The sequence below is a fragment of the Meleagris gallopavo genome, chromosome 1 (genome assembly GCF_905368555.1).
Source record: "Meleagris gallopavo chromosome 1, MGAL_WU_HG_1.1, whole genome shotgun sequence".
Classification (NCBI taxonomy): Eukaryota; Metazoa; Chordata; class Aves; order Galliformes; family Phasianidae; genus Meleagris; species Meleagris gallopavo.
The window spans coordinates 81,013,937-81,086,025 of NC_139404.1; the positions used below are offsets into that span (position 1 = coordinate 81,013,937).

Consider the following 72,089-nt stretch of genomic DNA (forward strand, 5'->3'; position numbering starts at 1 on the left):
CTTTAGGGATCAGTCTGAGCTGCAAAGTACATTTCAAACATACCAATGTCCACCCACTAGTTTCCTCTTGTAGTCCATTCTTTCCAGATGATGCCAGGACTGATATAGCTGAGGCCTTTCAGGTAACAAATTACTGCAACAGTGGCATGACTACATCATGATTTTAGTAGAACCAGGATTTCATACTCCAGCTTCTCAGTATGTTGGCTGATAGTGTATTTGAGCATGTAACTTGAAGTACTCCATATGACATTCACTACGCTGCATACCAACAATTTTGTATTGGAATCGATTTAGTCATTCTGAGATCTTTATTCATATGGTTGAGCTGTGCAAGGAATAAATGTTTCCAGTGCCAAATTCAAAAAGAATATATTTGATTGTAGACTAGAGGGTCTTCTTTGGTAGCAGCGCTGGGAATTTATAGCAGTTTACCAAATGCACAAACTGTGTGTGTGTTTTAATCTCTTATCGCTATACTAAACTGCTTCCATAAATCTTAGGCCTAATGCTGCTTTTCAGTTACACCAACACAAAAGCAGTAGCTTCTATAGTATTGTAAGACAGAAAAATTTCAGAAGAATCTGTTCCCTTCCAGTCTCAGTATTTCTGAATGTTCATCATATCTATGAGTAGAACATATACACACTCCAGATTAGTACTTGAACAAGTTTGGCCCTGCTGGAATGCAACTGATAGTCACTGACTATAGCCAAGAAGGGCAAATTCTAAAGATCCATCATTTGAGATGATTTATGTGACAGTTATTGTTGTGGGTTTGGGCTGTTTGCTTGTTTTGTTTTTACAGTATATTGCTGGTCAACTCACAATATGTGCTATAGTCAGAGCTGTGGATAAAATAGCAAGTTCACAGAGGAAAAATAGGAAAAGAATTTACACTTCATTTTTTTGTCTCTCCTGCTTTTAATACTCGAATGCCAAAATATGTTTATTGTATCCTAATCTACATCAAACTGTCTTACAGGAATATTCATTATTCTTTTATTGTCAGCAAAACACATTGAAAGAGGCATATTAAACATCTGGCCAACATACGTTTATGTGGCCCAAATGGCATATTTAAGTTCTGCAGTATGTAAGAATTCCTTTGGAAAAAAAAAAAGTCTTTGCTTTGGGAGAGAACCCACTGAATACAAGCTGATATAACTAAGGCAACGGTCTCTGCATGAGACAATGGATAGCTTAAAACAATGCCTGAGTAGTGCAAACTCCTGTACTCAGCCATTAATCTCAGATTAAGTCTAATGAGGGCACTTAGACAGTCAGAATTAACTAGCTTGCTGCCAAGCCCCAGTAACTGATAAAGAGACACACTTGGGTGAAAACTGAATATGGCCAAAAGTAGGAAATGCAAAAGAAGTGAAAGGAGAAGGGAGTAGAACTAAAAACGCAGAGATTTGGGAGGGATAAAAAATAAAGGAAGTGGGCATGTTTTCATCCCCATAGAGATCTCTCAGCGAAGGGTGCAGTTGGTGGGGTGATATTTGCAGCTCACAGAGTTGTGAGAGCAGCCATAGCTCTTGTGAGGTTGGTGTGAGGCTGCCTGGGAGGTAAATTCCCGGGCATCAGGTCACAGCCCTGTCAGCTTGGGTTTTCAGCCTTGGACAATTTTCCTGCTGTCAATACGTTTTAGGGTGAGAATGGTAAGGTTTGCAACAGAGCAATGCAGTGCAGTGCAGAAGGAGAAGGAAGGAGGTCCCAAAAGCTGAAAAGAAGGAGAGCAGGAGAAGGATCGTTAGTACCATGGGCAGCATCAGCGTGATGGAAAGGATAATAGATTTCAGGAGGAGTGTGAGGAAGAGACGGTGGCAGTGGGATTTTGAAATCTATGAGAGACCACAAGCAGGCCATGGGGTTTGTCTCCTCTCCTCCAGTTCACTCACCACCTCTCCTCCTGGTGGCCTTTACTCCGTGGAATACATGGGCTCCATTTCCAACTTGCTCCATTTCCTACATCCCACAAACATCTCTCTCTACTTGAGCATCTTTCTACTCACACATAGTTTCTCCGTCCTATTTATCATTCATCCCACTGAGCACAGTTCCTGTTACAGAGATTGCTGCCACAGGGATGTGAACACAGGGCCAGAACTAGGAACACAGAAATGGTGGTGGAAGGTGAAGGAGATGCAAGTGCAAATGATTGCACCATTGCTGGCAATGTAGAGTGTAGCAAAGGCAACATATAGATAAGGGAGCCCAGGCACCTACTTATCCTTCATAAGTCTTCACCTTAATACTACTGTCTAACTTACAGGGGTCTTAAATCATTTTAATATGTCAAGTGATGTAGCAATTGACAGGGGAAGGTGTGTTCCTACAGAAAACACAGTTCACGGGGCATATGTGAGTGTGGGAGTACCTTAGCAGTCAAATTCCCCATAGCAGCTGCCACCTCTCCTGCAGGAGAGCCTGCTGTGAGACCCCAGCCTTGGGCACAGCTGGCTGGCAGACAGGCAGGGTGCAAAGGGGAGAGTGCTGGGAGTGCTGAGCAGGCAAGGAGGGAGATGCAGCGGCTGTGCCAGGTGGCAGGAGGTGGGGTGAAGCAGTGGGGAACTGATGTGTTGCACGCAGAAGGTGCACCAGCTGGCAGAGCTGACAAGTCCTGGTCTTACCAGGCTGAGCAGAGCACAGACAAACCAACAAAGTGGAAAGGGACAAGACTGAGATTGAGGTCATATTCACCGCACAGACATGTAATTTCCACCACATGTGATAATTCTGCACCTTTATTCAATGTAAGAGTTAAAAGACTTGGAAATAATCAGCAAGAAAAAACCTTGGATCAGGGAGCACCCAATGAGAAAAGCTCTGTTCACTTGTTTTATTCGATAGTAGAGGAAACCTTGTCTTATTTTAAACTGGGATGGCAATACTGCAGGTCTTGTCACAGGCTTTAATCTCTTGGCTTTGTAAATTTCTACAGATGTGTGCCCACTTTACAAATTTAACTAGTGCAATAGTCTGTTCTGGACTAACTAAATATTACAGTGTTGAGTTTGGGTCTAATTTTCAAAAGCCCCACCAAATGGCTTAAAAGGTTGCATCATATTTTCCAGAGTAACTTCAGCACTTTGAGATCAAATTTCATCAGTAGTCGATTTCAATTGGGCTCTCAGATCACCCTCTGTACTTTAGGAGGGTTTGTTTTGTATTTCAGAAGCATTATAGCCTGAGTTAAGAATAGGGAGGTCTCGGATTGGGGGAGTCTTGAATGGGAGAAGTCAACGGGTGGTGAGAGAATGGCTGCTACAGAAAGGAGCACAGGACATCCTAGGTTTGGTTTCTTTGGGGCAAATTAAAAGGGGAATACAACGATGATAACAATAATAAGAGTAACAACAGCACCGATAACAAGGGGAGGGTGAGCTTGCTGTCAGTTGAGTTCTGGTAAATTGAACCACAGTGGTGCTGCTGCCCTCAGCTGCTCACCGGCTCCTCTGCCAAAGCAAAGCCGATGGAAGGGAAGCATGCCTGGATCAGCAGCTGTCCTTGCGCAGCCCACAATGGGCTGCAGCTCACATGTGCTATGATGAAGCGCTGCTGTCGAGCTGCAAGCATGCATTTCCCAGTTTTGCTCCAGCTGGCAGACGGGCTGGGCAGGGAGAGCACCAGTATCCCATCGAACCCATAAAAATCAGAGCTCTTATTTCGATCCACATGAATGAGGAGCTCTGTGTCATGCCTGACTACGTGACTTTCCCATAGGATTGTCACACTAATGGCATCTGAGAGGCTCTTGGTTGGGCAAAGCCCAGAGCAAATGAGCATTTTCAATGTAACAAACGAGCAACATTGTGTTAACTCAGAAGAATAGGGCAAGTGTGTTAAGTTCTGTGCTGTCTCAGGTCATAACCCCAGGCTGGTGCAGTGACAATGCGTTGCACCCTGTCCTGGGAACAGCCATCAACCCTGTCTTGGGGACACTCTTCCCCAGCAGCCAAGGCCAAGCCCTGCCCATTGCCGTGCCTGCAACATGTCCACTGCTCTTCCTCTCCGCTGAAGCAGCTGTTGCTAGGGAACTGCTTAAAGTTCAAAAGACAGTGCAGGATGAGAGGCGAGCAGCGACTGAAGGATGGCAGGCCAGACTCTGGCGGATGGAAGGGGCAGAGGAAGGGAGGAGGGGGTTCTGGAGAGAAGGAGTAAAGGGTGGGGTGGGAATTCCTTCTCCCCCTGACACAGAGCAACAACTGCCTGCCTCTTGCAGCTGCCCTGGGTTTTAATATACCTGGAAAGGGGCAGGTTGTGTTTCTTTCTTTTGATTTAGTGTGCTTTCACATTACATGTTGTACTTAATTTAATTATCACCCCTTCTTCCATCACTTTCCTCTTTTAATTAAAAGAGAAAGTGTTATTTTCACCTTTCCTTTACTCTTACAGATCATTATTCTTTTCCACTGAGGCACTTAAGCTGTAGAAGCATTTCATTTTATAAATTCTGATTAAAAAAAAAAAAACAATAGCTTGTTTTCTCTTCGTGCTCCAAATTTTCCTTCTTGGAGATTTCTTCTTGGGAGCTGACAGATGATCTGACTGTGAAGCATCAGGGTTATACAACTATTCACCATCCAGAGCTACCTAAGCTTGAGTCAAGATCCGCTTTGTTCATCTAAAAGGTGTTTTTCAAAGCCAGCTGAACCCAGCGGCAGGTCATCTTCACATGAAACTCGCTCTGCTTTAAGCTTCTTATTGCTAAAGCACTACAAATCGCTGCTGGCCTGTAGCTCACCTGTAAGAGATGTGGCTCACATTTGCATCCTGTGACATCTGACCGTCCAGCAAAGCGACCGAGCACTGTTCGAGTTGGTATGGATCTCTGCATGGGTCCAAACCACGGTTCAAACACCAGCATTAAGTACTCACAAAGATGCTCCAAGGTCCCTGTGACCGCAAGTGCCTATTGTGTGGGTTGGAGTGTGGTAAGTGATGGCGTTTGAATTTGAGAGAGTTCTAACTGTGGGAAGTACTGTCTAAATAGTGAACAACTGCATCTAAATAAAGAATAAGATTATATAGTTCATTGCCAAACAGAAACAGAAACAAAATATTCTCAGCAATTAAAAATATAATAATATCATGTGAATAAAAGAGTTGGTAACAAGATATATATTTATAAAGTCATTGAAGAAAATGAAGTAAGCTGTATGCGAAGTTTCCAAACTCAACTGTGGTTGCAATAACTTCCAAAGAAAGCCACGGCTTATAATAAAAAGCTCTGTTTTATTGGCTTCAAATACTACAATGTGTAACTGACTTGCAGCAGGGGCTGCTCATCCAGTAGGTAGTATTTCACTTCAAGCATCTGGTCCAAAATCAGCTTTGGTTAGCAGTGATTGAATATTATTAGTGTTTTGTTGGTCTTTGGAGGAACCAATGAAATAAGTTGGAGGTTTCATAGCACTTTCTACTGGACAGGTGCCCACACCACCGAAACCACAGCTCTTTGGGGGCTGGCTGCATCCACTCTCATTGGCAGTCTCAGCGAAAAGGCTCACTGCTGAATGGAGTGTGGAGCAGTTTCCAGGCTGATATTTCTTCCTGCAGAGAAGGCCCCAGCCCTGTGCTGAAACACTGTAAGGAAAATATTGGGCTCAATGGTTTCAGAGGCCAGAGCAAGAAAGTTCCTTTCAGAGTTTGGACCAAAGGGGATAGAGGAAGATTACCAAACTTGCAGGTTGTTTTTTTTTCAATTTTTCCAGGAGAGAAAGTAGTGAAGGTGCAAGCCCTACATTAATGGGACGGAAATTCTGTTTGCTTTGATCTTTAGTGATCTCCTCTGCATCACCAAAGGAGTCCTGGCCTTGGTTCGGCTCTTCTGTAGTGTCTGCAGTTCTTCATGGCCAGAGATGTGGTTACCAGGAAGTCCATGAGTCACCCCTAAGGATGCACACAATAAAATGGCTGGATAGGAACCGTGTCATTTTCTGAACTTAGAAAGCTCACTCTATTCTTGCTGCTCAGTGACAGGTAGGAAGACCAACCACTGGAAACGAAGACACTTTTGCACGTCAGGTTTGGTCTTTAGAGGCTATTCACAGTGCTCTATAGCTCATGTTTCTGACTGACATTTAAATTTAACATATTGCTTTCACCTCATCTCCCTCCTCCTGTCATTTCTTGTCAGGCTAATAAATCCACCTGGCTTTTGATGGCTGTCTGTCAGGCTGCTTCACCCAACCATCTCCAGGTCCTGTTCATTTCCCTCGGCAAGTATGTACATCTTCTACTTTGCTCCTATATTTATTTGCCACTTGGCCTTGCAGTATCTGCCAGACTGTCGTTATCCTCAGCAGACTGTATTAGGTGGCTTTTTCATTAACCTCTTTGCTGATATAGGAGAAATGCACGGTAGAAAGGCCTCACAAAAGCAGGGTGAAAACATGGTCAGCAGTGTTGGGAGAGAAGGACCACCCAGCAGCTGCTGTGCTCAGGAATTCCCTATTGCCATGAAAATCCTGAATATCTCATGCATCAGATGCTGGACTGCAACCAAAAGACACCGACGTGCTAATGTTCAGGGGGATCTTTTAGTCAGAGAAACATTTGCACATAAAGCTAGCTGCAGGCCAGACCTGTGGCTGCAGACCAGTTTTCTGGGTGCCTTCTCCACCTCCTCCTACATCCCAAGCAATAAACTATGCTTTGAATCTTCCCTCTGAAGAAGCCCTCTGGCTTCATTAACAAGCCGCATTGGGTAGACAAGCTTTCTACCCTAGACTTTCATCTAATGCTGAGTGATATCTCTGACAGATAGAAGGGGAATCATTCATAGACACCTGTGTTTCCCCAATGATTATAGAGGGAGTCTGAATACGTGCTTATACCAGATGTCTGGTTTTTAGATGCTTAAACTCAGCTGCAATAAACCTCGTGCTTCATAGTCTCAAGATAACAAACAATAAATGATTGGAAGTGAAGTCATCTGAAGTTAGAATTGTCTTCAGTATTTCCTGAAAGTAACAAATAAACACCAATATTCTACAGCTGGTCAAATTTATTACATAACATAAAAGACAAGTGAAACCAGAATAGGATGTTTCATGTCCAGAAGTGGTTTCTTGGGACCACAGAGTTTGAGTGAAGGCACTGAGTTGTTATTAATTGACTAATTGCCTTTGGCCTGAGCAGATAGAAAAATGCAGCTGTAGTTGCTATGGATAGGAAACAACAGCACAGTCATTGAAGTATAAAGCAGTGAATGATTAAAGGTTTATTCATGCTACCTGATAGCCGAACTAGCAGAATAGTGGTGGTTTGATCAGATGTGGTTGAGAGGAGAGCTCATGTATCAAGAACAGCGTTGCCCCAGCCAGAGCAATGGGGGCTGGAGAAGGAAGGGGACAGGCCCTGGAGAACGGCACTGCTGACGAGGTAATATTTTATAAGAGGAAAGATCAGCAAGGCATAGCCTCAGCACTGAACCCAAAACAACTAAGCGTGATTCACTGAGAGCAAAGTTGTCTCTGCTACCTCCCTTGTGCAGAGAGACTGATACCAGGGGATTTTGAAGAAGTTGTAGGAAGGGCTTTATAATATCCAAATATAAATGGCACTTCTTGACACATGGGAGAAAAAATCTGTCTGCAGAATCCTCTTCCCAGTCCAAACAGTTTTCTCTGTGTGTTTTTAATAGAGAACACGGACAAGAAAATGCATTTAGGATTCAGTGGTGTCAAAAGTGGTTGTGTGGTTTGCCACATTGCAAATACTGCAACATGATAGGAATGGAGCTTTAAAGAAAAACAGCTGGTACTGAGGATTTGATGTCTACATTGCACACATTTTGGAGGGTTTAGGTTGGTCTGGATGGATTCGATTCCATGGGCTGAATGTTCATTAGTAAACACATTTCTGAAACATGATGTTCCATTTAAAAGGGAAAGTAAAATAATTGGGAGACAACTAGAAGATTCACTTCAGAAGTCCATCTTTGGAACAAAATAAAATTACTTAGACACATGGTATGTAACCCTAAGTATGCCTCCCCTTCTATAAAATAGAATGAATTATGTTCATCTGCCCCAAGAAGGAGGATATTATTATCCAGAGTCCATTTATCTGTTGGAAGTGTAGTGCATTAGCAGCTGAGGATGAACACTGCGTATTTAGAAACATTAACACTTGGAAAGTGTATAGGAATGCCCTAAAAAGAAACATACCCTATGTTAGCTATATTCTCTATGCTTTAATGATCCACCCACATCCCGAATGTTGCCTCCCTCTTTTTCAATCCTTCTTTGGCCTTGTGCCACATTTATTTGCACAAAGTAGTTTTTCCTTTGCACTGCGTGTTGCTGAGAGCCCCTTGTGAAATGCTGAGAACCCTCAACGCCTGCTGACTCTGGTGAAAACTGATGGCACTCAACACTCTGTAAAAGAGCACACAGTCTCCTGGCTGTTAGCAAAGGATGTAGAGGGCAAATGGCTGTGTGGGTGTGAGCATGTCCACAGGGAGAAGAGGAAGCAGCTGTGTGTGAGAAAAAAAGAATGACCAAGGAGAAGAGTTGTGTGTATGTGATAGGGGGAGACTAATACAGTTAAAATTGAAGTGATAAATCATACCTGAGATTCCTCCTGAGACCTATAAATAGGAAACTGAAAAGCATTTCCTTCTATTTATTTTATAAGTGCTATAAACTTTATCAGCTTTTAGTATTGGAGACTCGTGCAGTATTTATGGGCTGTTTACTTTAGAAGTTATTCAGAGGTTAGCGTCAGGAGGCTAATGAAAAAGAAAATTGGGATGGGTAAAGGAAAAGAGTGCTTTTTCCTACAGCCCCATAGTAATAAATGCATCACATCTAAGTTGCTTGGCCCTCTTCCCAATGTCCTTTGCTCCAGGGATGCCTGTATTTCTCTAGCAGGTACTTACTCTGAGCATCACAGCTCCACAGGGGATCACAAAGAGCATCCCTTATTGGTAAAAATGAAGAAAAACATGTGCTGGACGGCATGCCTCAGAAAGCATTTCTGATGCTTGGACAGATGAAGGTATGTAAAGGTCTTCTAAATGGGCCAGAATCCAAGGTCTGCCTCGGGTAGTCTCAATTGCAATATAAAGGAAGGCCACTTCAGGATTGTCCTTTTCCAATGAGTAAGATGAGGATGGATTAATAATTCTAACTAAATAAGGACCTTCTTATCCCTCGCAGAATTTCACACCAAACACAGTCCAAATGCCTAATTTGTTTCTGAGTGTTTGGAAACTTAATTTTAACTTTATGTGCTTATGCTTTTTCAGAGATTGCTTATCTGTGCTCTTTCCTTTCAGATAGAGACAACAACTATTTTCAAAGTTTTTGGGAGAAAGATAAAATCTCTTCAAATTTATAGCTGGAAAAAAAGCATTCCAGAACCTGCTGTTATGTAGAACCTTCTCTTGGTAAAAGTTGCAGATTATTCACATCAGGAAATATGAACATACAGTGACAACTGGGCCGTTAGGAAAAGGAATTCCCTTCAAAGAAAAGGCTGCAACAACTCTGAAGAGCACATCTTACAAGTAGGATGGGTGAATGACTCCCAAATGGGGAAGGGATGGACGCCAGACATGGCATCAGCAAAGCGCAAGGCTTTTGTGCAGCTTGGTTTCTGTACACAGCCATAGTATAAACACTGAGCTAAGAAGAGAAAACAAAAAGAGGCAGCTTGCTCATCTCAAAGGCAGGGAGAGTATTATACAAAAAACTTAATTTGTTCTCCATACCAAAAAGGAGACCAAGGGTTGTCCAATTTATCATTTATGAATACCTTCAGAGAAGCTCCCAGTGTGTAATAGGTCGTTAGTATGGGAGAGAAAATTCAGACCATGAACACATAGTGGGAAGATATAGCTAGACAGACATTCACACAAGAAAAGAGACCTGCCTTTTTTTTTTTTTTTTTTTTTTAACAGTGGAAGATTCCAAATAAAAGACCAAAGTTCTAAAATGTTGTACAGAATTTGGCAAATTTTTGAAGCCTTCAAATCAAGATCAGACACTTTGCATTTTAACTATACACACGAGTTATTGGACTCATTACTGAAACATCTGGATAAATGTCTCTGTCAGATTAAATAGCGTATTAATCCCTTCTGTCCCTAAAAATTTAAGTTTGTCAAAGAAGAAATTATTTATTCCTGTAGAGGCAAAACACTGTCTTTACTGTTTGATTATAGAGACCCTATCCAAAAAGAAAGCTTTACATGGAGAGATTCTATGGAGTAAGGCTTTTTTTGCTTATGGCAGCCTGTATATTCTGGGTAATTTTTTGCCAATAAAAATTCAGTGGAAATTATGCCTTCAGCTTCAATAAAGATGAGGTTTAAACTGTTGTCTCTGGCAGCAGTTGCCTGTTACCTTCTGAGAAGCTTCAAACAATTCTTGAAATTCAGTGATGCCTTTCTTGCTTGTCACCTAGCACCAGGTGGATTAGCAGAATGCTTTGTGCTTCAGAGAGCCCTGGAACAAATCATCAAGGATAGTTTTATGGTAACCTGTTTTACGTATACTATCTTCAAAACATCTGCTGCTGTTGACCCTGCGGAAAAAGAAAAAACAACAACAACAACAACAACAAAAAACCTGACTGCATTATTTTTAAACCACTATTTACAGATTATTTTTTTATTCACTTGTATGAAATTTGTCAAAAGAGCTGGAAGAAAAAGTTATTTGGCGTAAATAAACCACAATACATGTCTCCTAAGACTTTATGTCTAGACCAGAAAGTTAGTTATGGAATAACAAAAGGGAGAAAGAAGAGAAAAAGAAGGTGTGGTCAAAGGGTACCAGCCAGCATTGTACCTAGCAAAGACTGAAAGAAAAATAATGATGACCCATGGTTCAGCTATTATAACGCAGAAGTTCAGAGAGGGCAAAAGGCCTGAATTACTGGAAAGAAAATGATTAAATGATTCTGCTCTTTACTAGCCTAAGGAAGATGTAAGTGAATATGTTACCATTGAAACCAGACACAAGACAGAGATGAGGAACAGTCCTTTCTGGCAGGCAGTTTTAGCCACAACATAAATGCTGATGTGCCAGAAGATTAAATCAATAAAAGGCTACATTTTTGTAAGAGTAGTATATGCACATTATTAACTGAAACAATATGATGCAGCTGTCATTCTTGAATATCATGCATTTCAATTCATAGTAAGCTTCTCACTTTTGCTTCAAGGAGTGATATGGAGGAGTAAATATTTATTTTTATTTCAGATCCTAGGTGAAGAAAGGAGACGTGCAACCCAAGATCTAGGAGGTATCTTCGAATTGTAGAATCATAGAATGGCTTGGATTGGAAGGGACCTTAACAATCATCCAGTTCCAAGCCCCTTGCCATGGGGAGGGTTGCAACCCACATCAGGCTACCCAGAATCCCATCCAACCGAGTCTTGAATGCTGCCAGGGGGACAGCCTGTGCCAGTGGCTTACCACTCTCTCAGTAAAGAACTTCTACCTAACATCTAACCCAAATCTCCCCTCTTTTAGTTTGAAGTCATTCCTCTTTGTCCTGTCACTCCTCAGAGAGTGTAAAAAGTTGGTCCCCCTCCTGTTTATAAGATCCTGTCAAGTACAGGAAGGCCGCAATGAGATCTCCCCAGGGTCTTCCCTTCTCCGGGCTGAACAAACCCAACTTCCTCAACTTTTCTTCATAGGAGAGATCCTTCCTGTTCATCTTTATACTCTGAAATAAATCATCATGTATAGGAGTTAGTCATACTTTGTCCAGATGTATACATGATACCAGGAAGGTCCAGTTGGCAGCCCAAAGACCAGAACCAGCCTTCCTTTCAGCTCACCATGTCTCCTGTGAGGAAGTGGAGAACAGCTGCTTGGGTAGCACACATGGATCTAAGAATCAAGCACCTTCCCTCAGGGTTGAGAAAAAATTGATGGTTAGAGTTGCACATGCAAGAAGAGATGGCACCAAGCATTTTCCTTCATTCAGAGACTCCTGCCAGCAACCTGGCATCTCTTCTGACATCAGATCATGAAAGGATTTCTGGATCTCATCCTCCCAGTTATGGAAGTAGGTGACCTTTATGCTGAAGGGGTTAGCAATATTGAAGAAATCCTGAAACAAAAAGCAAAATCATAAAAATAAACAAGGAAACAAACAAATCCAATGCCCAAAAGAAACACAAACAAACAAAAAGAAAAATGAAAGACATTAAAGACAGCAGAGGGAAGACTATGATCTAATTACTTAAGTCTTCAGTGATGGGAGGTGTGTGTTGATTCTACCTTTAAGATGACACGAGCATATATCTGACCAAGACCTATCACAAATGAATGCATCAGTAAACACAGAGCACGTACCTTCAGTGTAGAATAGTTATTACTTAGGAATAAAGCAAATGGGTCCATAAACATTACAACTGACTGAAGCACAGTTTGCTTCCCATCTGTGACCTAGCGTCCTGTGACTTAGAAGCTTGTTCTGTATCTGGGATGCCTTCAAGAGCTTCTTCTATTGTAGTTTCTGATGTGCAGTAATGGGTGAGATCACATCTTCATCCTTTCTTGCTAGCTGCTGAGATGGTCTCTCATCTTCCTGAACAGTGTACAAAGCTTGTTGTCAAAACCTGCAGTCCTCACATAAACGCCCAACAAGTTCAAGTGCCGGAGGTAAGAGTGACCAAAATGCAGTGCTAAGAGAGAGCAAAAGCAAGCAAGTAGAGAGCAGGGAGACTTTGGATCCTTTACAGTAGTCTACAGCACTCAGAGGAGCGAAATGGCTGCTGTCTGTGAACACAAACTCCTTTGGAATCCCTGGAAGAGTGCACGTACAGTTCTTCAAAAGCAATGCTGCAATGCTTTACAAGCCCACTCTGCTGCTGGCTTGAGCTTTGTTCAGTGATGTTTGCCTGCTCAAAGGGCAAGAAAATCCATCCAGGAAAGGTTTATTCATTTGAAAATATTATGACTTTGAAGTGAAAGAATCAGACCCACTGCGATGAAAGAAGTGGCGGTTTTGAGGTGACAATGGCTTTCTCACCAGGTGACAAGACCATAAATGTCAATGGGCATTTCATTAGAGGGAAGGAAGAAATGTATAGACTAATAAAAGGCATGATGCTGACAGCAGCTTCTCCTCAGCAAACATTTCCGGCCCACTCATCTGTCATACAAGCAAAATTTATTGCCTCTACAGAATGCATTAACCCTTAATACATTGGCTGGGGTCCAGGGAACAGCCATTTCTATGCAAGTTATGTCCAGCAATAGAAATACAAGATTTGGCTTCAGGGAAAAGTCTAGTTATATCCTCCCACTCTGCCAGAGATCATAGAATCATAGAATAACTAAGATTGGAAAAGATCATCCTGTCCAACTGTCCACCTTTCACCAACATTTCTGACTAAACCAAATCCCTCAGTACAACACCTAAATGTTTCTTCAACAGCTCCAGGGTTGGTAACTCCACCACTTCCCTGGGCAACCTATTCCAGTGCCTGACCACTCTCTTGGAGAAGAATTATTTCATAATGTCCAACCTGAATCTCCCCTGGTGCAACTTGAGGTCATTCCCTCTAGTCCTACTGCTAGTTATATAGGAGAAGAGGCTGACTCCCACCTCACCACAACCTCCCTTCAGGTAGCAATAGAGAGCAATATGGTCACCCCTGAGCCTCCTCTTCTTCAGACTGAACAATCCCAGCTCCCTCAGCCGCTACTCATAAGATTTGTGCTCCAGACCCCATACAGCTTCCTTGCCCTTCTCTGGACGTGCTCCAGGGCCTCAGAATCTTTCTTGTACTGAGGAGTACAAAACTGAACGCAATACATCGAGATGTGACTTCACCAGTGCTGAGTACAGAGGAATGATCACTTCCCTTCTCCTGCTGCCAAAACTATTTCTGATGCAAGCTAGGATGCCATTGGCCTTCTTGGCTACCTTGGCACACTGCATCTTTCTTCACCTGATCACTAACACAATCCAATTTCTCCCGTCCATACCTATTTTTGTATCCTGCAAGCCTACAGCCAGTTCTTTTGTCAGAAAAGGTGGTCCTAGTCTTTACCTTAAGACCCTCACTGCAATCTCTGATAATGCACTGGCTCCTCCCTTGCCCTATTTTCCACCTCTGAATACTCACTCAGGGTGGCCCTTGAGCAATTTTTCAGACACTGCACTGTGAATGAAGATGAGTGAGGTAATAAGTATGTAGACCTCATAGCTTAAAGGCAGCCATGCTTTAAGTACACGATGATCTATGGACTTGGGAACTCTTAATATTTGGAACAAGAAAAGTCTTTCACTACCATCTTTTCTTTCATTAATTGTAACTGCTCCTGTTTTTCTTGGTGGACTTCCAGAAGATCTCCCAGTGCAGAGTATCCACAGATGTAACAGGGATACATCCATTAGAAAATCTATTCCAGTTTGTGCTCTTTGCTCCTTGCTCCTCTCCAGGGGCTTCCTGTCTCCCCCCCCCTCCCACTGCCCTGGGGAAATACTGAAGCCAGCTCCTAATTAAAGTGCTCACAATTCCCCACTGCAGCACTGGCGCCAGGCCCTGAAACCATCCTGCATCCGCATCCCTTAGAGACACTCAGCCACGCTCAGACACCTCACTGCTCACTCCTCCTGTCACAGAACTCCCCAGATTGGCTCCAGCGGGTATCTTCTGTGTTTTCTCATCTGTGCTAATCTCTCTCCAGTGCAGCAGACAGGGGACGGGGAGGTCACTTGGCAAATGGAGTGAAGATCTCCCCGCCCTGAAAAAAATGAAAGGGGAAGAGCTGTGAGGGGAGGTGAGAAGGGCTGGAGCAGTGATACAACTCCGCCTTGTGCTGCATTTCCATTTGACTTGCTGTTGTCCTTTGCCTGGGGTCTGATGCACTGCACAATGCATGCCACCCAAATGACACTGAGCGTGTAATCCACTTACTGCCCAGATTAGTGCTTTACAGGCACCGTGTCTACACTCACACAACCAACATGCACACATGGCCCACCCCACAAAGCAGCACAAACAAGTCCTGTCCCATGCTTCTCCCCATGCATGCTCTGCCCACCATGAGGCACACTCAGAGCCTCCCACCAGCAAAGTATATATTCATGAGGTCATCTTTTGTGCAGCATGGAAACGCTGCTGCTGAATGCACCATGCAACTAACACGCACACACATCCCTACTGCAGCCAGTGCCCATCACACAGTGGTGCTATGAATAATAATAATGCAAATTATAGTGCTCTATGTGGAAATACACACCTCAAGTGTCCTTTGGAACAGAATCTCTATTCATACTCATCCTGGGAAGACTGTAGCTGTCTCATGCACCAGCATCACTTACAATACATGATAAATGATCACATCATTTATGATGTCCAGCCCAGGAAATGTACTAAAGGAGCTGTAGAGTTGAATCAGACAGGGCCCCTCTTCATCTGGCGTCATGCTTTATTTTTGCAATTGGAGCTGTTCCTTATTGGGCAATGCAGGAGACAGAGTCATAGCACCTCTGTTCTCTGAACTAAGCAGAACTCTGCTACAGAGAGGCCTTTCCTGATATGTCTGGGACTATGTGCCATAGTATATTACAATCCCAGTACTATACTAAAGCATTATGTATGTTTCAAACCTTCTATGTAAATCCTCATCAGATGTGAATAAGTAAGCACCAACTTGATTAAAATCATACTCATATACAAATGCACATGTGAAACATTTTCTTCCCATCAGCCACACATATAAGTTCCCTGGAGGTGCCAACTAAGGTCAGTTGGTGAAAAACAAGCCATGCCTCACAACCAGTCAAACTACACTGTGTCATTATGGAGAATTCAATGGTAGGACTAATGTGTTCTACAGTAATGTTTTCACAGGTATATGAGTGACTTAAGAGCCTAAATCTTATTTGTACAAGGAAAGCAGACCTTACATGGCTGAATGTCCTGCACCAGTGTATGTGAAGTTCAATTTTGCCACTCCGTGAGAGGCAACAAGGGTGGGCACTTGCTGCCTGGGGAGGGCGAGTAGGAGGTAGAAGCCATCCTCAGGGCTTGGCTGCAGGATGGGCAGGGAGTTCTGCTTCCAGGGAGACAGTGCACATTCAGGCACAGCTCCTGGCTCTCACTCCTTGGCCTGTGGGCAGGCAGCCTCCTTTCCCCTGGCTTTGAGACAGAAAAGCAGCAAAGGGACAGCGACTGTTTGCTGCCACCAGAAGCCTGCTGCCCTAGGCAACTGCCTGCTTCAGCTGCGTGTAAAGCTGGCAGTAATCACACCCGGCCTTGAATGAGGCTTAGGCTCAGGGGATTTGGCTGTTTTGGAAATTGTTAGCCTGTATTTCTCTTTCAGCTGTGGCAGATGAGGAGACAACGGGGCAAAGGGAGTAAGAAAAGCCAGTATAGCTGGAGTTGCCCAGAAGGTTTTACGCAATATATGAGAAATTGCTATGGGAAGGTGGAAGCATCTACTTAGAGATTCAGCCTAGCAATGTCAGAAAATTGCTATCAGGTGTTCTGAGAGAAAATCTCTGTGAAAAGAGAAAAATAGAAAATAATTTAATCAAAATGTTCAGTGAAGCGAGTTGAGTTTTCCTTATCGATTACTGCAAATCAAACTATTTCATCCCAGAATTTATCTGTCTGGTTGACAGTAACGAAATGTTGAGTTTGCAGCGCCATTATAGAGTCTTGTAAGAATCATGACATGAAGTGACTTGTGCTCCCGTTTCACATTGTGTGCTGGGGTCTTCAGGTGGAGCGTGCCTTCCACAAGACCCACCAATCTCAATCAGTAAGTGGATCCTATTATTGCTGCAGCTGTCTGCTGCAGTGCATCATGAGCCGTGATGTCTGGCAGGGGTGCTTGTCTCTTAAGGGAAATGAAACAGCCTCCAGCTCTCTCACAAAAAGGAAAACAAATGGAAAAGACGAGTGCAGAAATACATTGAAAGCAACAGGCATGTGAAGATCCTTTCAATTATAATCTCCAGGGCTGGAGGCTTACATACTATTTTCTTAGCTGATGAGTGAGTTTGCAGCCAAATACTGACCCCATTAGACTGGAACCGTCAACAAGTCTATGAAAATAACATAGTGTTAACCAAAAGGCTAAACAATAGCTTATGGTTGAAGTCATTATAGATAAACAAACTTGACTATCAACAATCCTACCAATGAGAGGCACTTAAAGAACAATTAGTCATTGTTTCACCCAATAAAGAATCACCAGAATTGTCAGATTTAGATAGAAGTAACTCTTTTAAAATAGTTCTTAAATAAATATATATCTTTCTGGTATAAGAAGTTGTAAAGACCAGAACAGAAATGGATTTAGACAGGGAATACACAGTTTCATTGCTGGTGACAATGGAACATTAGAGTCTCTCTGTATATTTGAATTTCCTTACTTGCTAATGGTTGAGAGCTGGGAAGGTTTGTTTAGAAAAGACTGGTCATTATTTATTTCCTCTCTTCCCTGTAGTTTTCCCTCAGCACTTAGAACTGGACACACTGGAAACATACAAATAAACAAGGCGCTCTGATTGCCCACCACTGAGACGTCATGTCAGTTTTTAGGTTCCTACTACCCAGCAGGGCACCAGCACGCAACATGTGCTGTGTTACACTGGAGTGAAAATGTCATCCAGCATCAGCTAAGCCACATGCAGACGTCTGACTGTAAGAAATGTTGTGTGTTTCCAATAATTCCCGTCTCTCTTCTCATCAAGGAATAACTATCATCTCTCCCCAAATCAAAACATAATCTGCTCAACAGGAAACTAATAAAAGAAGTGCCATTCTGAGGGGAAGAATGACAGGGAAATTTTTAGGCACATAAATTATTAATAAAAAAGCCTGTTGTTGTTCAAAAATAGTCCAAGCTGCTAATATTTCATTTGGAGTTGCTTTCTGGACAACAACCAAAGCAGGCTGTCTAGGAAGGGGATTGCAAACCTCGTGCTTTCATTAAAGATGTGAGTAAGACTCATGCCAGAGGCTGCAACAGTCTTGTTACCTTCTTCTGTGTGAAGCTATACAGAACGAAATTCTACTTAGTTATTGAATAGAACCAGATTTCTTCTGAAAAGATAGTCTTCCTCCTATGCAGATCATCACTAGTCTCAACAATCTACAATCACTGAAGAGGGTGGCTTTCATCCAGCATGCTAAAATACTTCAAAATAAGCAGTTTGTACTGTTACTGCTCCTGGGTGTCCATTACTGGAGCTACTTCTATTTGCAGATGTCCAAAGCAGAGACATGTCTAAGGAAAACAGACTGACATTCCCAACCTGATGTGTCTATCTCCAGTTTCCTGCTAATCTTGTGCAAAAATCTACAAAAAACCAAAAAGGATTAAATTTCCAGTCCCTGTAGCAAAGCAAAGGGGACAGATAGACGTTGCAAAGAATGCATACTTGTGTGTGTTGTCCACCTTGGGGATATGGGACCAAATAATCCCCCAAACTCTTTCTCTCACATTCCCATGCTGCCAGTCATGACCAGCCACTAAGGGCAGAACCCTCTCTATCCTAAGAAAGCACTGCCTTCAGCACTGATTTCACCTGTGTTTTGTTTTTTTTCCCAACAATATTGGCCAGGTCCATCAGCACCTTTTGAATGAAAAGCCCCAACAAGCTGCAGAATTCACAGCTATTTTACAGCTAAGCAAAAATACTGGGAAACCTCAGCACTGGTGCTCACAGACCATAGCGGGCACCAACGCCCCAGATACCTTCAGAGCTTGCTGGGATCAGATTTGGCCCTAGAGAGCCCATCTTAAGCTATCACCATGGAAACCACCACATTCCTGGGCACCAGGCCACCTCTTCTTGGGACAGTCTGGCTTTCTTGAAGCTCAGCTAGAAGTGGTTATTCTCATACCAAAAGGGGGTAATACTCTAAGTAACAACATACAGACTACAAACAAATTCCTCCTGTATTTCAAGGAAGCCTTCTGAGATTTGGTGGCCATTGTCAAGAGGAAAAATAATGGGTCAGCCTCCTGAAACACAGGCACCTTATGGGAATGTTGCCCTTACCATTTCTCACCAGACCTGGGGCCAGCAAAATGGTAAAGATAATACCTTCCAATAGTAGGTACAGGGAGAGGCATAACAAGATAAAAAATATCCCATACAGCAATGTGCTCTGTGGCCATTTTGTCAACAAGGCTAAGTGGTGTGTGCCTTTCTCACACAGAGACATACCATATGTTTTTTGCAACCAATTATCTTCTCCACAGCTAGAACACATTCCCCTGCTAAGATAAAACCTGCAACTTCTGCTCCCCATCAGAGTCTCAGAATGAGCAGTGCACTGACAATTTTGTCCCCGAGGGCCAGGTATCTAAGCCCAAGAGACTGGAAAAACACCCACACAGCACCAGTGAAAACACCAAATCAAACAAACCTGGAAGGAAGGGAGAGCTGCCAGCTCCTCAGAAAGACTAACAAGAAAGGCATAGCAAGGCAGCACGCTCCCTCCTTGCAGCTTCCAGTTAGAGTGCGCCATGACTGCAGCTACCAAGGTGGAAGAGCAGATTCAGGGCCTGGCTCTGCATTACCTGGCTATCCCATGCCATCAGGATGTGCCGGTCCCACTGGTCACCCGGAGATGAAAGCACTCTCTCTCAAGAAATTGCCAGAAGTCTCCTTTTAGTTCTCCATTTTGGAAACAAAGCTAATTTTTAAGACATTTCTGCAAAATGGAACAGGCATAACAATGGCTGCAGGAGAGGCACAAAAGTACCCAAGATCAGAAGTGTTCTGCTTTACAGAGATAAAGATGTTCCAAACATCAAAAAACATTCCTAATTTTGAAACAGGATTGCAGGATTATTTTCTGTCATTGCTGAAAGAAAGAAAAACACCTAAGCACAGAAAGTCTGAGACAGACAAAGAGAGAGGAGTTAAGTCCTTCTCCCTGTATTCCCCATACCCATCCCTGCATCATTAACAAGCAGCCTCAGGAGTCCAGGACAGGAGAAGGGGAATGGTGGCCAGAAACACTGAAGGAGGCATTGGCACTGATGGCTCATGCAAGGCAATGCATGGGTACTGAGCAGGTTGCAAAGAGCTGATGTGCCATCTGGCACACCACAGAGGACAGCTTTGAACTACCAGTTGTAATGACGTTGCAATTTACTTGCAAGTCTTGTGTGGTTCAGATAGGATAGCTTTGCCACCACAGTCAGTGCAAGTGGGAATAGTCCTAAGGAGACTTGGCAGTGAAATCCTATTGTTACAGGGTTACCTGTACAGGGACATAAACTCTGTGAGTATGGCTGCCATCTTCTGAACTGCTTTTCTGCAGGTGCTCGGGAGGAAGCAGATTGCTCCAAGGGGCAAACAAGGCTGGAGCTAAAAAAAGATAAATCCAAGTGCTAACACAAACCAAGATGAAAGGCCAAGGGTTTATTTTTGATTTGTATGCTCTCCACTGATCTGTGACCCACTCTGACCTCTCCCTCTGACCCCTCACCTCCAGCAGTTAGTGGGAGAATTAGTCACTCTAACTAAGGACACAGTCCCTGCAACTGAGGTCTGTGCAAGTTTCTTTAGGATTAGGGGACTGTAACTCCCTGCAGCATAGGCTGTAGGTCACAGTGCTCCTCCTGTTGGTCGTCCATCTTCCATAGTTACTCAGCAGGAAGCCTTTTTTTGTTGAATTTGTTGAAGGTTGCTCATTTCAGAATTGATCTTGTCACTAGGAACCTAGGTTGTCACTTCTGAGCTGGCTGCCCTGCTCTTGCCTCATTTTTCCTAATGAACAGCAGAAATAGTGAGTCAAGTTTTGCAAGCCTGATACTCCATTAATGCTGCTGAAAGGGTGAGACACTGCCCATGAGTTGCTTAGGGTATGCAGAGCTACAGAAATCTTGCTCTGTCTTATGACTGAGCTTTGACTGGACCAAACACAGCTGGGATGAAATGACTGACTTCTTACTAAACAAGAAGTTAATCAGTTAATCTCATCAGAGGACTCATCAAAAAAGGTAGACTGCATTTCCTCAGGGTCCGCCCTGGTCCCATGGGAGGGACAACAGGGACAAAGAATTGAAATGGATGGCTTGCTCCCAGTGCGGCCTCCCCATATTTGCAATTCAATTCAATAAAAGGTGGAGCAGGCTGCTGAGCTGCCTTTGAAAGGGTCAGAGGGTTCAGAAGCAGCAGGAGGGAAATGGAGGCAGGATGCAAGCAAGAGAAGGGACAACATTATTCTTCTTCACTCCAGAGTGAACGCTTTGCCCCAGGGGCAGGAGAAAGAGAACCTCTCTGATTGAATTACCAGCAGGACCAGAAGAACAAGCAAGTGCTGGATGGCTGACACCCATAGCGTTTGGCAGGCATAGATGTGACTCAAACCAGAGTGAGCAGCATCTTACAGTAAGAAAACGTTTGCCGAAGGTACTGGAAACAACCTTTCTACTCTTGTGTCCACATCCCTGTTCTACCAGCTTCCAAACATTCATAACTTTCTATGCTACAGCAAAGGACAGAGGCAGTGTGTTATACCAAAGCACACAAGACAGATTAATTTTTTCCTGAGTTGCAAGAGGCTACTGAGTCCGGCCCAGAAATATGTACTGAAGTGTGCTAGGAGACTACTTTAGCTTAACCCCTTGCCTCTAATCCCTGGAGAGGGTGAGGTATTGTAGTAGGCCTAAGAGCTGAGCGGCTAGCATGAATTACAGCACAGTGATGAGAGCAATTTAGTACGCAGACAGAAGAGGATCTGAAAAGGTCGTGAAGAAAATCCCTTGATTTAACCACTAAAACGTACAGAATTATTAGTAAGCAAATTTGTTTCCTTGAAGTTTCAGTTTCTCATTCTTGCTCAAATTCAGACTATACTATTCATGGGAAGTTAATGCTATCTAAATCAATCAGTACAGTGCATTAGCTTGCAGTGCAGTCCTGTCCCAAATTTTTGAGGACAGAGCCAGAGATAGGGATTCTCAACACCAAGTGAGTACTCACCTGGATGATAAGGAATTTTAAAATCATACACTTTTGTTCATCTATACATTTCTGGATCAGGCAGGAGGTTGCTGGATGTGGCTCCTTGCCTGCTGTTGGTAAGGGTGTCAGGCAGGATGATACAAGTGGGTCTTTCCAGCCTTCAGAACTCAATCTTCCACAGGTTCATTTCTTTCTCATTCTTTTTTTCTCTCATTTTATATTTTGATTTTCTTCTGACAGAATTAACTGCTGTCCAGCACTGGATGTCTTCAGGCAGCATTGCATACATCTCTTTCCTGTAAATCTTTCTTAGGATAAAATGATGGTCACAAGAAGCAAACGTATCAGTGCCACTATGTCCCAGCTCCATTTTTCAATAGTGGCCTGTTCAAGAAGAGTATAGAAGAACTAAGTGTGGAGCTTCAAACAAGTTTAGCATGAGAGAGCAAGCTGCAGAATGCAATTCTGTAGTAAAAACTGCAATTCTGTGGTAAAATCTTCATGCTAGAGCAGGTATAAACTCAAACAGTTTACAGAAAAGGGGAAAAGTAAATTTAAGACTAGTCTTTATCTGCTTGTTTTTATAATACCTCCAAATGGCAACAGTCTTACACAGTCCTTTACCTACTCCCTCTAGGAAGGATAATGCATGTTTTCTGCCTTTATCTTCAGAGCTTAGCAAGGCAATTTCTTGATTTCTTTACCACTCCCTAGGGTGAGCCTGGAAGCTTTTTAAACCAGATTACAGACAGCACTGCTTAGCTTCCGCTAAAATGGCACCTCCAGACTAAACTAGTCATCTTATGGAGTTTGATCTCTCCTAAATCATTTTTCTACTCAACATCCAAGCAGGAAATATGTTTTTCTCATCTTTCTCCTTTGCACTGATTTACCCACTTCTAATGTATTTCACAGCAGTCTGTATCCAAATATTTAGTGAGTAGGGTTCATATGTATTGCAAATCATATAAGAAAGCAAGCCATCTTTGCCTAGGATCAAGGCCTAAGTCAGAACCTCTTCATTCTTCACCATTCATCAGGATTTAACTCTCATCTTTTCAGAGCACTCTGACTCAGGCAGCCTCAGCAAAGCACAAATTCCTGCCGCTCTGATCTTACAGATTCAAAACTCAAATATTCCCATTTTCATGGGTACATGCTTCCCATACTTTGAACTTGCTTTGAACTTTGGGTTTGAACAAACTTAGGAGCTTCTGGTCATAATCAGTGAGATTTCATCTAGTGGGGAAAAAAGGGGGGAAGGAGGAGGGGGCGAAAGGGGGAAGAAAGAAAAAGGATGTTCTTTATGGATCATACAGAAAATCAGCCTTGGGTTCAATCAAAAAGGTCAGATGAATTTCCTAATGAGTCCTGCCTATGTTTTAAGCTGGCACTGACAGTTGCAGCCAGTTAAATTTCAGTCCATTTCAGGTTTCATTTTGAATGTTTCATGCCTCATGTTTCTAGACCTCACCATTTTCAAAATATATAACTTGGTTATTACTCCTGATTTAAAGAGTAGATATAAATCATATCACAAAAGAAGGTGGCCAGACTGTTAAATCTCTTCTCAATTGCTCAACTTTGAGAAGGCCATTTTTTCCATAACATGCTGAGGTTTTTTCACATGGAGGTAAAGAAGAACCCACAGATGTCTAGATGGTAAAACTGTTTCAGCTGGGTCTTGATCTTGAAGGTTCCTGCATATGGAGGGCCCTTGGTCTGGTGGAAGTTGCTGTAGGTACCTACAGGTGCTCGGACCTACCTGTAGTGCGAGACTTCTGGTTTCACTTCAGCCCCACGCTGCCAAACATGCTGCTTCTTGGGCAGCAGCACATCCATCCTGAGAGCCTGTGCTGCCACAGAATGCTGGATGAGCTTCAGTGCACAATATGAGAGACTGACCATGAATGTGGCTACCTGAAAGGAAAGCAGCTCAAGGGCTTGCACTCACAAGGCATGGAAGCTATGGTTGTCTGATGCCAGCAGCATCCCAACTTCCTTTGTGCTGCTGTTCTTCCTGGTCAAAAAGGTCTCTTCTCCTATTATTCCTCCCTTCTCTTTTGCTATTTTCTAGCTGTATGAGTCCATTATAGCACAGCTTTCTAGTCTTTCTTTGACAGGCTCAATCAAAGTATTTCTTCTTCTCCTCTTCCTGGAGGCAGTTGCATGTGATCACTTGAGCAGACTGCGTGTGTTTCACTGAAACCTGAATGATGCTTATGTAGTAAAAAGACATCAAAATCCAAACTGCTTCTCCAGTTTGCTTCAAGCTGATGCTGGAGAGAGATAAGCGTGACACAACAAATCAGGTGCCAGTGCTTCAACCAATACAACTTCTGTTCTGTTCAGACCATGTTTACAAACTAAGTTGCCTTCTGCTTTTCCCAATAGATCAAAGCAGGTGCACAAAGAGAAGTGGGGTAATATCCATCCGTGGAGATATTAGTAACTTGCCTGGAGTTGTGAATATTCCATGGAGTCAGATGGACACCTAAGCAGCCTGGTCTGACTGGCCCTACTTTGAGCAGAAGGTGGGAGTAGAAACTTCTAGAGGTCTGTTCCCACCTCCGTTATTTTCTGATTCAATCATCTTTCCAGTTGTTTGGCTGACACATTTTTGGGCAAGAAAAGAATTGGAATGCACAGTGTTCATTATAAACATACATATATCAATAAGTAAAAATAGATATATTGTCCTGTATAACAAACCTTTCTTTTTTTTTTTTTTTTTTTCTCTGGAAGAGAAATATTAATTCAATTTTAGCTGAAGCTAACGCATCTCTCTTCTGCTTATACAAATTGGGTAAAAATATTCTACTATGTCTCATGTCTATCTATTTTTTTTCTAACATTTTTTTTAGCTATCTCAAAACAACTCAACTATAGGTCTGAAGTTCAGCTTCAACTTGGATATTATTAGTATTATCACCTAAGAGTTCTGAAACAGAAAGGGTGAAGGAATTGGAAAGAAGAAAATTCCAATTAAAAGTAGGAAGTGTAGAGTACAAAGAGAGATTGTGAAATCATGACGAATGAGTACAGGAAAGACAAGCAGAGTCTGTCAAATAAGCAGCAGGAATGCAAGGAGAAAGGGATTTTAATTTTAAAAAACTTGATAACTATAGCTAGCCAGAAACTATTTTTTTTTTCCTCTGGAAACATTTTTACAAAAATATGAATTGCTAGATTTTTTTTTAAAGACTCAAAAAAACAAGCTTTCATCAAAGACAAACCAGATAAACCATTTTCAATACAAACAGAAAAAAATATCTTTTTAAGTGTTTTCAATTTCTTCTATTTTTTTAATAAAGTATGAGGGAAAGATGAATTATATAACTATCATAAGAATCACAGAACCATAGAATGGCTTGGATTGGAAGGGACCTAAAACACCACTCAGTTCCAACCCACCTACTTTGGGAAGGGTTGCCACCCAACAGATCAGGCTGCCCAGGGCTCCATCCAATCTATTATTGAATGCCTCCAAGAGAGCAGCCTGCCCCAGTGCCTTACCACTTTCTGAGTAAAGAATTTCTACCTAACATCTAACCCAACAGGGGAGCAAAGTCAGTCCCCTTCTGCTTATAAGATCACCTCAAGTACAGGAAGGCCACAATAAGATCTCCCCAGAGCCTTCTCTTCTCCAGGCTGAACAAGTATAGCTTCCTCAATCTTTCCTCATAGGAGAGGTGCTTCAGCCCTTTTCATCCTCATGGTCCTCCTCTGGACTCGCTCCAAGAGCTTCACGTCCTTCCTGTACTGGAGGCCCCAGACCTGGATGCAGTAATCCAGATGGTGCCTTACAAGGGCAGACTAGAAGGGGACAGTCACATCCTTCTTTCTCATTAGTAGCCATTCTTTATTCTTAACGTCCACATTGTCAAATGCTTTTGTTGCAGAAGAGCCAAGTGACAAAATGTTTATTTTTTCCCTCTCAGTATGTCATATGTTCAGAGGATTCTAGCCTGGTGGCTCGGCCATGCTTTTTGGGAGTGGGAAAAATTTGGGTTCCAGTTCCTCATACAGAAGGCTGAAATAATCTCCTTGCTGACACTATCAGCTTCTGTCTTCTCCTTACTTTCACTTCACATCAGCTTGCACGTTATTTTGCCATCTCAGAAACTACAGCTTGTGGGACACAAATGATTCAGCAGAAAAAGAGAAAAGAATTCACCTGTCTCATTACTGTCACACTTTCTTTATTCATCTTTTCATCTATGAGAACCCTCAAGTCCTACTCCACAGGGCTGCTCTCAATGAGTTCTTCTCCCAGTCTGTATGCATATCTGGGTTTGCTCCAACCTAAGTGCAACATCTCACACTTGGCATCGTTGAACCTCATTAGATTCATGTGAACCCATTTTTCAAGCTTGTCCAGGTCTGTTTGGATGTCATCCCATCCTTTTATTGTGTCAACTGCATTAATCAGCTTCAGCTTAGTGTCATCAGCAAACATGCTGAGGGTACACTTGATTTCACTGTCTATGTCATTAATAAATATGTTGAAGATCACTGTTGAAGATCCATACCTCTCCAACGTAAGGATGTGGTGCAGGACCATGTCAAAGATCATGCACCAGTCCAAGCAGACGACATCAGTTGCCATCCCTTAGTCCACCAAAACCATCATTCCGTCATAGAAGGCCACCAGATCGGTCAGAAATCTGCCCTTGATTAAGCTGTGATGATAAGTCTCAAATCAACTCACATATGCCTTAATATCTCATTCAGGCTAGTCCGTTCTGACCTTTCGAGGCACAGAGGTGAAGCTTACTGGCTGGTAGTTTCCCACGTCTTTGTTTCTCCCCTTTTTGAAAATGGGAGTGATGTTTCCGTTTTTCCAGTTATTGAGAACTTCATCTCTGTCAATGATTTCAGGTCTGGTTTGGCCCAATTCCATGACTGATGGGGTAGAGGGACCCACAACCCTCACTCCAGGAGGGGGGGGGGGGAGCAGGGGTGTAGGGAAATGGTCCTAAGAACAAAACAGCAGCAATAAGATAAGGGAGAAAACTAATTTACTAAATATGATAGTGGAATGCAAGATAACACAATATAATATAATGTAATTTCAATTGAAGCTAATAAATCAAATAAAATGAGAAAGAGAGTGTCCAAGACCAAAGGCCTTACTTGTTGAAGGCAAGATGGCTAGGAAGCACACACCACAGTGACGAGCAGTGAAAGAAGGGGGGATATCTCATGACTCACGAGCAGTTTTATCTTTCCTCTAAATGGAATTGGAACAGTGAAAGTGTTTTGGGATATGTAGTTCTTCTCTTCTGAGAACAAGGAACCCAGAAATATCAACAGTACACAGAACTGGAGCATTAACTCCTTAACTCCCAGTGTACTCCATGATGTTATGATGTGGAATACTGATAACAAAAAGTCATAAAACCATGACAGTCTGATAGCCACGACTTTTCAGATATGATGGAGTGGCTTAGCAACCACATCAGCCAATTCCTTCAGGACCCTAGGGTTAATATTGTCCAGTTCCATAGACTTGTACAGCCTCACAAGGTAGTCTCAACTTGCCCTGCTCTTATGGTAGGAAAGATTTAGCCCCCTTGACCCCCACCTAGAATTTCAGGGCCATGAGAGGCATTGGAAGTCTGAGTGTCAATGAAGACCAAGGCTCATTGAGAGCCTGATTCCATCACTGCATGTTCAGATGGCATCCCTGTATTCTTCCCAGGCCACCCATCCCTGTTTCCACTGCCTATACTTTTTGTTCTTTTCCCTCAGTTTGTCCAGTAGGTCCATGCTGGTTTCCTGCCTCCTCTGTTTGATTTCTTCTGCTGGGGAATGGAGAGCTCTTATGCTCCCAGAAAGGTGTCCTTAAGGAGCTGACAGCTCTGTTCCACTCCTTTGTTCCTAAAGACATTTTCCCAGGAGATATCATCAAATAATTCCTTAGACAGTCCAAAGATTGCTCTCTTGAAGTTAAGGGTCCTGACTCTGCTCTTTGCCAGGCCCACATTCCTCAAGATCATGAACTCAACCATGGCATGGTCACTATAACCCAGACTGCCTCCAGTCTTAGCCTCTTTAATGATCTCCTCTGCACTGGTAAGTATCAGGTCCAGTAAAACTTCACTTCTGGACCAGGAAGTTATCCTCAAGAGATTCCAGGATTCCTCTGGATTGCTTGCAGCCCGCTATGTTTTCTTCTCAGCAGACATCTCAGTGTGAGAGCCTATGAATGTGACATCTCTTGTAGCTGAAGCAAGAAGGCCTCATCAACAGGCTTTCCTTGATCAGATGGTCTGTAATAGACCCTGACCACCAGATGTCCTTAATTGGTCCAGTACCTAATTTTAACCCACAAGCTCTCAGCCTGGTCATGGCTATTTCTCAGAGGCACTTCTTTGCAGTCTATCCAATTTTTAACATAGAAGGCAATTGTCCCACTCCTCATGCCTTGCTTATCCCTTCTAAAAAGCTTGTAGCCTCCGACTGTAGTATTCTAGTTGTGCAATTCATCCCACCATGTTTATTAAGTCATAGTTTTTAATTGATCCATGATTTCCAACTTCTTATTTCCCATGCTGTGTGCATTGGTACAGAGGCACTTCAACTGGGCTACTGGACACATTACCTTCCTGAAGGAGCCTGCTGCCAAATCTACTTTGATAAATCTGAAGTCTTCCCCTTCTGCTTCCTAAAGGGGCAGTGTTCCCTGGCTTTTTTCTGTCTCTCAGCAGTACATTCAATTCCTTCATCAAATCCAGTTTAAAGCCCTGCTGATCAGCCCAGCCAGTTTGCTGTTCACTATACTCTTGCCCCTCCTGGTCAGTTGTGTCCCATCCAGTGTTGACATGCCTGATCTATTGACTGTGTGTCCTATATCACAGAACTTAAAGCTCTACACCATCTACGCAGCTGTTCATTCAACTGGTCTGTTTTCTTCCTCCTGCCTGGATCCCAATCTCCAGCAGGGAAGATGGAAGAGAACGCTACCTGTACTCCCAATCCATTCAACATCTCTCTTTTAATATTTCGTAATTTCCTGGTTTCAGCCAGCTTAACAGAACATAAACAGATAGTAGTACTCCAGTTTTAACATACCTGGTAGCCTCTTCCTCATATCCTGAATGCGGGACTCTGGCAGGCAGCAAATCTCTTTAGAGAGGTTATCCACATGTCAAATGGGTGCCACAGTGTCCCTCAGAGTGGAATTTCCAATAACTAAGATCCTTTGCCTTTCTTTGGTGGCACTGGTTCTGACTTAGGTCCTCAGTTAAACCACCTTGACGTGGTTGTCGCTTTCTGGTTCTGAATCACTATTTTCATCCTCTTTCCCTTTTATCCCCAGAGCTTCATATATGATGCTTCATGAGCAAGGGAAAGGTTCCCTCTTGTGCTCTGAGCAGAGACCAGGGTCCTGTTTCCCTCATCTTGAGTGTTTTTGCCATTTGCCTCCTCAGAGTTGGTAGCTTGCTTAGCTTCTTCCCCCTGCAGGAACTTAAGACAACTCTGTTGGTCAGCCTACATCACTGCACAATAGCATGCATCAATCTCTCTCTCTGATTGCTGGATACTTCTCAGCCTGGCAGTCTACTCACAATCTACTCACCTGCTCAAAAAGTTCATCAACTCAGCACACTTCTTCCCCTGAATCTTCCACTGAAAAAAGTTTCAGATATCTTACGGAGTAATGTCAGCTTAGGGCAGCTTGGCTGTTGTCAAAGCATTATCCAGCATCGCTATTTCACATTTAATTGTAAGAATTTTACACATATTTAATGTTCCTTAGGAGGAAAAAAAGAAAACAAAGCAAAGCAAAATAAAAAACAACAACACAAGCAGATTACAAGGAGAAAATGATTTAACATCTGAAAAGATAACTGCATAGATCTACAAAGCTACAAATACCTTGAGATCAAACTTCTTCCTATTGTCTCCCTCCCTCTCCCAGCAAATTATTCTCAGCTTTCTCTTGTGTTTTATGCAGCCATTAACAAAGTCTTTCTTCCTACACTACTGTCAGCTGAGCTCTTCTACACAAAGTAGCTGGGGCAAATAATCCATCATCTGGCCCCTCTGCAATTCATGAAATACTCAGCACCAGGCAGCTTTACAATGCAAAATGCTGACTTTTTACTTTTTCCTAACATAAGGCTGTGGATATAGAGGATGAGGTTAAAATCATTTATTCAGAATATTTGCTGAAGAGCTATGTTGGGAGAGGGAAAATCCAGGCTAACCCCAGGTCCTGAGACACATCAAAAGCCCCAGTTTTTAAGAGTTACTGATCAAGCTAATTGGTGTTATCTGGAGTAGGAGGGGAATACATGAAATGAAGATTCATCTTGAGCCGGAGTTCCCTCCCTCTGCTCCATATTCTCTGCTCTTTTTCTTGCATTAGTTTTCTTTATCATTATGCTATTAAGGCACAGCAGCCTAAGGGAATGCCCGGAGCAAATACACAGATTCTTCTTACATTTTTGGAGGATCATACACCAAAGATGTGCTTCCCATCTTTGTCTATGGGACTTTTTATTAAAATGCTTTCCAGGATTATTCCTGCAGGTTTTTGTTTTTTGTTTTTTGTTTTTTTTTTCTGGGGTTTTGTTCTTCTCGTGAGGAGAAAGTCAGCTGGAGAAGCTGGCATCATGCAGTTCTCAAAATATTTCTGTTTCCAGAAGGGAGTGCAGCAGAGACTACAAACAATGACTGTGGGGAGGAGGAGGGAGAGGAATGGATTTGCTCATACGCTTTGCTTCCACACGGCTCAGACCTACTCTCCACTTGTTGTGACACCTTTGCACCACACACACCCCAAGTCTGCATAGTGCTCCTATGTGGCCTCACCCTCCCTTATCCACCATTTGCTACTCTGATCCATTGTATCTTGCTTCCAGCAGGACTATGTGGAGAACTATTGTTGCTGTTTGACAGATGAACATGAAAAAGGAAAAGACAAAACATTGTAGTAGTTGTGATCTGAGCCAGAATTCAAATGCTTAGGGGAATTTCTTTGCCAAATCAGTGAACAAACAAACAAACAAACAATCTCTCTCTCTCTCTCTCTTTTTATTTTTATTTTTTTTAATTTTTTGCTTATTTTGGCTCAGGGAAAACATTCAGTTTGAAATGAAAAAAAAATTCCTTTCCATTTTCAGTACGCTTCGCAATGAATGACTGCAGGCAGACACTGCTTTATTCAGTAGCACAGTGCTAAGACACACAAAGCACAGAGGGGCAGCATTTGCCGTCTCTGGAGACTGGAATACTCAGGTTTTCCCATTTTAGGTCTACGTCCTCTGCCACAGAACCTTCTTAAGCAATTTAAGGTCATTGCTCTGCTCTGTACTACACATGCAATGCATGTAGCCAATCTCTTTATAAATCCAACAGGAGAAGGATTTAAATATGTTATAGGAAAGTGGAACAGCTCCAGTAGGAGGGTATAAAAGAGATTTACTTCACAAAATCTCAGGTTGAAATATAGTTTCAAGCCATTGAGGCAGAGTCTGTCTCTCCATCAGCATGAGTGAATGAATGGAACAGACAGCTAGGTTAACACGGGCCCTTCCTCATCAGCCTCTACTTGAGGAATATTAGGCAGGGAGGAATGAGAGAAGGAAAGAACTGTTTATCTATTCATCAGATTTGGTTATAATTATTGTATGGTCGGGACTGATTTCATGATCATTAAGAGATAGTATATTTACCAAAAACACTTGGTTTTGTTTCATTATGAGTTATGTGCAAAGCTCTTTGAACCAGAGACAGCACTTCTTACATTCAATACAGTATTGCAGAGTGACACAAAACTCAAAACTTCAGCAAGGACTCTTGACACTACATGAATACCACATCTAACAGTAAAAATGCTTTAAAAAAAAAAAAGAGAGAGAGAGAGAAAGAAGAAAAACCTCAAACCAGATCACTCGTATCCTAAAGAAGAGTTCTTCCCAGTCTGTATATTCCAAGATTTTTCATTTTGTATGAAGCAGTTATTAGTCCAAATGATGCTGACATTTGATAAATGTAGGTTAACTCATTTCCTAAAACTCCAATGAAAATCTCAGCTTTAGGGGAAGAAAGAAGCAAAAATGTTCACCTTGGGAGACTTTGGCAATATTAAGATGGGCATACTGAGGCACTGCAAGTGGTTGGGGAGGTGAGTAATAAGAGCAGCATTTCAAACACAGTTTATCACTAACCAAGGGGCAAAAACTCTGAAAAAGTAAATAAACCACTTCTCAATATGGCAACAAGGCTAACTGGGAACTGCTTTGCCTCCCATTCAGACACTGCAGACCCTCATGAATCTATTTGTTTCCCCATTTACCCTTCTGTTGACAGGATGCAGTCTGGGTATGAGGCATCCCGGTTGTGCCAGGTACCTCAGAAGACAACTGGGCAGCCCAGCATAGGTTGTCCTCTGCCTCTCCACATCTGGAGCAGGTGGATGTTGTCAGTTCATTCAATGCATCACTTTCAATCAGGCTGCAAATGAACTCCATTTCAGTTTTGCTTATAAATGCTTTGTCTTCACATTGCCATTGTTCCCCAGGAATCTGGCTCTCCTTATGGCACTTTGTTCTTTAATGACTTTTTTTTCCTGGAATTTAAAAATAATAGTAATTACAGAAAAGATCTCGATATGCTGTTCTGAATAAATGAAGTCCCTTTGAGAAGAACTGTTAGCAAAAATGAAATGAAGATGTCTTCTGCCATGCTGCCCACACCCCTGTCGTATCCAATCAATAGTGTGAACTTTCTATAGAGCAGAGATTTTAACAAGACAAAAACTGGTCTTGTTAAATTATGCAACACTCACGATCTGATACGTGCACTCCACATCTTTAAGTCTCCATTGGTATGACAGGAAAGATGTACGTGTTAAACTTCTATATAAACTTGAATGTTCTTTTTTGTCCTTCCGATACGAGTTAAATTAAAAGCCATTAAACATGCTTTTTGCATACAAGGAAATACAGCAAGATGTGGAGCTGTATGGTAAGCGTGTGTGCAATTGCTGTATGGGGAGTAATTGAATCAATGAAACCTTCTTGCAACACTCAGTCTGCACATGCAAGGATGCTGACTGAATTTTGAGAATGAAAGGTGAATAACCGGGAACGCCAGCCCTGCGACCCATGCATGTGGAATGGTGCAAGCTTCAAACTATGCAAGAACCAACTCTTCCCAAATCTGATTTCAAGCACAGAACTCCTTAGAAAGCAAAAGAGAATTTCATTTTGCAGGACTGAAGTGCTCCCTGAGCTCCTTACTGATACTGGCAAGCAGGCTGAAATATTGCCAGTAGATTTTAGCTTGGTTTCTAAGGAAACAAGGCCTTTGTGATTGCACAGGAGCATGTGTGTCCATGTGCGTGTACGTTAGCCTCTCAAATGCCCTTCACCTCCAATACCTTTTGAGCTCATCAACCAATCTCAAGCCAACCTTGCTGAAGGATATGAGCATTGGAGATACAGCGTTCTTACAAGTGTCATGAAAATATGTGCTCGCAGAAAAGATGTGCTGTTCATTCTGCCGCTGACAAGAAAAGCTAACAAACTTGCCCTTTTCAGACTTCAGGGAACCCAGGAGGATACTGGAGGCCATATTCCATTATTTCTGCAGCTTGTGAACGTGTTTGTTTCACCTTGTTGAAGCATTATCTGACATCTGCTGGACTGAGCCCGCTGAAAGGGGATGATCAGCAGCCATTGTCCAGTGATCCATGCTGGATGCAAGATGATGCTGACAAAAGGTCCCTGGATTTTCTAGTGCATCAGCTCTTGGCTTGAGTCTCATGTGAGGGGACTTTGGGCCATTGGACTCCCTCATCTGGTATTATTTGACCAAAGTGTCCCAAATTCCCTTGGCTTCGGTGCTTTTCTTGTTGCTTTTCATCCCCATGCTGACTCTGCTCTCTAAATGTATCCAGAGAGCATCTCTAGGAGGGAGGGAACACGGGCACCAACGAAGCGGAGATGTGCTTAATGCAGGCACCATTAATAAATCACTGATAGTTAAGATATAGATTGGGTGATGGGTGGCAGATGGGAAGGAGGAATGTCAAATTGCTTTTCTCATATAGATTATTGGATTAACAAGGAAGCAGCGGGCGTGTGGCAAACCGGTGTAACAAATTACTATCATAAAAAAAAAAAATGGAACTCATCGCGAGCTGGTAATAATGCCATGTCGGCCATTAGCTCTCTGCAGAGGTACTCAGCGCGCAACATCCGTCTTCTGGAAAAGAGACGGCTGCTGGACCACCAGGGTGAAGAAGGGCCCCATTTGCTTTCCCTTCCCCCCTCTCCCTGCCTCCTAGCTCAGAGCTCACGCTGTAAAACAGGGTGGCCAACAGCAGCAGTAATGAATAATCGTCAGAGCTTTTAATAAGCATTGCTAATTATTCCCCCTGCGTTTGACCAGGCTCCTGCACTCCCCTGCACCAATGCAGACGATATTGGCGTGAGATCAGTAGGCAAACAGCAAACTGCCAAACTGACTCTGATCTCGGGTTTCAATCCTGCTCCATCTGAAAGCAATGACTAAAATTCTGTTTGCCTTTAACAGAAGCAGATCAAGTCTTAATTCTCCTGCTGTTCCAGCTGCCCAGCACACGCTCCTGGCCTGCAGTTCAAGAGTTGCATACTGCCATTATGCTGCAAACAATTCCTCCTGATACACACTCAGTGCTTCAAGAGAAGCCTCAAGCTGGCTTTTCTCTCTTCTGTCAGAATTCCCATCACCTACTACCAGCAGTGAGGTATGCCAGCAAGAAGGGAGCCAGCACAGCAGGAGAACTACAGTCTACAGGTGTTGTGGGAATAATAAGCATATCTTCTAAAATGTATACGTTCAGTAATGGTGAAGCTGTGAAAATCCAGTGTGGAGAAGAGAAGGAATGAATGGAATAGAATGGCACAGTACAATGTAGCAAAGCCCAGTTTGATCGCTGGTCTGTTCTTACGGGTTCAGTCACTCGGTTCCACAAATCTCCACAAATTAGGCTGGGTAGAATCGTGTTTTTCTTCCATCCACCCACCATGTCTCTGTGTTTGGCCACCTGTCCTTCATATGGTAGGGGCTGCACCCCCTCACATTAACCCCTCAGCTGGTCTATCCCTGCATGCTACATCCAAACCACACAGTCAGTGCATGTGAAAAAGGCTCTGCCCAATCCTCATGGTCCAGACTCAAATAGCAAGCACCACTTTTCTGCTTCCCACACCACTCCCTCCCTTCCCTGTCAGCCTCATTTAATTGCTCTGGAGACAGCAGAAGCCAAAATCAATGTCCAGACATTATCAGACTATTTCTCTTAGCCTTACAACTTGCTATAGAGCAGGCTAAATCACACTGTGAGACCTTCCTCTCACTTGAATGCCTTTCTCATGTGAGCAGAGAGCACTGTTGCAGCAGAAGTCAGCTGCTGACCTGTGCAGAGTGCCTGCCTGCAGGCACTGAACACCTTTCTGCATCATTCTCCTGCACAGGCAGTGAGGTCAGACTGTGCTGCTGCAAGACTAAGCCCATTTAATATGTAAAATCAGAAGCGAGCTGTTTGCCCAGGCAGTTGGGCTCTCTCAAATCCTTGTGATTTTGTTTAGCTGCTGATCTTTCCAGTCCAGGCTCATTTTGGCCAGAGGACTTAGAGAGCCGTCTGCAGAAGGGCCAGAGAAAGAACCAGCAGTTTCTTTATTTTCAGTGGTCAACCTCCACATCAGAAAAAAACAGTGGCTTTGTTTGTCATCAAAGGCCTTGTCGGTCATTTTCCTGAAGAAACCAAGGAATAATTAGGCCATGGAGGCTGGGACATCACAGGCAGACTTGACAAGGACACCAAGGGCCTCCTGGTTCATATCAGCTCAAATCTTGTAAATGATCTGTGATCAATTGGCTTTCATTTCCAGAGCTATTATCTGGCACTTCCCCACACAAAATTACCATTTAAAACTCTGTTGTAGATGTTGTGTTGGCACGTGTGTATGTGCTCCTCTGTGTGCATGATGGTGTGTCCATGGGTGTTTCGGACTGATGAGAACAGGTTGGGGCTGTCATTATAGCAAAGCCACAAACTAGCCATAGCTCTCCATGGAAACTCTAATCCCTATGAAATAGGATCTTTGTTTTTGTTTTTAAGAAACCCATAAAAAATAACTGAGAGATTGTAAGGCTAGATAGAAAGATTGAAGAGGACAAGAAAACCATTATCTTATCTCACAGACTGTCCCAGCCCCAAAACAGTCAACTGGTTTTCAGGACTTGCTTCTGGTGATACCAGCTATTTATGTTTTCCACCCTCCTCTGTGTGAACACGTACCTCATCTGTTGTCTCTCCTTTGTCAGTTTAAAAAAAAAATCAACAACAACAACAACAACAACAAAAAACAGATAAAAATAGAGGACAATTTCATCTCCTACACATCTTCCCCCATATAATTTATCCTGGATAGATGAATAGAAACAATGAAAGTGGTTTAAATGTGAAGTGGAGAAGTTGTTTGTCCATCATATGCTTAAGGAAAAAAAAATAGCAACAACACCCACTGATTATGCAGACAATATTATAACCTTACTATATACTGCTGAGTAGAATGGATATGGGAATGACAGTATCATGACATGCCAGTTGGGTTTTCATTTTCAGCTAATCTATAGCTCCAATCATTACTCACAACACTCACAAAGCAGAGAAAGCAGGCACAGCCCCAGCACAGAATTTCACTGTCTTTGTTGCGACATTTGAGCCGTAGTTTTAGGGCTGAAATAGCAAACTCTAAGTTTCCATTTCCTGCGTAGAGCTTCAAGTTCAGTCTATTCAAGAAACTGGTCATTTGCAAAGGACTTGCTGCTTTCAGTTCCCTATCCAAGGGGACTGACCTGCTACCAGTGGTGTCACTTGCTGTTACCCAGTGCAGTGATGCCATCACAGGGCTAGGTGCTCTCAGCAAACATCAGGCAGTAACGCGAACAGATGGAGTGCTCAAGTACTAAACTAGACCTGAATTAAAGGGGGAAAAAAACCAAAGCAAAAACAGACCCAGAATACATCCCAGTTCAGTGCTCCAAGGGGAATGGCATGTTTTCATCTCCTGAGGTGCAAAGAGAGCACAGCACACAGTGTGCAAATGGTTGTGAGGAGAAAGGAGCTAAAAGATGGACATTTATGTTTCCCATGAGATGCTGCTCCTGTGCAGGGGGAAACACAGAACAAAGGAAAGTTGGAGGTGGAGGCAGGTTGGAATCAACCCAGACACTTCTGCTTTTTTGAGAGAAAACGAGGTGTTTTCCTGCTGAAAATCCTCTCTGTGGTAAACTCCCATTTTCTGACTGTTTTTATCTGAAGTATATGGGTGCATTTACTCTAAGGTCACTTTGTCAGTGAGAAAAAATGTCCTGTTTTGAAAGGGAACCGGTGCCCTGAGGCTTAAGGCAAAGATTGCGTAGCAAATGGATTCCTGAATTTCAGGCCAGTGCAAAATGGCCCATTTGCAGCACAGAGCAGCAGACATCATACAAACAGTAAAGCACCACTAAAAAACATTTGATTTCTGTAATTAAATAAATGAGTTTATCAAGCCTCTGAGGTATGTATGAAAGTATGAGGTCATGCCAAGTATATAGGAAGTCTGTTTTCTAACACACAGGGAGGTTTCAAACAAAGACTTCAGCAGCAGAATCTCTAAAAAAGAACATCAACTTCTCTAAGCATTCTTTGAAAGCTGCTCGTCCATCTGTGGATCATGGGTTACCCTTGCCCCTGGAGCAGGTGGCTTTAGAGCAGTCTTCCGCCATACCTGTGGCCCAGAAACAACCAGCCCAGGTGGCTTCTTCCCAGTTAAAAGTGCCGGATGCACCTGCATACTTAAAATGTATAGGTTTTCAGGCAGAAAGCTAATCTTTTGAATCTGTTAATTAACTGGATGCCAACTGGAGAGTGCAGGTGTTTGGCAGTTTCATGAGACATGCCACAGAGTCAGCAGCTGCCGTTGTATTGCCTGAACCTGCCAAATGTTCTTTGCCTATGGCCCAACACAGAGGGCCTGTACTGGGGGTAACTCAAATGCTGTGACTTTCTGTGTTGAAAGAGATTTTGGTCAGTCCCAGCCATGGAGGGGGACAAAATCTCAAACTGATGAGCCCTAGCAGATCTCTCCATTTGGCTTAGGACACTGTGGTCCCAGTTGTCTTTCTGCCTGAGGTTCAACATGACTGCAGAGATGCCCCATGGGACATTTGCCAACAACTCTGCCCCCATGGAGCTGGTGAGCTGGGGAAGAGAGCAGGCTGGAGATTGTACCAAAGGCTCAGAATACCAGAGATTCCTCTACCCTGGTGTTGGAGGTCCTTCATGTGGGTTATGGTACTGTGGGGGGAACAAGGGTCATTCATCCTTCACAAACTAATGCAGAGGTCTCCAAAGTGGCACAGCATCCTTACACTTCATCTTCATTCCTGTCAGGGCTCTGTGTTTGAACGAAGCTTTGGCAGCCCATGAAAATAGAACTGAAGGAGATAGCAATGGGACAGGTGAGAAACATCACATTCACTTGAAAACTTCTGAACCTTCTAAAATTTGTATCACAGGTAACCTTAATCATACCATTCTTTGGAATACTTGACTGTAGTTTTAATAATATTCTTTTCATTGTATATGATTTGCTACAGAAGAAAAAAAGGAAAAAACAAACATGCATTTGACAGCATTGGAATGACGTAAACACATTCAGGTTGCATATTAGGAAAAGTTTCTTCTCCAAAAGAGTGGTCAGGTGCTGGAACAGGTTGCCCAGGGAGGTTGTTGAGTCCCTGTTCAAGAACTGTGGAGATGTGGTACTAAGGGACATGATTTAGTGAAAAATATCAGCGGTAGGTAAATAGTTGGACTAGATGATCTTGGAGCTCTTTTGCAACCTTGGTGATTCTATGATTCAATGATTCTTTAAGAGATGGGGACAGACCTGAATGCCACTGCTCCAGTAGCACTGAGACCAGGAACTGGGCAGTTATGAGTGACTGCAAGTGAACCAAAAGTTTTAACTCAAGCAGCTCCCCTTCTCTGAGAGCCCTCTCCCCAGTCTGTCTTCTATTCCTTGGTTCTGTCTGCAGTGGGTGTTCTGGTCTGCAGTTGGGAGTTAGCTGCTGGGGACTGCAAAATGGACCCACTTATAGACCTTTACACTGCTTCTGCTACCTCTACAAATAGCTTTTAAAGGAATGGTCTTGAAAATGATGTAACAGATTATCAGAATTGCTTATTGCCCTGTCATAAGCATAGAAAAGCTATGATCGCATTTGAGAGGAAGCAGTGGTGCAACACCAAGAGGATATACAGTGAGCATCAAGGCTTGATCTTTCAAGGGAGGCTTAGGAGTATAGTGTGTCCATCTCTCCCTGAGCTCCTCTGAAAACCCATAGTTCCTGTCAGGGATGATAGCTAGCATTCATCCACCTAGTTTGTCTGCAGGAGGCTACAAAGTGCCTGACTAATGCACAGAGCTGGCAGAACAGCAGGGTTCCCTGGTGAAGCCACCAGAGCAGTGAACAGACAGCAAGGTCTCCTTTCCCCCACCCCCTAACTGATTAGCATGCTCAAGAAAGGTTTTGGGTGTGCAAGATATCTGTAAGGCCTGCTGCCAGCTTTTTTGCAGAAGCACTGATTTTTCATGATGTGAGTTATCGCTTTCTTCTAGTAATTATTGATAATGCTCTTGGATGAATTACAGACATTTAAAAATGAATTAGATTGCCTGTGTGTCTGTCTCTCCCGTCCCCTTTCTGTTTCACCACCACAGGATCTCCGGCTTTGAAATGTTGATACATATTCATTGCAGCTTCTAAGACTTGAAAGGCATAGCTAAAGGGAGAGCTCTGATCAACAAGAATGTGAAAGCAGCAATGAAAGCAGGATACGTGGATGCAAGCTCAGTGAGTAAGCAGCATTTGAACAGTTAGCACAGTGAATGAGGCAATGGGAGATCTGAATTCTGGTTCTGATTCTGCTGTCTCTGATGGCTGTGGACAAGACCGCGTGCCTCAGCTCCTATAGCTGCAGGATAGATGCAGCAGCAAAACTTCAGCACTCTGAAGCATCATGCTAATAAATGCAGTCTGAAACTGGTGACAAATTAATCCAGCTATCACCTTTCTTGTCACTTCCACTTGTCAGACTGACGAATCCAGTGAGAAATCATTGGGGGGGAAAAAAACCCAAGTAGTAACCAAAATCACAGGCGAAAGCCTCTTCTGCTCATAGTATCCAGAGCAGCATCCCCATGGCATGTGATATGCATCCACTTTCATACAATCATGCATGTGCACACATGCATACATGCTCTGTACTTGCACAGAGCTAAGTTTTGTTCTGTTTTGTGTTGAAGAGTTCCTAAACTAGAATTTGAAGCAATGATGAAAAGATATTTAGGGGGATCTTCCAGACCTGTTCCTGCAGATTTGGATGTAGTGAGAAAGTGTAGGTGAAATATGAGCTTGTGTTTCTTTGGGCCACTGCAACCGTGTAGGTGTGAAAAGTGAAGCAAGTTGCCTTTGTGCCAGTGGAGGAGCATAATACTGGCATGCTCATTTGGCTCTTTCCTTCTTTTTGACTGCAGTTTCTTGTGTGCATTCCTTTGATGTGAAATTGTGTCCAGCACCCGAAGGGTTTTGGTTAGAGGTCTCCATTTAGGGCTTAAGACAGAAAATCACACTAAGAAAGAATTCAATTATTAATCTTAAAAAATCCTTCCTAACCAAAGCTTCATGAGAACTAGTGAGAAACTTTGGCTTTTAGCAAGCTGGCAAGTTTTTGTTAAAATCTGTGGTTGAAAAAGGCTGGCTGTGACATCTAAGCAGTTCTGCCTCTCCTTGGCACAGCTTCAGAATGCAAAACTGTTGCATTTGGGACATCTTCAAGCTCTTGTGTGGAAGCTCACTCACCTGTTAAAGCTGCCTAGCCTATTCATTTTACGCCCTTGCAATTCAAACACCACTTGCAATTCTTCTCTTTCTTCATGAGGATCTCTTTATGCGTATGCTAAATATGAAGCTGGCAAAAAGTATCCAAGTAACAGCAATAAGCCTCTAAGCAGAGCAGGTTTAATGCTAGCAATGCTTGAGTAAGCTTTTTTTCTTACAGCTCCCAGTGTTAATACATTTCAGATATTTTCCCCAGAGAAGCTTGCAGCTCGTTCAATTTCTAGCCTTTCTACAAGGCTTGCCAGTGAAAAAGGGAGACAGTTTCCAGCAGCAGTGGTATTTCTGACATTCACTGATTGAGTAGGAAATGGACTGGGACTAGGTTCGCTTCCTATCAGCTGACAGCCAGTCAGCACTTGATAGAAATTTGCAGTCCCTGCTGGGTGTGGGTTGGACTCATATTGGCAAACTCCATATGAAAAGGCTGTCTAACCCATTACTAAACTGTTGATCTTCCATCTTCTGTGAGGATTCATTTTATAGTCTTTATGAGTAGCTCTTGATGTAAAATGGTTGGGACTACAAAGATACCAAAAAAAAAAAAAAAAAAAAAAAGCATATATGAGAGAAAGCATAGCTCTTTGTTTCTAGAAGCACAAAGGTCCATTCCTGAACTCCTGAAATATGCAGGCTGGATAATGAACAAAATTTGATTTACGAAGGAGGAGTTCTGTCACCTGCAGAAAGGTCACACCTGGAATATACAGGCTTTAACCATCACATCCAAAGATGGATGTAGAGCAGGTTTCCAGGAACTCCAACCAGCTGCAGTCCCAAGGAGCATGCCATGAAGTTGCAAAGAATTGGGATTTTTTTTCAGTTAAAGTGGGAGTCCCTCTTTCCCCTCATGCACCCAGAAGAGAGATCAAGTGAGAAGCAATTCTCAGGCAAGCAAATTGTCATACACAAGAGCATTTGGCCTGAGCACTTTGCCTGTCCATAGGAAAGTAATCTGACCCACTTTATCATGAACCCCTATCAACCCTGAGGGAAGACATCACTGGAAACTTAATAACCCCATCACAGAGCAGAAATCATGTGGTGTAAATCCCAATCTCTGTTTTCCTCTGAGTTTCTCTTACAGGTTTCCTCTGCCCCTTCTCTGCAGATCCGTCTTGCCAGGGTAGAGCTGGTAAGATCTGCCTGCTAACATGAATCAGGCCCAAGGCACTGGCCAGATACTCAGCAGCAAAAGCCAACTTAGTACCACAAGGCTAATGGCTCTGTCTCAGTTTTACACCAGAAGACAGCACAGCTCAAATGCATTGTTAGGTATATTATGAAATTTATTGCTTGATTTACACATATGTTGACAATGCATTGTCTGTTTGGAGTGCCATTCCTTAATCTGTTCAAGAGGCAGCAGCCAGGGCAAAGGAACAGTGATTTGGAGAGGGAATCCTGCTACCTAACCGCTGGGATGCCCTTAAGGCAATATCACCTTGGTTTCCCCCACACAAGACTCAGAACACATATTTAGGCATCCTTTGTTGAAGAGGACTAACCATGCCCCCAGTGTTATTACAGATGCTCCTTATTGAGGTCATGCCTGTGGCAGCTGATGCTCCTTCATAAACGATCACAAGTAAATCAGTGTCTTTGACTTACAGTGGCAAGATAGTTCTGTTTGATGACAGACTGCTTTAATGTGTCTTTTATCAGTGCCTTTCTCCCAAGATAAGGAGACTGTCAGAAAGATATCAGCAGTGGTTTAGGGAGAGCCTGCTGCTGTTCTAAATTAACAGCAGGACAGCCTCCATATACATCTCTTGGTGGGAGGTGCTAAAGGAAGCTTGGCCACAAGGACTGTGTTACTCATGGCATCAGTGTATATGCTCCTAACTACCAACTGTATTATCTCTGCCAAGTTATTTTCTGAGGGTGGATTAAACTCCAAGTGGGCTGCATATTCCCTTCTGATAACAGGCTACCTCATCTCACATCACCTAGGTCTGCAAATACTGACAGGCTCAGATCACTGTGAAGAAAAGAAACTCTAATCTGGAGCAAGGGAGAGTGTAAATGAATATACAGTTGTGGCTCTAAAAAAACCCAGAGATTCCTCTGGATTCACATAGCAGGTCACAGCTGAGTGGTGTACAAAGTACTGCAGCTGGCATGGACCATCAAAGTAGAACATGTTCTCCCTCTATATTCTTGTGAGACCCCACCTGGAGTCCTGTTCTGGGGGCCCCCACCATGACAAGGACATTGAGCTGCTGGAGTGGGTCCAGAGAAGGGCCACAAAGATGATCAGAGTGCTGGAGAACCTCCCCTACAGGGACAGGCTGAAAGAGTTGGGGCTCTTCAGCCTGGAAAAGAGAAAGGTCTGGAGAAATCTTATAGCGTCCTTCCAGTACCTGAAGGGTACAGGAAAGCTGGGGAGGGACTGCATAAGGGCATGTAGTGACAAGACAAGGGAAAATGGTTTTCAACTGGAAAAGGGTAGATTTAGACTTGATATCGGGAAGCATTTCTTTACAGTGAGGGAGGTGAGCCACTGGAACAAGTTGCCCAGTGGGATTGTGGATGCCCCTACCTGGAAGCATTCAAGGCCAGGATGGATGGGCCTTTGAGCAACCTGGTCTAGTGTGAGGTGTCCCTGCCTATAGCAGGGGGTTGGAAGTAGGTGATCTTAACCGTCCCTTCCAACCCAAACCATTCTATGATTCTACGATTTTCCACGTCCTAATAGACTAGGGTCCACAGAGAGCAGTGCAAGGTACCAAAAGACTTAATTCAGACTTAAAACCACAGTGTGGTTCCTTGTTGATGTTGGGGGAAGTGGGAACACTGAAGATGGGAGCGTGAATTGCAGGCCACTGGGAAGAAGAGTAGTAATTAAAGGAACTAGTTACATGTTGTTATGGATGATAAGGTATAGCCATGGACCAAGAGAAGTAGCATGGGAATGATTAAATAAATCTATATGAAAAGAGTTCGTTGTCGATGTGAGAATGCATGCATATGCCAGAGCCTGGATCTGTGCTTCTGGCTCCCTTCCCAAACCACTGCACAAGGCAAAAGGAGAATTATGAATCTATTTCCCCAAGATCATGATGAGGGTAGACAAAATGGACATACATTTTTCCTCAGAAGGGAGAGGCTAGCATGTTCTCTTTTATCCATTCAGAAAGTCATGAAAGCAAACAAGATGTTAGTCTTTTCTCACCTGAACAATATGGCTTTCTCCTTGCAGTGCCAGTGCCTGCCTCTGGCAGGCTGCCCTAGAGGCTCATAAACATGAGCTGAGAGGCCAAGACCGTCAGTGCTTCTTCTTCATATCACCTCATTTCAGCCATGCAAGAGGATGTCAGGAGGTATCTGAGCTATGATCTCCTTTCAGTTCAACTGGTGTGCCTCACTCTACGTGCACTGGTATGCAGACACGTTGTCACCAGCCCCAGCCTCAGGCAACAAGAAGTTTGTTCCCGTTGACAAAGACTGTACTCCCAAAGTGCTGAATGATGACTCCAATGGCTTCTGTAGGTTCCTTCTTTTTCATTTTCCTGCAGAGGGAAAATGCCTTTACTGACCAAGTCACAAGCGTTCTCCATGATTAATGTCCATCCTCCTGTGATTGCAGCTACTTGAGAAAAAGTGAGTCTACCTGGCAGCTTTCAAACTTTAGTGTGGTGCCTGAGGTAGCCTTTAAACTATGCCCACATCTCTCTGTTTTCATAATCCGAGATAGGTCTCCTTCCTTTTCTTCTCTGGAGAGAAACAGAAGGCTAAGCTGTTATCTCTGTGTTTAATTCATTCATATATGTAATAGCTGTTCCTTTGAATTGCTGACTCAAAACCCATTGTGATTATATTAAACAGAAAGTTTCTCATCCTTATTCTCACTTTTAATATTAGACACAAGTAATACTTACATTCACTGACTTTGGGCAAGAAAGTCATCAGCAAAGCAGCAGAAGATCATGAATATATATATATGTATGCATATACATATATATATCTCGTCTATGTGTGCATGCATGCACTTCACCTCTGAAAAATGAAATCCTTCTGTATGCTAATTTTTCTCATTGAGTTTCCAAGACAACGGTAGTTGCACTGGTCTGATTTTTTGGTCTGATTTTTGGATGGTCCTGTGTGGGGCCAGGAGATGGACTTGATATTTATGAGTCCATTCCAACTCAGGATATTCTGTGACTCTATGATTCACTCTGTGCTGTCCCCATCTAACTTCCTGGCCCCATCTTCAGAGCCAGCTTTACAGTGTTTAGTTTTTTACATTTCTATATCTATATCTATATATTTTTATATCTATATCTATATCTATATCTATATCTATATCACATGTTTCTAATCAACTATACTGGACAGCCCTGCTACATGAATCAGTGAATACCAGCCCAAAGAGAAGTTAGCTCAGAATAAGCTACATGTGAACTTGCAGAGAGCATCAACCATTCTGGAGTGATGGCTGTGTGAACTTTCATTCTCCATGTTGCATGCGGAGTCACTTATCCCATTTATTTTGCCAAATAAACAACCTCACTTTGGTATGGGTAAAAGCATGTCGCTGACTTTCAGACTGTTCTCTTTGCTTTTGCCTCCTTCATTTCATAGAACCATAGAATCATAGAACGGTCTGGGCTGAAAAGGACCATAATGATCATCTAGTTTCAACCCCCCTGTGCCATGGACAGGATCACCAGCCACCAGACCAGGCTGCCCGGAGCCACATCCAGTCTTTCCACTGTGTCAGTCCAGCTCCTTTCTTCCTTAGCTGAAAACCCAGATTATTTACCAATTGCAGCATTCTCTTTCCATTTATCTCCTTTTCTGTCCTGCAGCAAATATTACCATGACCATGAAAAGTATCAATTCATAGAGTTTAGGAAAATGCAGCAGGAAATCAGGGAGAAAACAAAATTTCTAGATACTAGTACGAGGTAGCTGCTCAGACTTCAGATTTGAAGGAAGCTTCTTCTCCACCTTCTCTCATTGTTTGTAGCTCTCATTTCTTATCAGTCAAGAAGATCAGACTCACTCACAGGGCACATGAGTACTGGCAGAATATAATCAGGTGCCTATGAAAGCAGCCCAATTCCTGTGGTGTTACAAGAAAGCATGAGAGAGTAATGGAATACTCTCTGGAAATATTCTGCATGGAAGCTGTGAATCAGACGTTTCTGCTTATCTCTTATCAGGCTTTATTTTCCAGCTCTTTAAAAGAAGCTTGTACTGAAAAGCAGCAGAAAAGCAAACCCCAGGTCCAAGCTTTGTTTAGAACTGTTTGGATTTGGTGGATTCAAAAACCTGTTCAAGTTTGATAGGAATACATGCAGGTCTGAGAAATCCCTTGGGAAACGCAATCTTCCCTCCAGAAAGCTGGAAAAAGTGCTCATATTTAGTAATGAGGGAAAGTAAACAAAAACACAGATGCTCCAAAATACTGCCCAAAGGTTATTTCTATATGCAGCTGTGGAAGAATAACAAGCAGCAGTGCAAAACATTGGGATTCAGGGAGAACAAATGTTTGGAGAACAACACATACATGCTCATTGGCTGCTACAGAAAATAATTGCAGAAATGATGACAGACAGATCCCAAATCTAGTACAATAATCACACATCACAAATCTCCTCCCTAGCCTAATTTTTGACTGTATTCAATGTATTGAATGTGTATTCAAAAAGCATAGGAGACCAAATACAAAGAGGAAGATAACTAACAGCAAATAAAAATGAAATAAAATATGGACCCAACTGATGCAAAGTTGTGCTGCTGCTTGTGGCAGCCCTTACCATCCTTGAAGGGAGATAGCTGAGGAGGTCAGAAAGAGGACTGCTTGACTCTCATCTTCCAAGAAACTTCTCAGTGATAGCTATTTGCTTGAGAAACAAAGATGCAGATGAAAAGCTCCATCCTAAAGAAGACAAAGCCTAGTCTGAAGACACTCCTATCAACACCAACTTGCCTGCTTTCTCTGTGACTTTATGTGGAGCATCAGCTTTTATGGAGCATTGGTCTTACGTCAACGGAGAGTCAATTTTTAAGCATCAGGCTCAAATTTTACAAGAACTAGTGATTTTTTTGCAGCCTCTTAAGGCTCTTTTTAGAGTTCAAGAGATTAAACTGCCCTATAGATACAGACAATGTTCTGTTTTGGCTGGATATTGTCTAATCACACTTCAGAATAGGGTCAGGCACAATCCAAGTCTGACAGTTCTATTCACACCTAGTTGTCACTAGTAAGTGCAGAGGTCTTCAACAACACTATCAGCTGAGGGAGGAAACAATACACAGTGAAAAATGGCTCACAGTGAGTCACTTGCTGCTACATGTACAACTGGCAGCCTCAAAAAGGAAGAATGTGCTTGTTGCTCGATCCTGAATTTACTGCTATGAATTAAATTTTTCCCTACTGTTGCCCAAAATTAGATTTGCAATACAATTTGAAGATCTCTTTTATAAACTGTTGCCTGTAATAACTGAAAAGATAAAAATCATTAAAGACTAGTTGAGTTGTGGATGAGAATTTTAATACATTTTTTCACATGAGATTTTATATTTAGAGCATACATTTGCAGTCTCTCTTTAGAAATCCCAAGTGAAGTTTTCAATCAGCTAAACATAACAGCGTTGACTTTTACCCAAAGCATCAAGTTGTGCCAGCATTTCTGATACACTAATTACAGATAAGGCTGACATACAAACTCAATGTCAGCTGTGTTGGGTTATATCAAAGGTCCATCTAACCAGGACCCTATGTCCTGCAATGACCGGAATGACATACTTGGAAAGTGCTTTTTCTTAAAAGAACAAATATAATATGTATATCTGGAACATCTATAATGTTCTGATATTTGGCTGCCCTCTGGTTCTCTCAGCAGAGAGCAACCATTCCCCATGCCATCTGAAAAGACAAAAAGAGCCCTGTGGGTACATCTCTCATGTAGGTACAGAAAGCCTCTTAACTGGACTCACTCATCTCAATTGCAGCAGCTCACTAAGTCAAATCAAAGCCCAAGAAATGTGGACATTAAACAAGGCAAAGTCAGCATACCCTTCAGGATACCTGCGTACTCATTGCTGGACTAGTTCATTGCAATTGTTGACAGCCTCCGTTGGTTGACACCTCCTTCTTTTACCTGCTTTGGCAAACTATCTAACCCCTGCAGGAGTCCAGAGTCCCAGGGCCCAAAGCACATCACCACTATTTTGAGGGATCCTGGTGCCAGCCAATCTTCGTATTCTTCAAAGTCAAAGGCCCAAGGATCTTTGTCTTTGCCCTGTGTCTCCTTTCAGTTCCAACATGCTCTTGATTTGCACTAAAGGATTTTCACTGAGAACCAAGAGGAGAGGCATGCAGCTAGACCAGAAAAGACAGGGTAAGCAAGACAGGTCCTGCATGAGTAAATAACAAGAGAGATACTGGAAATGCTTCAGTCAGCTGAGGCCAAGTAAGCTGAACTGAGCGCTGAGTAATGACCATCTCTGTCCATCTCTATTCACAGATCAGTCCAACAGGTATCCAGTATCTACTGTTCTGGGATAATCTTAAACCTAATCTGAGGGGTGGTGCAGGAAAGAGCTGTGATCAGATTCTCTGAACAAGTAGTTTAAACCTTTCTCTACAGAGCTTAGCTCCTTCTTCCATATCACATCTCTCCTGTTAAACTAAGGTTAAAATAAAGTCAGTATAAGGTAATTGTTCGTTGGAAAAGAGAAGAAAACAGCATTCTCTAGGTGATATCTGCCAGCTCCTCTCACACAAACACTAGCAGCATCCACATGCACTCACACACACGCACACACCCACAAATACATACAGAGTCTACTTCAAAGAAGGGAGCTGTTTGAAAAGGTCAGCATTCTGTATTCATTTTCTGCCCTAAGAACCACAGAAAATACTCAGTCCATCTTCTGCCCTGGAGAAGAATTACTATTTGTATAAACATATGAGTGTTTTACCTGTTCTGAAATACCTCCAGTGCTGGCAATTCCCACAGTCTCCCTACGTCATCTATTCCTGACTTCATATACCTTTTCTTTAGCTTAAAAACTTGCTCAAGCATTTAGTCTAAGTCTCCTTTTTAGCAATATAAGAAAAGAATAGTTTATTTCATTTCTCCCAGTAGAAATTTCTTACGTTTTTAAAGATTTACATTTTCCTATGCCTTCCCTCCAACTGCTGTCTTTTCTAGTCGAAACAACCACATATCTTTCAGTCTTCTCTCACAGGTTGTGTTTTCTAGACCGCAGATCATTTTTATTCCTCTTCTCTGCTGTCCAAATAAAATAGCCAAATATTTCTTTTCATGCAGCATGCAAAACTGGATGCAGTGCTTCAGCAAAGCTTTACTCTCACAGAGCAGAAAATGGCCTCCAATGCTATCTGACTTTTTTTATAGCTTGATATGATGCCTGTCCTTTTTTTTTTTTTTTTTTTGTGCGTGTGTGTAACAGTTAAGCATTTATAGAATACGTGTAGGTACCTTCAAGTCTTACTAGAGACTTATTAGATGGGACAAATAGTTCATACTTTAAGATGAAGAGATGACAAGATACAGCAGCCAAGTAGGAAAATAGGCAGACCTTATAGACTTATGTCTTGAACTGGAGAAAGGACAATTTCTTTGAACAACATTCTGGCACAACTAGAACATTGGGCTAGATTTTAAACATTTTATTGTATTTTGGATACTGAAAGCCAGAGAAAGATTCAAAGAGAAATTCATAGAAGGACAACAAAAATGATCAAGAGGTTACATAGAGAAAAGCAACAAAAAAAGTCATTCTCTATAATTTAATCAAGTAACAATTGCAGGGGAGTATTATAGGATTAAACAAGTATCAAAGATGGAAACACAAACAATGCAATGGCTTAGAGTATTAAAGGACAAGAAGCAGATGGTCATGAGCAAATGTGCTGACATGAAATTAATGAAAATATAATTTCAGTGTAACCTCGCGTAGAATGGGCTTTATCAGGCAGTAGAATAGTTCTTACAAAAAGCGATAGAAGCCCCACAGATTTCTGCATTTTAAGCCAGCCTGGACAAAAGAAATGTTAGTGGACAGCAAGGGAAAGGTCTGTGTAGCAGTCAGGTCTGGATTATTTTTTGCAAAGACCTACCATTCCTTTTTTCAAAGAAGAAAATGTAAAAATTACACATATATGAAGAGAAAGACCACTCTACTGTATCTTTGGCCTGACTGATAGAAAGTTCATACAAGAGATTATGGGGATAACTTGGGAGTGAGAAAGACTGATCTGCAGCCCAGTGAGATCAGCAAGCAGCCCTCTTCTGACTTTGATGGAATTAGGGAAAACCTTGAGAAAGTTACCTCAGGATTCCTAAAGCAGATATCAGCTTTTGTGTTATGTCTAAGCTTCTCACAGACAGAAACAATTTCCTACTGATCCATCAGGGGCTGAGTAGAGCAAGTATGACAGCAATAAGACAGGTGAATTCTTTTGTCTGTTTCAGCTGAATCATTTGTGTCCCATGAGCTGTAGTTTCTGGGATGGCAAAAGGATGGGCAAATTCAAGCTGATGTGAAGTGAGAGTAAAGAGAAGACAGAAGCTGTTGGTGTCGGCAAGGAGATTATTTCAGCCCTCTGCACAAGGAGTTTGAATCCAAATTGTTCTCACTCCCAAAAAGCACGGCTGACCCACCAAGCTAGAATCCTCTGAACCAGGCCACTGCCAATTGCTCCAGTTGTAGCTGCCTTGTTTTGCAATGACATACTGAGAGGGAGAAAATAAACATTTTGTCACTTGGCCCTCTTGCAACAAAAGACAACAAGGTACTCATTAAGGGGTGGCCAGCCGTAAGAGGGAGGTGATTGCCCCCCTCTACTCTGCTCTCGTGAGGCCCCATCTGGAGTACTGCCCAGGTCTGGGGCCCTCAGTACAGGAGGGATGTGGAGCTGGAGAAGATGATGACAGAAAGCTGCATGTCCAGTAGTTGCCTTGGCCCCTCGTACAATGAACCCTGGTGGCATGGTCTGCTGCTGGAGATAGCTGCTATACATCTCAAGGCATTGAATGCTTTGCATTCCTCCTTCATGGGGTCAATGGCCTGGCTTTCCTCCAGATCATGCGGCCTGCCACCAAGGCGCGATGAGACCACCACCCAGTTCAAGTGAAATGCTTTTGTGTTGAAACTGACAAGGAAAATTCCAATTTCCTGAGGAAAACCCCAACCCCTGCTACTTCAAGCTGTATAAAAAAAAGATGTGAGGGTTCACACGCATGCCGTTCATTCTGTGGCCTGCAGTGAATCCTGAGCTTCAGGGTGGCAGCCCCGCAGAGACCAGACCTGCAGACCAGAGCAGGGTATGGAGCACTGTGGGCCCAGCTGCCAAGCGGTGTCACACTCAATTTCACAGAGAGCGCCAGGGCTTCTTCACAGCTCACACCAGGCAGCAGCTCTCAGGTCCCTGGCATTTATGCCCCAAACAAGCCAGCTCATTTAGCTTTTGTCACAGGTGTTTTTTGTTTTGCTTTTTTTTGCAAGATCTGCTGACGTAAAATGCTGTTTGCACATCAGCAGGCTTGTCATGGCCTCCCTGTCACATCTATCAGAGGATCTCTGTGGATTCAGGCTGAACATTTCACGTTGCAGTGCTAGAACAGAAAGTCCTTTCCCATCTTGTGCGTGCGTGCGGGGGCAGCGAGCTGCTCTCCCACACCGCAGGACCGCGGGGGATAGGAGCCACCAGGCCCCATTAAACAAGGGAGGAGCTCGAGACCTTGGAGAACAACAGGGCGAGTCAAGCCATGTCCTTTATTATGCCTGGATTTGTAATCAAGGCTGACTCCAGACAGCAAAATTAATCCATGCTCTCTGAATCTCAGCTGGAAGAAAATGGATTTGCTTTACTGACTCTGCCGAAGCTGAAGCAATTTACCCCGGCTGAGGATTTGATTCTTATCCCTGCCTCAGGTTACTTATGTGTGTTTCAGCATACAGCATAAAAGCATGATCTTCCAACTGACCAGAGGTCGAACATGGCTTCCAGGCTGGAGGGCCATAGCAGAATTGAATCCAGGCAGCACAGTTTCAGTGTGGTGTGAGATACACAATGCTGGGTAAAATGAGAATCCTATAGTAACGCCTTGCGTGATAAATAACCCCATCTCCCACCCCAGCACCAGCAGCCGAGGTGCCTTTCCCACAAGCACAACCAGTAGCCCCTTGATGCAGGCAGGCCAGCACTGATCCTGGCCCTGACGGGGTGATGATAAGCAGTACTGCAGGACACACTGCAGTAAATGCGAGAGGCTGTAAACGAAGGTCTTCCTAATTAGAAGATGGTCAGAAGCACACACAGATTCCTCATCCAGGGTAAGCTGCTCCACAGTAAGTTTAGGGTGACATTAAAAGGTAAACATAGGAAATAACAGAGGATGTGCCAGTGGATGAAGCAGCAGGTGTGTGCAGGGCATTGCCAGCAGCACAAAGGCACGAGTAAGGGCCAAAGAAAAGGTAAGAGTCTGAGAAAGGCAAGAAGAGGCAATTCTGAATCATAAGCACAGATGACTAGTAAGCAAGACAAGATTTCAGAATATTTGTGATTTGTTAGCATGCTGTAAGTCTGCATTGCTGGGATTCCATAGAACAGAAAAGTGCAGTAGTTGGGAAAGGTACAGCCTGTAATAAATATATCAGTGGGTCATGCCCCTGTGGCAAAGAACAATGGAGTGGAATTATGGATCCTGTGTCTCCTAGCTAGTGGTGCAGTTCTAAACCAAACTAAATGCCTTGGGGGATTAAAATTAAATGACTGTAAACCCACAATTTCAGCTGCAAGGGCAAAAATGTTTTCTGAATACCTGAAGTTCTGCTGCAGAAAGAATACGACTGTACCGGTAGTGAAGGACTCTTGACAAATTTCCCTTGACAGCCTTACTGGAGTATCCTGTGGCAAAGTAATGGTTATGATGCTGCACCCTCTCCACACTGTGGCAGAATGCAACCCTTATAAGAACATACAAAGAGAAAAAGAGAAAAGCAAAAGTCTCATGGGAGATGGGGGGATATCCTGTAACATAAAAATGCATTGGATAAAGTATTCAAAAGTGTTTGATTGGAAAAGACCAAATAGCACCTACTAATATTCTCTTAATGAGGCAATTTAACTGCCTGTAATTCCGTCCTATGCATTGTGCTCTCCCAGCATAGGAGTTCAAAGAGTTGTCACAACAGGCCATCAAAGGAGAGTTTTTATAATGAGTGGTATTTCTTAGGGACTCAGTATGGGGCAGATGTGCTGAGGAGAGCTGGAAAGGGAAAAATAGAGGTTACACTGAAAAACTGGTCATCAAATTCTATAGTCACTGAGCCATATTGCTGGTTAGTGTAAAGCGGCACTAAAATCAGTAGAGCATTTCCATACACTCTGGTCAGTTTTTGTTTAAGAGTGGTTACACTTCAAATTCAGTTTGACATCTTTACTAAAGAGATTTTAGAGGGTTTCACCTGTTTGGTTCCCCGGTAAGCAACTGCTTCCCTGCTGCTAGAGGAAAATAAAGCTTTTCCAGCACATCTCAAAGAGAAGGCCTGGATTCAATTAACTGGCAGAGAAAATGCTTTTCTCTCTCTCTCTTTCCTTAAGACAGTGGCTGTCCTTACTTGTGAAGGTCACCCGCAGCATGTTCTTCAGGGGAAAGGTAGAAAGCAGGGGAAGCTCACGCTGTGGCAGCTGCCACCTTGGTAACCTCCACAAACACAAACATCAATTGTGCAGAGAACGGTAACTGTTTTAAATAGGTTAAAAAATAAAGCCTGGTTATTTAATTTAGTGTACATGCTAGGTGGGTCAATATCCATCACTCTCTCCCCATCCTTCTTCCCCACCCCTCAGGTCTCTGAGGGCAGAGGTTTAACTCCCAGCTGAGGAAGCAGAGCATGCTTCATTTAGTAGCACCGCAACAGGGCTGCTGGGGATGTCATGCTTCTGATGAGACATTAAATCAAGGTAAATACTGATCTCGTGGGCATCTCTGCTTAAGAAGCACAGGAAGAAAAAAATAACAAAACCTTCATGGCTCTTGTGCTTTGACCTCTTATTACAATGAAATTCCTCAAAGCAAGGAAGCCCAACTGTATGTGGTACAGGAGGTATCAAAGTTTCTGACTGGTTAGTTGGGCTTCTTTTGTTTGTTCTAGGGGGTGATTTATAGCAAATAAAAGGATTCTGTTAAAAGTAAAAAACAACAACAAACCACATAATTTTCAAGAACAAGAGCAGGCAGATACTATCCCAAGACCCTGGTTAGCACTCAGGCCACAAAATCATCCTCTCTATTCCTTTGTACCCCTTACTCCATTCCTCCCAGCTGTAAAACCTACCTCTCCCCTTACACCATTACAGCACACATACACTCTTTCATCCTATGCCCCAAATGATGCGGGCCATTTTGCCTGTCTAATGGATTCAAACACTACTAGAAGGCCAGCAGGTCAGGTCAAGCCAAACCTGCGCAGCAGTACCGCGATATTTCTTTTACGGGTAAGAAACAACAGGTAAAACAGCTGCAGTATTTCAGTCTCTTCTTCCCTTCTTCCCAACCGACTCCAAGGACCTCTCACTGAAGATGCATGATTTTCTCTTTGAAATAATCATGATGCAGCTGGTAGTTGCTGGAGATCCTGTGTAATTGTTCAAGAAAAAAATATCTTTTTTTTTTTCATAAGCAGCTACTTTACAGTAATTCTTGTTGAATTGAAAATGCTTGCACAGGTGGCACAGGGAAGGAGGGAGCTGTGGTTTCACAGGGTGGGTGAAGAACATGTCCAGCCCTCGTTTGTACAGTGGAGGTGGTTGAGAGATAAAGGCAAGTTACCAGACAGGGTCCCAGCTCTGCAGCAAGTACATGCACTAAAACAGGGCAGAAATATACCCATCATATGTGACAGAGGTCTGAGGCCCAGTGCAGGGGCAGCTATAGCTTGCCATAAGCATCACCGTGATGATGGGCAGGGAAAGGTTTCCTCTAAGGAAACAGGAGGAGTACAGAGGGAAAAAATATACCTTTTCATTATTTGGGGTTATTGTTTTTGGTGGGTAAGAAAAAACTAAAAAATGTTTGATAGCATCGCTTAGTGAAGAACAAACAATTCCCTTCATTCTTCCTCTGTCATGTGGAATTAACAGATAGAGCTAAAGCCAAAGCTACTGATTTCATTAGGCGTACATTAGGGACGAAGTTCTCCCTGCATACCAAGCATGTCATTGTACATGTTTAAAACTTTCCTCTGACCATGTCTTTTCAATTACTTTCCCATCTCCACACCTATCTAAACTCTTTGAGCAAACAACTATTAAACTCCAGAGAGCCTCAGACTCACTCTTCAAGCCCCTCCATCTGGATTTCCTCTCTTCAGCTCCTCATCCAGAAATCTTAGTGGGGATATTTCCTGACTCGCTGTTGTCTTCTCCCTGAAGCCTTGCTGCCACCCCAGGTGCTGTTGTTCATTCCTTTCTGACAGCTTTTCTCTGCTGGAGCTCTCACAGCTCAGACCTTCATTCTGCTCTTTTTTTTTCAACCTAACCTGCAGAAAGTCTTCATGCACACACATGATCCCATTCGAGGAACTCTGAAAGAGTTTTTGCTATTCTATGATCTTTATTCTTACATCTAATATTCTTACATCTTACCCTAATACCTCATAAGAATGGCAGCCCGCCCCAAAATCTTCTCCACTATTTGCATTACTTACCTTTGCTGCTAAGCATTCTCTGCTCTCATCATCTGAGTCTGACACTTGGGAGTCATTCTCAGCCCTTTTCCTTCGCAAAATGTGGCTAATTTCTTCATTGCCATCCTTTATTCTTTTGCACCTGTCACTGTCGTATTGCTCCCATCAGCCACATCAACACACACCCAGCAGTGAAATTATTTCCCGTCTTGATGAATCATCCCTCCAGTCACCCCAGTTTGTCTGAAATCAGCTCTAGTGCATCCCCCTGTGCACTACCAGTGCAAGACAGTGACTAGAAGAGGCCAGGAAGAAGACAGGCTGATGTGATTCTCTGGCAAGCTCAAAAAACCCTAGAGAAAGTTTTATAAACTCCCCCTGGGAGGTTAGGGCAGCTTTTTGCATCCTTTTGGTGTCTCCTCCTGCCTGATTGAGCAGTCAGGCATTTGCATCAGGAAAAGTACCAACCTGGGGAACCATGCCCCGGTCTCTCAAGATGGGGCTTTGGCTGATGTCGGTCCAAGGATGGCCACGTGCAGAATTCACATGTTCCCTCTTCCCACCCGCCTCTGCCTGAGAAGGAGACTGTGAAATGGTTTTGTCTGTACTGCTGAAATCTTTGTAATAGCAAGATTTAGAACAGCAAACTTTGCACTGTGGCTTTTAAGCCCCGTGGGGACTCAGGTGCCTTTCAGGCATTACGTGTACCAGTGGCTCTCTTTGTACTAACCGAAGATGACAGAGGAGCGGCCTCAGTGCACTCACGCAGACCTCCACGACGTGAACCTGCTCTCCCCGTGCCCATGCGGGCAACGAAAAAGCGCTGTCTCCAGCTTCCAAGCATCCCTACTCCTGCACACCCCCGCGGCACACCCACACCCCGCTCCGCTTCTCTCCTGGCAGTTCCCAATGCCCACAGACACGCTCCCTGCGCACAGAGCTCTCCTTTTCTTGCGGGCACACCCACCCTCCGCGCACCGCTCCCTTTGTCTCCCCTTTCACGTCCACGGAAACCTCCTAAAACCGCACACACACACACCCCAACTGGAACCGGCCATGGGATGGAAGGAGCTGGCTCCTACCTAGGAAGCAATGTTACTAGTGAGAAAATAAATACCGATCTATACATTTCTTGCTCTGAAAGGAGGGGGCTGGGAACGCCCTACGGTGCAGACGATGCGCCCGCAGCGAGGCTGTCGAGAATGATTTTTCCCCTGCAGTGTAGCGGACCCTTTGGTGAAAGATCAGGATCCTCGGTGGGGGAAACAGCGAGACAGCCTTCGTCACCGCACCGCAGCGGGGAGGGAGCGAAACGGGGCTCTCGGAGCCCTTTTCTGCTACGAGAGAAAAATAGCGGCAGCACTGCCTCCCGAGGGCTTCGGATGCAGTTGCCACAGCAACGCTACATCTGAGTCAGAACTATTAGGGATCACCATGGCAACAAGTGTCTCACTTGCCATTTCCAGAAAGCTGGCGGCTTTGGGCTGCAACCATCGCAGGGGCAGGGCTGGGCACCCACCCTTCTGGGACAGACCTGCTCCAGGTGACTCCTTGCGGAGTCCCCGGTCCCCGGGGCCCCGAGCCCACATCTGTCAGGCTGGATGGAGCCTCAGCCCTGCTGCCACAGCCCCGAATTGCTCTGCGAAGCTTCCGAAACGAGCAGATTTTTTTAACCTGTGAACTCCAGACAAAGGAGGAGACAAAGCTCCTCGTTGTCTGCCGGCTCTCGCCCTCCCCTCCACGCAGGAGCCTTCATGCTCCTGTGAATATTGAGTGGAGACAGCAGCCCCCGAGGGATTTGCATTTCACACTTGCCAGCAAATGAGCAACAGGAAGAGCACACCGAGACGCCAGCACGGTGCTGTTACCAATATGCGCATTAGGCGTGCATTCGCTGCAGAGCCTGAAATTTCTCCTTTCTTTCTCTGTGCTTTTGTGGTCACAATGTCAGCGCTGTCAGTGCCTTGGGTCCTGCACCCATCAGAATACAGGCACATCTGCACGCTGGATCAAACCTCAGAATGTGCCATATTCGTGTAGTCAGACGCACGTGTGCATGCAGAGCACAGCTCCGCCTTTTGCACAGTGCGCTGGCTGGTGGTTCAGGCTCATGCAGGCAACAGGATAGAGGCTCTCTGGAAATGTGTGCAAAGCTTTTAGCACCTCCATGTTTGTCTGTGGGGAGTTAGGTGCAAGAAGAAAAGACTCCAGCCTGCAGGGGAGGGAGGAAAGCATCTCCAGCATGTTTACGTTGCTGTTCTCTTCCCTACAGTGTTCAAAGTGACTCTCAGTACCATCCTGCTGTAGAACTGTCTGAGATGCTGGCAACACAGCTCCTGCAGAAAACACATGGGAATCTCAATGCCCCATGCGAGGCATTAGGTAGCTCTGGGTGCTAGGACTTTGGCTTACTTGCCTTTCCTGCTCAGCAATCTCCACATAAACTACCCATAATGGCCAATGGACACCAGAGAGAGATTGCTAGAAAATATGCTGGTATTTGAAGGGCAGATGAGGCATAGATTTGCTTGACAGGGGCTTCATGTTGCACAGGGTCTCACACCAGCTTAGTAGACTGGTAGAAGCACCTGCATATTCCTGCATCCCATGTTCAAGATAGCACATATTGGCACATCCATTTAGAGTGGTGAGACACTGGCACAGGCTGCCCAGAAAATCTGCGGACGCCCCATTCCTGGAGGCGTTCAAAAGCAGGTTGGATTGGATCCTGGGCATCCTGATCTGGTGGGTGGAAGCCCTGCCCAGGGCATGGGATTGGAACTGGATGATCTTTTAAGTTCCTTCCAACCCAAGCCATTCTATGATTCTATCCTGCTGAAGGACATCCTTCATCCTCTATCCACTGTCACCTCCCAAGGAAGGAGATACCATTTCTGACATGCCAGAGACAGATGTCGATGGATCCCTAATAATGGGACTGTGCCAGGCCACTTCTCTCTGCATCCCAAACCACTGGGACAAGAACAGCTCAGGGCATGTTGCTGAGCAGGAGGCATGCGGCTTTTTGCAGGATGAGGTTTTGTGACCCTTGCACCCCTGGTGTCACTTCTTTTAGGTAACTCACACAGACCTAACTGGCCCACACAAACATTCTCTCCTCTGAAAACGAAAAGCCCTTTTCATCGTTTAGCAGTGGCTGAAGCAACCATGAGGCAGTGTGAGGTGCTTGTTGCTCCCTGTTTGTCACCACTGAACCCGCCTTTACCTCTGAGCTCTTTCAAGCCGAGCTGTAAATGCAGCTCTCTGCTGGCAGCCCACTTGCCTGGAGCTATTGCAATTTGAACGAGCCAATCTTTTGAAATATTTTTATACTGCGGTAACTAAATTAACAGGGCAGTAACAAAGCCATATCCGCTGCAGATCAGAGGGCTGATGGGAAATACCAGTAACAAACACTCACCTGCAAGCAGGAAGACTCCCTTCCCACTTGGGGCTTTGAAAATGGATGTGTGGTTACACGCAATCACAATTGCTACTAAATGGATAGGAAGCAGGTCTTTATGGTCCTGGAAAGAATGCAGCCGACTTTTTCTTCAGGACAAGCTTTAGGAATAAGCAGCCAAGGTGCCAGGGGACTTCCATCTTCCACACCATTTATCTGTGTGTTCCGTGAGTGTCATGGATCAAATAAAGCATGGTCAAAATTACCCACTGTTTTTGCCCAAAATAATGAGATAGTTCCCCCAGAAAAATAACTGGTGTGCACGCCACTGGCTATAGAACTAGTTCTTCCTGGATGTGTGTTTCAGTTCTCATTTAAACCAGCCCAAACCAAAATCTCTACCTCAAAAACTAAGGAAAAAAAATCCTATGATGAAATTTTTATAAGTACACTGGTAAGTAGACTTTAAAAAATGGATCTGAAACTCCCAAGTCACTTCAGAAAAAAAAATATTTCTTCATAAACAAGCTTCCCTTCAGCCGGGCAATGGAGAGACATATTTTCTAGATAAGGAGATGTTTGTTTGTTTTTTTCACTGAACTGTTATCACTAGTCCCCAGAGTGAACACGCCTATGGTGTTGACTCAAGGCCATTCACAATTCATTCTTTCTCTGAGATTTCATTTCAAGTAATTTTTCTGCTGACCATGCTGTGCCCAGCAGTACCCCATAAGGCCATTCACACCATTCTTTAAATATCAGCACATGCACAGATCTGTGAAACACCATCTTCTTTCTTTTTAACAGGAGAAGGATCTGCTGCAGGCAGCTGTGACCACAGGCACATGCATGGCAAATTGGTCCCTGCTAATGACTGAATGAGGATAGTCTCACGTATCAGTCACCTATTTTTTCAAATATGTTCCTCATTTGTGGCTTTTTTTTTTTTTTTTTGCTTTAGAGGAATAACAGCAAACCTGCCGGTCAGAAAGCTCAATGCTTCTCCACTGAGATGGGCCTGGCTTGGTCAGAACCTTGCTGCTCATTTAGTTGGTCTCAGGACCTTTTGACAAGATGCAAAAAGTTGGGTTGGGTCTAAGAGCAGCAAAAGATGTTGTCTCACCCCAAGGCCTGCATTTGGAGCTGGACTTCAATGGTGTGTCTAGGGGCAGTAGGAGTGGCAGTTCAGTTTTCCTGCTTTCAGATGTTTCCTCAAATGCTTACCTCACTCAGCTCCTGATGAGATGAAATACCACAGTGACCAACTGGCATTCTCCTAGTCTTCCATGGACACAGCCACTCAAAAAGTGATTTCACGTACCCGTGCAGGGACAGCAGGAGGCTACACAAGGGCTCTCTGAAACCTCTTCCTCCACTTTAGTCTCAGGGCAACTTGACAAGGACACAAAATAGACAAGTTTGGGCTGGTCCTGTTACCTCAGCTTCAGGTCTTTGGTCCATGTTCAACCCTGCAGATATCCTCTCTGGCAGAGGGAAGCTCCTGTCTGTGATCAGACACCTATGAGGCTGCCAGCAGCTCCAGAATTCTGCTGCAAAGAGATTCCTGTGCATCTGTTCAGCTAACACAGCCCTGGGAAAGGGATGAATTACGACTCTTCTGTCTCAGGTTTTTTTCTGTGTGGAAGAGAATGGGAAAGGCAAGGAAAATGTGCTTACTGTTGGATAGTTTTTGCTGCTGTGGCTGAGTTCTTATTAAGTACTGACTAAAGCAAGCAAGCTGGAGGATTTAAAAAGGATTTTTCATTAAAATTAGTGTACAAAAGCTTTATTACTAGTCCCAAGTGCTGGAAATCATGTCAGGTCTCATCAAAATCATGACAGTGGCTTAAATCACGAGATTAAAAATAGATGTATTGGCTTATTATTATTTGTTTTATGGTTTCTGAATCATTATGTTAAACTGGCATCAAGCTCTTAGTATTCTTGCATGCCAAAAGCTCAAAAAACTCACTCTAAAAATATTAATAAAACCCCTGAGATTCTTGACTTGTCATGTTCCTCCAGAGTCTCAGTCATCATGGGGAAAAAAAAAACAACTGTCATAAGATCCCTGCTAAAACCATAAGATCAGCAAGCTTCTTTCTTCTCCTCAGGGTTTCCAAATATATGTTTCATTTGCTCTTTTCTGACAGCAATAAATACAATTGGTGACTAAGCAGCACAAAGGCCAGGTTTAGTTTCAGGAGAAAGTAACACTTTCCAGTTATTTAGGCGTTGGCAGAAAGCCTGAACACGTTGATAACCCAGCTATCAACTAACTTCCACACTACCATATTGCTTGCACATTGCTTAGAATCAGCCTTTTGAAATAGATCCAATTGATAATGACCCTGGCTGCAGTCACGGGGGCATGCAGCCCCAAGTGTGACCACAGCCCTCGCCTTTTTGCAACCCACACTAACACATACAGCACCCTCTAGCACCATTTGAAGGTATCAGGTCGTATTTAATTAGATCAATGGGCACTTCTACTTTCTACTACTCCTGGAGCTACTGTGCTGTGCTTCCGTTATTCATGGTCAGCCCTGAAAAAGAGCTTTTCCAGCCAGAACAAATGAAAGTCCCATCCAGGTATGTGGCAGCGGCAAGGATGGAAGAGGGAACAGAAAGAAGGTGCAGAAAGGCACGGACAGCGTGCACCAAGCCATGACCCCATTTGCTCCATGACCAGGTAAGTCTCTGGCAGAGATCCAGGCAAGTCTCTAGTAACCAGCTCCCAGCAAATCCAAACCCTAGGAGTTGCAGCCTTGCTCTGCCCTCTGAGCCACTCTAGCCTTCCTGAGGGCTGAGGAGCTTTGGGAAAGGCCAGCCAGGCTTTTTCTGCAGCAGTGGTGCAGTCCCCAGCAGATGTCAGACTCACACCTCGGTCTTGAGGGGAAATTTCAGGGCTGGGACTGAGCGGCCAGGCTGGTAGTTAACTCGTGCTCACCCAAGTTTTCTGCAAAGCATGGAAATATGAATGCATCTGGACATGCCAATTAGTTGTGCTCCCTTATGGGCTCAGTGCCCATTTATTTTTAAACCAGCTCTCTTAACTATTTAAAGTAGGAGAGAGACTAATAACCTTTCAGACATAGGCAACCTGATGTCTTTGTGTGCTACGTGGGACCTGCATGGCAGAGATCAGGGACGTGCCACCAGCCCTCACAGAGCAAGAGACCTTAGCATCTCAGGCAGCAATGCAGGAAGGACCCCGAGATGCCAGAAGGGTTGAGAGGTATAGCCAGAAGATGCAAACACTGGGAGAGGAGAAATGCTGAGCGAGGCAGCTGGGAGGGGGGGGGGCTGACAACGCCTGCCTGTCAGGGGAGCAATATGACAGGCAGACAGCCGGAGGAGGGGAAAAAACAGCTCACTCTGGTCCATGGACCCATAACTGGGTTATGGAGCTATGTAATCCACTTAAGCTCTAAGATCGTCCTGCCTCCCTCCCCCAGCCTTTACTCTTCTCTCCTATGCCTCTAATATTCAGAAATGTTTCCTCGAAGCTTCACAGGAAGTCTTGACAGCGGTTCAATTTGATTAGAGCTCACTGCAGAGTTTTCCCAGAGGATGGCGGGAAATGCAGAGATACATACCCCCCAGAAACCTGCAGGGTATTGACGTGTTCATACGGTATCTGCAGCACAGAAGAGACCTGCTCTGTAAGAAAGGCACACGTGCAGCAGAGAGGGTTGGTTGCTGCTTTTAATTTTTTTTTTTTTTAACCTGCATTAGGAATTATATGTGGACACTTAATGCAGTTTATTCTAAAACAGCTGTCTTTTCCATTATGCTTCATTTACTCTGAGAGAGATTGGAGGAGCGCAAGATGCGAAAGGCCTCTTAGATCATCTAGCCCATCACCCCACAAATGAAGAATTAATCCCATTAAGGGCCACTGTCAGCTTCAGGATTTGGTCCTAATTACACAAACACAAAGCCATTATAAGATTGCAGCCTGACAGAGGAACTTTCTCGGTTTTTCGGGTATATGAGTTTTTAATTAAAGGGCCTTATCCGCATGCTAATAATTAGGAAATTATTGTCCACTTCTGTTCTCATTTCATTCCTAAATCCTGATGTGCTAGAGGCAGGGGGTGAGAATGTGCAAACACGCGTATGTACTACTAGATCAACAATGCACAGGTATATCAAAAAGACAAGTCCTTAGCCATGAGGGGATTATAACCTGATTTATTATATTGATTGCAGCAGTACATTATAAACAAAAGAAAAAAAAGTCATTTTATAGGAAGGATCAAGATTGCAGCAAGAAACCCTGATCAAAAAAGGAGGAATCCACGCTGATTTTCACATGCTTTGGGTCAGGAAAACACAACAGCTGAACACGTTGTTAGCAAGAATGTTCACCCTTGTATTAAATAGGATTTATCTATACATGTTTGGGACCCCAATGACAGGTTGTATGGGGCCCTGGGCAAGCTGATCTAGTGCCTGACTAAGTGGTTGGCACTCCTGCCCATGGCAGGGGGGTTGGAACTAGATGATCTTTGAAGTCCCTTCCAACCCAAGTCATTCTATGATTTTATGTACAAATTTTGTTTGCTCTCTAATTATTAATTTAGAAAGGATGTTCAGTCAGAGATGGGACTGGGTGATTAATTTCCCTGGAAAAAAATGAACGATGAGGGTTCTATAGAATGGTGGTAACGGAGTTCAGAAGGTTGTCCCCAGCAGACAGGTACAGAGGGAGCAGGAGGAAGACAGCATCAAGGGCACAACACGTGATGGACCACAGGGTAGGAAACTGCAAAAAAGCCCATTAAAAGAAGACCAAAAATTTCAATAGGAAAATAAAACGCAAAATTCAGAGAAGAAATAGTGTAACTAAGGAATCCAGCTATCCCTGCTCTTTCTTCATCTTTCTGCGTATTGTGAATGACAACTAAGAGCTCAAAGCCTTTGCATAACTTAATTATAAAATAATATCAACAGTACAAGATTAGCAAAAGATTACTAACCTTGAATTTGCAAATTTTCATTTTGTTTTGGACTGAATGAATTTGTGTTTTATTTTTTCAGATAAACCATACACTTTGGACATTTTCTGTAATAAAAGTATGTCCAACAGCTGAACAGTGCTAAAGGATTTTAATAAAGGCTAATTAGGTAATGCTCAAGATTGGATAGAGCATAAGCCATGTCCCCAGCAAGCCCTACAGCCAATCTGAGGGGAAAGGAGAAAGGGGCCTTATCCTTGTGAAGCTACAGGGGATTATTTCACCTACTGCAATTTTTAATAAGACAATCAATCAGCCAGGAGGGATGTTTACTCCCCAGCATATCATACAAAGATATTCATTCCCTGGACACAAACAAATAATGAATTGTTCTTTGAACCAAGAAGATGAGACCCACCGAGATACCACCTCAATCAAAACAGAAAGCACCAAGTCAGAAATATAACCCTAGGCAAGACAGGGTAGCAAACCAGACTAAATGGATGTATAAATGTTTGTACATTATAGAAGGAGGGACTGGAGTAAAGAATAAATTGTAGTAAGCCTTAGAAGAGATTTCTCAGATATGTTAGTGGTACAGATAGAGAAATTGTAACTGACACCTTAACTTCTACTGAACATCAGCATAGCAGGTAGAGCAAGAAGTGGGGAGCCAAGACTTCAAAAATCAAAGTTCTCTGCTGCCTCACACTACCTGAACTAAGAGATTAAAGTAGACTCACAGCTTTACTTTAAAAAAAGTCTCTGTCCTTCCTGGTTGTAGGTGAAAGCTTGGAAACACAAAGCAATTACACCCTAAAGGAAAGTGAAATGAACTCAAACCTTGTTATTTTAAAATACATTATTAGATTAAAACTCTCAGGACAGATAAATGTGGGGACAGTCTCCTGTTCTGTGAATGCTTAGGACTGCAAAAAGCTGCTTAGGGAAGGGGAAAAGAAGATTTCTTTGACATGCCACCTAGAAAAGATGAAGAGGACAAACATGAGACATCTTTCAACATTGTTTTGGCTTTTTTCTGTGTTTTCCTTTCTACATGGCACTCTCTGGTGTCTGTGTGAGGTTTTATCCCCTGAAAGATCTGCAATATCTTACACATATATGTACATATGTGTGTGATATTGCACACTGCATCGCTATTCAGTAGCTTCTGCATGTGTTACAGAATCATAGAATCATTTGGGCTGGAAAAGACTTCCAAGACCATCAAGTCCAACCATACTATATTCAATATTGTACTAATTCTGTAGTAACTTCATTATGGAATTTGTTAATGTTATTACCTTAGCTGAAAGCAAAAGCTCCGTAACTTTCATTTACAGAGTAAAATATGAAGAAGAAAAACATGATATTTTAGAAGCTTAGTATAGAGTCATTGCAATAACAGAGGAGATAATTGTGATAGTCTAAGAAAAATAGCAAGAGAAGTTGTTGGAAGAAGTATTATCTTTAGTCAGACCAATTGATATGGTTAGAAAAAATAATAAAGTTTTTTGTACACAAGCACTCTTTCTTGTCCTTTCTCCCCACCCTGCCAAATATATCAGCCAGTCTAATAAGAGATGTTGCAACTCCTTACAAACCTTGCTTCATTTACAGAGAGATGAGCGTGTGATCAGGTGAGATGTGACAAGCAGAATCAGCCATGCATGCAAACAGGATCTTGAATTATTGAATTGCAACCATGTGGCTGCCACCCTAGCAAACAGATCTGAACAATAAGAGAGGAAATCTGAGGAGCAGTGTTTATGGCCATTTGTGTTTCACCCCCAGATATCTATCTTTCATTTGTATCCATGTTTTTTAATGGCTTAATGAAAAAGATCTCCTATATACTTAGTTTCACATGCACTATCTCTGTGCATGGGCTCACTCCCCCTTGCTTTCTACTGTCTGTCATTCAAATTAGCAAGGAAAATATAATGGAGAATCAGCCAGGATTTGTCCAGTGTTCCTGCCCATGTCTTTGGATTAGACCTCAGGACAATGTAAACCAATGGAGATCCCCCTGAACTCACAGGGTTCTGATGACTCATGCCAGTAAAGCATCCAACTTGTTTACTTATTAGCTGTTTATATCTTACATGATAAATTGTTCCTATACTGACAGTTAATAAAAGAGGTATTTATGTAAATGAGAAAGCGAGCACAATTTCTCCAGCATTATGCCAGACTGGAGTTCAATTATAGAGGATTTTTCTCTCTACAAAAATATCAGTTAAAAGACAGACAACAGACAGACAGACAGACAGATGCCATGTTTGTTTTGAAATATTGGGGCTCTAGTTAAACACAAAAGCCATAAAAGCTCTATTTTTTTCACAACATAAACTTGTTACAAAAACAGAATTTCCATTTGACGACACAGTTGTTTTTTCAGGTTCTGCTGGAAAGCATTCAGCCTGAAGAAGGTCTTGGATTCCCAAAGGCTCTTCTGTTGTGTTGGTTTTTTTTTTCTCTTCAAAATATGTGTCAGTTCATCCAATATAAGAGATTTTCCGGCCTAAAAACCGTGCCTCACTTACACCTTGAGACACTCATACTACAACAGCTTAGATCCACCATTCGTTAATGTTGGCTTTCTATCTTCAGATATATGACAATTACATATGCGTGCTGCAAAAAGAGAACTTGTAAGACCAACATGTGTTCCTCCCTAAAAGGGAAACTATGAATCAATCACAATATACATCTGCAGCAAAACAATAGCTATTGTCCTTTCATTTTCTCTGACAACTGGAACACAGACATAGAACAGCAAGACAACGGAGTTGTGTCAACATGCAAGAGGGTTTTAGAATGCTTACAGATATGAGTCATCTCAATCTGCTATTGAACACTAGAACTTTGGCGTTCCAAAACTTTCTCAGTGGTTTGAGTCTCTTTATTTTTGTCTTAATTACTTTTCCCCATCACTTCAGATGATGTGAATGGAATGCATTCAGGGCTCGCAGGAAAAAAAAAATTCTCTCAGGATTGGGGAGAATGGTCAATTTTCATCAGACATTCTCATTTGACTTAATAACTCCTGTTTCATGACATACAGACACAAAACCCCACATCCAAATATAAAACCTCCTAGCATTACAGATGAGAAACATGTGAAGATATAGCAGGAGAAAAGCCTTTGCGCTTTTTTATAGGTATATACAGGCAAAAGCACCTGCCCTGGCTAATGCTTTCCAATATGTTTAGAGTTTCACATAATTTTCTCTGTTGCTGGTTATTCTGCAGTGCCCCCTTTCTTTCCTTGCAAGGCACTTTTCCATTATTGTCTTTTAGCAGAACATCTTTGTCTCTTATCATCATTAGCAGAAATACTCTTCTCTTGTCTTTTGGGACTTGAATGAGAAAGTGTCGCCCTGCTTTTTTTCTCCATTGTTACTGTAGGTGCACAGTCATCGTCTCTAAATGCAGTTTAAGATCAGTGATTCTGTATTTGGTAACAATCTGGCAGAATTTGGCACACTACACGGGGGTGAGGTCATTTGATCGAGCAGAGACTCTGTGGGGATCTGAGGCTGTCTTGCTTATTATAATCTGTTCCTCCCAAGAACTCTTCTGCTGCTTTAACTTTTTATCTAACAAATATTTTGAGTACCATTCCATCTCTGGAGAGATTATTTGCTCCATGGTCTTAAATACTGATATTACAGTCTGAACAATTTGATGGGCTGGAGAATGGGATTGTGCTTTCATATGGAGCACGTGCAGCTCTTAATGGTGAGCTTAATGGTAGCTAGCAACATTTGCAGCACTATTCAGATTGGTACCACATTGCAACATCCTTCCCCATACATTGATAATTCTCCCTCCCACCCATTCACCTCATATACTGCTCATCTGTTTTATCCAGCTAACAATCTCTAAGCACCTCCTGCCCTGATCATGACCCTTTGTATTTAAGTCATTACAGCCAAACTCTTGGAACACACTGGGGATATGGTGAAAGCTGATCCCAAAGAAATACAGCAATCATTCTGCAGCCAACTCTGCCTAGGTCCCCACTCCACTTTTATTTGAGCCCCTGCCATGGGAAGTATTGAACTGGACTAATGCACAGCAGAAAGTAAATGCATATTGAAGAACTGTTCAAATTTTACCTAGCCACATATTAAATGATCTTGAATTTGGGGAATAGATGGGCTAGGGAAGAAAACAAAGCAATGAACAATCTGTTGGACACGGCTTTGGAATTGAGTCAAATCTCCATGCTTATGTATGCGTGTGGTGAGGGGAGAGGGGAGTGCACAAAGGGAGGGAAGCCAGGCAATGGGAATATCTCAGTATGAGCTAATCTATTCTTGCTTTCCTCCTCCCCTCCCTATCGCTTTTTTTCTCCCTTTCTCTCCTGGGGGATGACTCACACCTGCTCTGCCCTGATACTACCATTTCCCATCAGAAGCACACAGTCACTCTGATGTCATCCAAGCTGTTCTGTGTTAGATCCCTGCATTACTGACATCTGTTCTTTGGTGCACAGGATTCAAATGTACAGGCAAATGCTGTGATGGAGAACAAGCTCATAACTAAGCAGGGACTCCTGAAATCCAGCCACGCACTTACGACATGTTGATAATGCCTTGATGGTACTGCAAGTTTCTGAGGGCTTCAGACTACTGGGAACTCCATTTCATGACAGTTCACTGAGCCTTTCCTTTGTCTGGTCTTTGTGAGAGCCGCTGGCAAAACATTCACTGGTTGACATGATGTCCTCAGACTACTGACTTTTCAGATGCAAAGATCTGAGTCATTTCATCTGCATCTGACCTTATTCCACGTATATCTCCTGCTTTAGCTACCATGTGCTTTCTCACCTGTATATAAACAATCATAGCAGCATTCTCTAATGCTTCCTACTTTGGTTTCCAAGCTCTGAAAACACTAATGGATAAAAAAAACAGGACCTCATCACAGTGACGGCAACCATTGTTTTAATTTACATTATAGGAAGCCAAAGGCACAAAGTAAATCAAGAACTTACCCAAAGCTATATAAGGATTTAGGGACAGAAAATTGGAAAAGAATGAGGCAGTATAATCTCCAGTACTGTTTTTGAGAGTCAAGATTGCTCTTCAGTGCAGTTAAAAGTTTGTGCAGGCTCTTAAAATCAGTTAGTTCTGCAAAGTTTCACATCTCAGAGCTTCTTTGAGAGTTTCATGTTTGGGCAAGCCTGTGTACTTTAGGGACAGCTGATGCTGACCTCCTTTATGACTCAAAGCAAGGCTACAGACTGAACCAAAGCTCAGCAAAGCACTGAAAGTTATGGGTCTCCACGCCCACTGAAACAGTGCACAGGAAAAGCTGCATGTTATTCTGAATGTGACTGAGAAGGTATGATTCACTTATTATCCTATGATTTATTTTCCATCTTTGATGGGTACACCAGAAATACACATCAGGGTAGTATAGTATCCACTGTTCTTTGCACACTTTTCAAAGGTGGGAAACATAGTTGACTATGAGCTGTCAGAAGGAAGTTCTCTGTGTGCATAGATACTGTACTTATCCAGCATATACCTCTTCAGCAGACAGCTAGAATTATCTGAGGAATGTGACAAATGAAGGCGTGATGCTTTCCCTACCTAGGAAGATGTTTTCCTTCAGACACGATCCCTGTAGTGTGCTCTAACAGTTGCGAGCTTAAGGTTGATCTCCAGGAGAAGCCAGACATGAGCCTTTCACTGTGGCAGCTAAAAGCTCTGGAAGAGACCTGCTGGGAATATGAGCATCCTCTTCAGTCACAGCTGTCTACCAGAACTAAGGGACAGAGGTGGGCAAACCAGCTGCCCATCACAGCATATATGACCTAATTTTTGGAAGTGCTGTGGACTTTAACTGAAATGAACCCAGACTTGCAAACAATCCAGAGGAAAAGGAATTTCCTTTCTCCTTAACACGAGAGAAGCAGCCACCCTTTTACAATTAAAATAATCATGAGCATATGTCTGGCTGCTTGCATAAGGCAGTAAAACTACATCCACAGCTACAAAAACTCTCGTTTTCTTTGGGAAATGTGATACCGAAATAGTGCCTTGGCTTTTCCCAGTGATAATTTCTCTTTTCTCTTATAGGACAGATAAAATTACAAAAAGAGTTCAGCACAGGTTTCCAAGAGGGCTTTTACATTTATATACAAGGGATACATATACTACTTTCTAGAAATTTGTATCTGGTTCATCTACTCATTGTTTCAGGTGTCACTGGAATTCACAATAGGCCTATTTTATATAAACTCCAGAGCTCTTCTGCAGTTCACTAGTCCCTCACTGAGCCTCTGGATTTATGCTCTGCCTTCTTGCCTACCTCTCCTGAATGTCTTATCTTCTTCCTCCAATTAATTTGTCCAAGCTATCGCCTACCTACCACAGCCCTCTTTCCCCTATTTTGTTCCTTTGATTCATCAGTTTCTGCTTCATCTTTCACTCTGACAGTGATCAGCAGGGGAACTGAGGACCACGAAGCCTGCCTGATCCCTCCAGTTGGGTACTGATCACAGTAGCAGGAAGCCTTATAGCCCCATGTGCCTGGCTGCCTCAAAACGTGATGCAGAAGCAGTCACGCACCACCTTTCATTGACTTATTTGCTTGTGATTGCAGAGACAGAATATGACAGCCAGGAAAATAACCCTTTGTAGTCCTGGCTTCCAACCACAGAGACTACAAATGCAAGTGTGGATTCCTGTTCAGATTGCTGTGTAGTGCAATCCATGAATGTGCACCACCTGTGTATCTCCCCTATTTCCCACACTCTTGTTCCTGTTATACTGAGCTCTAGGAGGTGCCATCCTGCTTTGCTGTAGCACTGAAGCTGCACTGTCCAGTAGCGAGATAGGCCCTCCACTGCCTCATCTGATGCTGCCAAGCCTTACTAACTACCTGCTATGCCCATACTCTCAGATCCTCTAAATTTCTAATAAAATGCAATTAATTAACATTTAAATGCCAACACAAAATCCTTCAGTGATATTCACTGTTACACTGATCAATATTTCCAAGAAACCTAAAGCTCCAGCTCACTGAACATGGAGCCTGGCCTTTGACAGGTGATTCTTCATTCTGTATCATGTCTCCTTTGGATCAACATCTCCAGCTAGCATCCTTGGGGCTCCAGCAGGCAGCAGGGCTGCACTCACTCCCACTTTGATGATTTGAGCAGGAATGAAAGAGCTGGTCAAGAAGCACAGAGAGAAATATTGAGTGTTCTTAGATTTGTCAGGGATGAATAATATATTTCCAGCTGGACGAAAAATAAGGGTTCTGACTGTATTTGAAAAAAAAGTGTTTAACTGGAAAGTTAAGTGCTTTCTGCTGTGTAACTACCTCACTTTGATGTTATAGGGCTAATAAAGTATTTGCATTTTCTGAAGACGCAGAACTTTCTGGCAGTCCATGCCTGAAATTTCCCCTAGAAAATCCACCAGGTTTTCAGTATTGTCTTTAGTACCTGCTAACCTTTCTATCTCATCATTTATCTCCATTTGCAGGCTGCTACTCCTGTCAGCTAGCAGCTGCACTCACCTGATTCTTCCAGTAGGATTCATGAGACAAAAGTAAGAGAACACATTGCATCGAATGTGTACACATGGCCCTTACCTTTCAAAACTGATTCATTAGTATACATTTCTTCTGGAAGCCTGAAATGGCTGAAAATGATGGGACTTGCTGGGAGACAAACAAAGCAAAAAATGTAGAAATTCTCAGGTTACTGTAGAAGCCTATCATTTCTGCTCCCCATCTCAGGAGGGGTCGCAGCAGAGCTGGGAGAGGTTCAAGACAGCAAGGATATACAGAAAAATTCACATACCAAGTATGTCTAAGTGACTGAGGAATCTTCAGCCTAGAGATCATAGAATCATAAGTGCCATGAAGATGTTGGACACACACTTACTGAAGGGATACCTTCAGAAAGGAGAACCTTGAGCACCAAATAAAGCTAGTAAGCAGTTGGTTCAAAGCAGACGAAGGCGATATTTTTTCTTACAACACTCAGTTGAACAGCAGAGGTCACTGTCACAAGGCATTGTTGTGAACTTAGATTCAGAGGGGTGTTGGGTAAAGAAATTCCACGGTACCAAAATGAATCCTGGTTCGGGAAGTCCCTGAGTTGGAAACAGAGCTGCACGTATACTCAGAGGAAGTGC

At 43.2% G+C, this 72,089-nt stretch overlaps 1 long non-coding RNA gene across 10 annotated transcripts; it reads right to left on the minus strand.

Moving 5' to 3' along the window:
• Window positions 1-5,221: 5,221 nt before the first annotated feature.
• On the minus strand, window positions 5,222-55,801 carry LOC146545461 (uncharacterized). 10 transcript variants are annotated; one of them, XR_014886761.1, is made up of 8 exons: window positions 55,579-55,801; window positions 44,057-44,393; window positions 32,237-32,509; window positions 29,513-29,687; window positions 29,005-29,400; window positions 25,525-26,905; window positions 11,807-12,081; window positions 5,222-11,691 (listed from the first exon to the last, which is right to left on the minus strand). It is a non-coding gene; the product is annotated as an uncharacterized LOC146545461 (long non-coding RNA). The 10 variants fall into 10 exon arrangements; XR_014886763.1 differs by lacking the exon at window positions 25,525-26,905 and adding an exon at window positions 44,495-44,597 and having other exon boundaries at window positions 55,579-55,790; XR_014886765.1 differs by lacking the exon at window positions 25,525-26,905 and adding an exon at window positions 46,647-46,733 and having other exon boundaries at window positions 55,579-55,790.
• Window positions 55,802-72,089: the final 16,288 nt, after the last annotated feature.